Below are 72,089 nucleotides of genomic sequence, written 5' to 3' on the forward strand. Positions count from 1 at the left end.
GAAATAAATTTACTAATTTGTTTTGTAAAATTTGAGACATACACAGAAACCCTTAATGCTCTGTCTTTAAGGTAAAGATACTTGAACCCAGTCTTTTACAGATGGGAAAACAGGCTCAGGAAATCAAAGCATCTTGACTGAAGCCACTGAAAATTAGTTGGCAGTCATGAAATTGGCATGGCAGGAGCAAAGCCAATATCCTGGCTATGTCAAAGGCTTGTTGTCTCTACTGCTTCTCATGTAGTGAAATATTACATCACTGAGTTTATGTTCTACTTCCAGAAGCATTCAGTACCTATGTAGTCTTTTTGTGGTAATTTGTTAAAGACAAAGATAGGGTTAAAACCAACGTTCTGATTTGTCATTTTTTTTTGTTTGTTTTAACACAGAGTCTCGCTCTGTCACCCAGGCTGGAGTGCAGTGGCACGATCTCAGCCTACTGCAACCTCCACCTCCCGGGTTCAAGCGATTCTCCTGCCTCAGACTCCTGAGTAGCTGAGACTACAGGCATATGCCACCACGCCCAGATAATTTTTTTTTGTATTTTTAGTAGAGACAGGGTTTCACCATGTTGGCCAGGATGGTCTCGATCTCTTGACGTCATGATCCACCCATCTCGGCTTCCCAAAGTGCTGGGATTACAGGCATGAGCCACCACGCCCAGCTTGTCACAAATATTTCTATTCTCATATAAGTAATATAGTTTCAGACTCAGGTAACCTTTAATTATTTGCATGTGGCCAAGTTATAGTTTTATGTTTCAAATATATATGTTAATAATGGTTAATATTTCAAAGGTTTTAAAATATAACATTTGTCAAACATCAAAAATGATGTCATTTTAATATTCCATTTACATCTTATGTTGTAATTATGTTGTAATTAGATTTTATGTCTTTAAAAAAATTAATGAAGCTTTTGTCAATTCTCATCTGAAACATAAATGTCATGTTTTAAATCTAATAAGTAATTTATTTCAATAGCATGTATGTGGCATACAGACATAGATGCAAGAATGTTTTTCTCTATGTTTATTGCCACTTAATGTTTTGAATAATGACATTATCATAAAACTTGTCATGAAATGTTTTGACATTGCAACTACCCATTTTGACATACACTATGCAAATTTAAAGTAATATGAATTAATAACTTTGTAAATGTAATTCTGCCAAAGGCTCTCTTACACGTACTCTCTAAGATACACCTGGCAGAACGTAAGTCATTTATTCTTATAGTACTTCACAAATGTCTTTTAAATATAGTAAAAAGATTAATACAAATATCAATAAAAACATATGAACATTATAACAATTAAATAATTAAAGTGATTATGACTACCTTATATTTCTTAAAAACCTATATAAGGAAGAAGAAAATTTAACTGTTTTCATTTGAGGATGCATTAAACAGTGGTGGTAAATATCATATTTTTATTTTCGGGGAGTTAAAATCTATTTTAATGTGATTATCAATGAAAGGTACTGCCTGTTGCTCTAAATTCCATAGAGATATTAAATGCAAACTATCTTAATATTTTGAAGGATGATTTATATTATTGAGGTTATTGCTTACTTATTGTGCTACAGGCAACAAACTTTTTTGACCTCTGATTATTCTATTGCATGTTTTATGGATTATAAAATTTGCCATGGAAATGTAAATTAAGAACTAGAACTTTTGAAAAAAATATTCAAAGTGAGAAAAGTTTAAAAGGGTAATATATCCGAGTAGAGAACATAAAATAAACACTATACTGTTACTCTCAGGTACACTAGTGCTTTCCATTACAAAAGTCTGATTTTATAAAATTTACATTTTTAGACTACTGGGTACAAATGCAGTTCCTGTGACCCTATTTAGTTGCCTTGGATAGTCCTTTTCCGAATTACAATATTTCTTTATTTTCATTTACTCCACTGCATAAAATGCAAAAACTAAAATAACAGCCATTTCCAGATCTCTGTGTACTCATAATGTCCTTCTGAAACGTCTCACTCGATATGGTAAAATGTGTCTTTTAGGTTGCACGGTTTCCAGTAAACTTGCATCGTACATATTTTCTACGCACACCTTTACGCTGCATTCCCAACAGACATTTTCGGTATGAAAACATAGCCTCCTGTTACTTCATCTCTGTTTCTAGAAATTAGATTAGAGGTTTTCATAGCCCTATAAAGTGTGTTGTAAAGGCTGAAGAGCAGTTATTCAAGTGGATGTAAGCAGGAAAATGGAAGAAGGTACGTGTGGTAATGAATGTGTGTAAGAGCTGGGGGTAGTCATTACGCAGTAAGCCTCCTTTACCTTGAATTAACACTTTGTAGAATGACTGGCATATTGGGCTGCTCAAAAGTATTTATTTAATGAATAAATAATTGGGCTAACAGAACTTAAATTTCAAACATGGCAACTTCCAAAGTTTTGTCTGGAAAAATAAGCAAGGAATTGATCTTTGAAAATGAGAGACCATTTCAAAATAGCTAATAAGAGAAGACGATAGAGGAAAAAAAAAAAAAAAACATAAGTAGGTGAGATACCTAAATCTGTATTAAAAGACCCATATAAAAAGAAGCCGGAGGCTGGGCTTGGTGGCTCATGCCTGTAATCCCAGCAATTTGGGAGGCCAAGGCGGGTGGATCATGAGGTTAGGAGATTGAGACCATCCTGGCTAACAGTGAAACTCTGTCTCTACTAAAAATACAAAACATTAGCTGTGCCTGGTGGTGTGTGCCTGTAATTCCAGCTACTTGCGAAGCTGAGGCAGAAGAATCGCTTGAATTCGGGAGGCGGAGACTCCAGTGAGCCAAAATCCCATCACTGCACTCCCACCTGGGCGACAGAGTGAGACGCCCTCTGTCTCAAAAAAAATCAAAATAAAAGCTGGAATGGAGCAGCCTATGAAGTAAGGAGAGAGCCAATGGAAAGTAAATCAGGGCAGATTTCAACACATTCTGGCTTTTGCCTTTAGTAGTAAATATGCCATTTTTTTTGTGTGTGTGTGTCTATTTTTTCACTCTCCATTTATTTATTTATGAGTTGACAAATAATAATTGTATCCGTTGTCCCTGAAGCTGTCCTTATGTGCTGTTTCATGTTCCTTGGCTTCAGTTAAACTGGCCAACTGTGGTTCAAACATATTAAATGAAGAAGTCTAGAAATAAACAATTCTTATGTTTTAAATTGCACATCACTCTGAGTTCTATGATGAAATCTAGTGCCGTGCGGATCTGCCCTAACTCAGACTTAAACCATCCCTTTATTCTTCATAACCATGCCGTATAGTCTATCTGCCCCTTTGTCACTTAATAGCAGTCTCACCTATAGGATGGACAGGTCATAAGAAGAATAAGGGTGAATACTGTAAAACAACTTATTTTAGAAAGAGAAAGAAACTACATTCACATAACTGTTATTACCATATATTATAATTTGTTGTTTTTCCTCTTACTGTGCTTTATTTAGAAATTAAACTATTACAGGCATGTGTGCAAAGAAAAAAATGACAGCACATGTAGGGTTAAGTGGTATCAATATCCATGCTTTCAGGCATCCCCTGAGTGTCTTGAAATATGTCCCCCAAAGGGGTACTACAGTATTTTTGGAATACAGTGTGATGTTATGATACATGTGTACATTATGGAATTAATAAATCTGGCAAGCTGTTCATGAGAAGATCATCAATAACCTTCACATTAGTACATGTGATGGGACATATTCAGTTTCACATTAATTGTCCTGCTAAAACTATTCGATACATCCTGTTATTCATTTTTTGATACATTTTTACTTAAAACCTAGTATATTATGATGATCTTACTTATTTTTCCTATCTTACTGTTCACCCATTTCCAGTCTCCATTACTTTTCTTCTCCTTATTATCTTAATTCTGGAGACCCCATGATGTCAGATTTAGGTGCTGTTTGTTTCATCATACATTCCCTCTATTGGTGATGTGAAACCTTGTTGCCCTAAATATCATCTATATTTTACTTACTTTCAACTTTTGTTTACAAGCCAGACATCTACTCTAAAAACCAGGTACCTGGTCAGCTTCTCATGTGAATGTCAACATTGCTCAGAGAATACTAGAAATGCATTTTTCTTAGCCCCACTGCAGAACCATGAAATTTAAATCTGCACTTAAAAAACATCTCAGGATAATTGTATGAATATAAAATTTGATAAGTATTCATTTCATAGCTCAAATTTAATAAATCAACACCAAAATCTTGATCATACCATGTTGGTTCAAGTTACTGTCTTTCTATTTCAGCGGAAGAAAATTTCTTCACTGCAATTGCTGAGGCTAAATAAGTTAAAATGGCTCATACTTCCTTTTTCTCTGACATGCTTTAGTCAAGCCATCATAATATCCTCTCAGCTTCTCCATTAAAATATATCTAAAACCTGTACTCTCACATCACCTTCACAGCCTCCACTCTGTTCAGAACCCCTGTAACATCTCCCTGGGATTATCAACCTTTCAGTAGATCTTCCTGTCTCCCTACAGTATTCTCAATATATGAGTACAATTTCTTTAAAATATGAATCAGATCACACTATCTCTCTGCTCTTATTCTGAAATTCCTGTCTACATCACTCAGAGAAAACTCTGGAATCCTTACTAGAGTCTTCTGTCTGATTATACCTGTACCTAAACATAAACATTTTCTGCAATTTATGAGGCTACTTCACTTTAGCAAAACCTCTCTCCCTATTATTTTACCTCTAGACATTTTGTATGCATAGGATCTTAGTAGTCACCCTTGTCATTGCCTGGAAACCTGTACCTCCTCACAGCCACCTGGCAAACTCCCTCACTTCTTTTGATCTCTTGTTTCAATGTCTTTTGCTTCATGATGATCCTGCATATTTATACTTTTCTTAATTTTACATGTCTAAGGCTTATCGGTACCTCCTTTTCCCAGATGCTAGCTCTATTAGGGCCAAGACTACTGTCTACTTTCTTTATGAATCTATCCGAAGTGCATTTAACAGTAACAAGGACATACGGTGCTCTTAACATTTATTAAAGGAATTAACGGTTTTCAAAAAGTGGTTGTTAACCAAACGTGGATTTGATTACACAAATGTTAATAAACTGATGGAGTTTAAAAGCTGCAGTGTAGCTTTTTGAGGTGAAAATCAGAAGAAAAGTATGTGCTATTGACAACTTATTCAAGATTACCTAGCACAGTAGGTATTTGTTCTTCATCCCCACACATCTATAATCCATTATTTAATCAGTAGCTCAATGCTTTTTCTTTGTGAACTTTACCTCTCTTACAATCTCTCCAATATTTAATCTCATGCCAGCCTTGAAAATGATCTCAAGCTAGTATGAATTCTCCACATCCGTAGCCAGGCGACTCCTTCAGGGGTGGGCAAGTAACAAATTAGGGTCCATGCATGTGATCGACCTATGTTGGAATTCCAAAGATGGAAATATATCTTGTGTTTCTCAAGTTATGGTGGTTGAAAACATGAAATTGTTAGCTCCTATGTCTATTATACTGTTATATAGGAATCAGGCTTGTGGAAAGACTGAAACATGGTCATAGGCAGCCTACAGTGTCACAAAATGCAGCTGGTCACCTCCATTGAGCTTTCCTTTCAAGCCAAGCCAGAAATAGGACGTTATGTCTGATGTTAAGTCGCATGAGATAGATATTTTCTTCTGTTTAAAACAATTTAACCATTGTCTCAGCCCAAAATCTTCTCAAACTGATAAAACAACTTCAGCAAAGTCCCAGGATACAAAATCAATGTGCAGAAATCACAAGCATTTCTATATACAAATAACAGACAAACAGGGAGCCAAATCAAGAGTGAACTCCCATTCACAATTGCTACAAAGAGAATAAAATACCTAGGAATACAAGTAACAAAGGATGTAAAGGACCTCTTCAAGGACAACTACAAACCACTGCTCAACAAAACAAGAGAGGGCACAAACAGATGGAAAAACATTTCAAGCTCATGAATAGGAAGATTCTGTATTGTGAAAATGGTCATACTGCCCAAAGTAATTTATAGATTCAATGCTATCCCCATCAAGCTACCAATGACCTTCTTCACATAACTGGAAAAAAACACTTTAAACTTCATATGGAATCACAAGAGAGCCCGCATAGCCAAGACAATCCTAATCAAAAAGAACAACACTGGAGGCATCACACTGCTGGACTTCAAACTATCCTAGAAGGCTACAGTAATCAAAGCAGCATGGTACTGATACCAGAACAGATGCCCCAGAAGCAACACCACACATCTACGATCATCTGATCTTTAACAAACCTGACAATAACAAGCAATGGGGAAAGGACTCCATGTTTAATAAATGGTGTTGGGAAAACTGGCTAGCAATCTGCAGAAAGCAGAAACTGGACCCCTTCCTGTCATCTTACACTAAAATTAACTCCAGATAGGTTAAAAGTTTAAACATAAAACCTAACACCATAAATACCCTAGAAGAAAACCTAGGCAAAACCATTCAGGACATAGGCATAGGCAAGGACTTCATGACTAAAACACCAAAAGCAATGGCAACCAAAGCCAAGATAGACAAATGGGATCTAATCAAAATTCAGAGCTTCTGTACAACAAAAGAAACCATCATTACAGCAAAATGGCAACCAACGGAATGGGAAAAATTTTTTGCAATCTACCCAGCTGACAAAGGGCTAATATCCAAAATCTACAAAGAACTAAAAGAGATATACAAGAAAAAAAAACCCCATTCAAAAGTGGATGAAGGATATGAACAGACCCTTTTCAAAAGAAGACACATAAGAGGCCAACAAACATGAAAAAAAGCTTATCGTCACTGGTCATTAGAGAAATGCAAATCAAAACCACACTGAGATACCATCTCATGTCAGTTAGAATGGCCATGATTAAAAAATCTGGAGACAACAGATGCTGGAGAGGATGTGAAGAAATAGGAACACTCCGACACAGTTGGTGGTAGTGTAAATTAGTTCAAACCATTGTGAAAGACAGTGCAGTGATTTCTCAAGAACCTAGAAATAGAAATTCCATTTGACCCAGCAATCCCATTACTTGGTATATACCCAAAGAACTATAAATCATTCTACTATAAAGACACATTTACACATATGTTCATTGCAGCCCTGTGTACAATAGTAAAGACCTGGAACCAACCCAAATGCCCATCAGTGATAGACTGGACAAAGAAAATGTGGTACATATACACCATGGAATACTACGCAGCCATAAAAAACGATGAGTTTGTGTCCTTTGTAGGGACTTGGATGAATCTGGAAGCCATCATTCTCAGTAAACTGACACAAGAACAGAAAACCAAACACAGCATGTTCTCACTCATAGGTGGGTGTTGAACAATGAGAACAAGTGGACTCAGGGAGAGGAGCATCATACACTGGGGGCAGTTGGGGGGTGTAAGGGGTGGGGGGGAGTGCGGGGAGGGTGTGGAGGGTGGGAAAGGATAACATGGGGAGAAATCCTGGGTATAGTATATAATTAAAGTTAAATAAATTTAAAAATAATAAATAAATAAATAAATTTAAGACATAACTTGCAATAAAAAGTCAATTTCAATATAGGTATGATAGGGAGAATAGAGATTCTGAGATGCTAGAAGGGGTGCATATTCTGAGGTCTTCTAGTTTGTTTTGATAGTTTTATTTTTAAGGTGAGATGTAGGTCAGACTCTTTAGGCATCATTGAAAGTGAGATACTAGAAAGAAAAAGGTTAAGCATATGAAATATATATGGGTTTTTTGATATAATTGATTACTCAGGGGAGTAATAAGATCTGGATGTGACAACCTAAGGTGTGCTTTAAGGTGGGGCAGTAATAGCATTTCTAAAGGTGCTGGGAAAAAACTTGGAGGGATAAAAAAAATGAGTGGAGATTTATTTGGACTGATAGTGACATTAGAGTTTAGAAACTATCATTACATTATGTAGTAAAATTGTGAAATTATTGAATGTTTTTAAGTAAGGGAATAATCTGAGTGAAAACATTTTATATACTCAAGACTTCAGAAAGACAAGCATAGGGGAAAATGGTATTGGAAGAAAAGGCTGTATGGAAGCAGTTGTAATCCTCCAGTCATGAGAAAAGAGGATCAAAATGAGAAAAAAAAATTAAGAAATAGAAATGAAGGGGATGGCAAAAGGAATATCCTTTTGATATGTGTCATTGGCATTCTTTGGGCCTTATTCACGTGAGGAATATTTCGAGCTCATTCACAGAAGCTATGCTATCTACTGGGTTGTATGCTGTGCCAAACCTATTTTCTATGCTCAATAAATGTTCAACCATAATACCAATGAAGAAATACTTGACATAAGCACAAAGACTCTATGTAGGAGGAAGTCTAACTATTTGTAGTATCATTAATTATCTCCGTCTTTTGAATAATTTTCCATCATTTTCCACTTTTCTTGTTAGGGAAATGGCATCTCCATTTATCAAACATATGTTCAATGGTCAGCAAATCACCCTTCTAAGAACCAGGGTAACAAGAATAGGTTCTTCAAAACAAGCCTAGAAATGAAAAATATGCAACGGCCTTTTTAGTTGTATGGAGTAGTAAATAACACATCCATAACGGTAGACAGATGTTGAATTAGACAAGCGTTTAGCGTAGAAACAATAACACTTTTGCCTGGAGTGCTTAAAAATGACGTTTTGAAACAAGCGAGGTTTAAGCTAGCTAGAGCTTGAAGAGTAGAACTGTGAGAGGGAAAAATGTGGAAACAAAGCAGTTTTCCATTTAAGGGTAATGGTGTGATAAAAGAATAGTGGTGAAAAATACAATCACAATATTATGTATAAAGCGGTGCAGTTTAAATGTTTCCAACATAGGAAAATAATGGAAGGTAGGTCTGGGAAGATACTGCTTTTTAGCGTCTGGAATTCAAGACTGAGGTACTTAATATCTTCCTTGGCAGTAAGAATCCATTGAAAATTTTGAGAAGAAAGGCTATAAAGTATGGTCCTAGGGGAAAAAGGGGATTTGTTATTAAGTTCAGAGGAGATGGTAGAGGAGAATATTAGATGCAGTGAAAACTCAGCTATTTCAATAGTCTGGACATGAAGAAATAGGATTAATATAAACCCCAGGATTGGTAAGAAAGGAAATAAACAAATAGGGGGAATACATACTGGAAAGGAGCAGTTGATGATTGCTTATAGAATGTGGATGGGGTTGAGATAGAAAAATGGAGGTGACCCTCATAAACTAATCATGCTTTAAGATATTGTTTTAGCACAGGTGTTCGATAATTGGCATTTTATTTTTGCATTTCAGCAAATTAAAAATAAATATTGCTAGCAATTACATTGCTAATTAAAAGGAAAAATATTCTATAAGGACATATTTGTGTTAAGGCTTGAGAAAAAAAAAATAGACCACAACTTTCTACATCCTCCCTAGATCTACAATTTTGAAGCTTCACATCAATTTCACATTTAAGTACACTTATTTACATAAATTACAAAACAAATTTCATACAGAAAATACAATAGTGGAAATACACTAAATCATTTGTGTAAATTTTAATGCAATAATAAAACACACTGAGTCTTTTAAAAGTCATTTTACATATTAAAAATAACCTGTTTAGATATCTCTACAGAGCATATTCAAACGAGATAAAGGATATTTGTATCAAATCATTTCAGAAAGGATTAATCAATTTTGATGAGTAATGTCCGAGGAGGAGGAAGCGAGGTAGTAGGTATAGTATAATACATGTTGTTTCAATCGAAGTTGTCACATCCGGAAAATAAATTTAACATTTGGTTTATAATCAGAGAAAAATAAAGAAATGTGCCTTATATAATTGAGACAGAATGATACTAAACATTTATATGCCTGCAGCAATATTTATCTGCTAAATTATAACTAAATTATACTGGAGGCAACAGAATGTGTAACAAACTGAAGAAAATAATACAATGTTATTTGATCTCTGTGACCAAAATCTACTAAGCACTAGACATTTCAAGAAACCACTTAACTTAAAAACTTTTATATTAAATTATACTTAAAACAACTATATTCTAAAGGAAAATCTGGCATGGGGATCAATGTGATAATAAGACAACAGTCATCATTAATACAAATTTATTAAACAAAGAATGATACTAAATACATGTAAATGTACTTAGCTCCCTTAAGGAGTTAACCATTTAAACAGAAAGATACACATTTTATATTTGTATTTGTATTTATTTTTATATCATTCCTAATTATGACTTAAACGAATACTATGACGGTTGTATGAAATTCATGATAGTTCTCCTGCTAGTTGGGTTTCATTATACTAATATTAGGATTAAAACATATTGGTCATAAATCACAGAGGCACAGGTCAGAAATTAGCTTCCCATCTTACCAGCTACATCACCTTGGAAGAGCTACTTCAAATATCAAAAATCTGTTTCTTCTTTCCTTTCTTCCCTCCTTCCTTCTTTTCTCTTTTTCCTTCCTTCGTTCCATTTAAATTTTTGACAGTTAAGACAGGTTTATTTTAGAGAAAAAACAAACATGAGAGAGGCTTTGGGCTGAGGTTAGAGGCCCACTTTTTTACAGACTAAGAGTTTATTATTTTATTTTAGTTTAAGTTCTAGGATACATGTACTGAACCTGCAGTTTTGTTACATAGGTATACATGTGACATGGTGATTTGCCGCACCTATCAATCCTTCATTTAGGTTTTAAGCTACAAATACATTAGGTATTTGTCCTAGTGCCCTCCCTCCCTGAAACAGGCCTCAGTGTGTGATGTTCCCCTCCCTGTGTTCATGTGTTCTCATTGTTCATCTCCAACTTATGAGTAAGAACATGCGGTATGTGGTGTTTGGTTTTCTGTTCCTGTGTTAGTTTGCTGAGGATGACGGTTTCCAGCTTTATCCATGTCCCTGCAAAGGACATGAACTCATTCCTTTTTATGGCTGCAGAGTATTCCATGGTGTATATTTGCCACATTTTCTTTCTCTGGTCTGTCACTGATGGGCATTTGGGTTGGTTTTAAGTCTTTGCTATTGTAAATCATGCTACAATATACATAACCTGTGCATGTGTCTTTATGGTAGAATGATTTATAATCCTTTGGGTATACATGCAGTAATGAGATTGCTGGGTCAAATGGTATTTCTGGGTCTAGATCCTTGAGGAATAGCCATACTGTCTTCTACAACTATTTAACTAATTTACACACCCACTAATAGTGTAAAAGTTTTCCTATTTCTCTGCATCTTCTCCAGCATCTGTTGTTTCCAGGCTTCTTAATCATTGCTATTCTAATTGGCATGAGATGGCATCTCATTGCGGTTTGGACTTGCATTTCTCTAATGACCAGTGATAGTGAGTGTTCATGTGGTTGTTGGCTGCATCAATGTCCTCTTTTGAGAAGTGTCTGTCCATATCTTTTGCCCACTTTTTGATGGAGTTGTCTTTTTCTTGTAAATTTAAGTTCCTTGTAGATTCTGAATATTAGACCTTTGTCAGATAGACAGATTGTAAAAATTTTCTCCCATTCTGTAGGTTGCCTGTTCATTTTGATGATATTTTCCTTTGCTGAGCAGAAGCTCTTTAATTTAATTAGATCCTTTTTGTCAATTTTGGCTGTTGATGCATTTGATTTTGGTGTTTTAGTCATGAAGTCTTTGCCCATGCCTATATTCTGAGTGATATTGCCTAGGTTTTCTTCCAGGGATTTTCTAGTTTTAGGTCTTAACTTTAAGTCCTTAATCCATCTTAATTTTTGTATAAGGTGTAAGGAAGGGATCCAGTTTCAGTTTTCGGCATATGGCTAGCCACTGTTCCCAGCAACATCTATTATATAGGGAGTCCTTTCCCCATTGCCTGTTTTTGTCAGGTTTGTCTAAGATTGCATGAGTGTAAATGTGTGGTGTTATTTCTGTGGTCTCTGATCTGTCCCATTGGTCTTTTGGTACCAGTACCACGCTGTTTTGGTTACTGTAGTCTTGTAGTATAGTTTGAAATCAGATAGTGTGTGATACCTCCAGCTTTGCTCTTTTTGCTTAGGATTTTCTTGGCTATATGGGCTCTTGTTTGGTTCCATATGAAATTTAAAGTAGTTTTTTCTAGTTCTGTGAAGAGAGTCAATGGTAGCTTGATGGGAATAGCACTGATTCTCCAAATTACTTTTGGCAGTATGGCCAGTTTTATGATGCTGATTCTTCCTATCCATGAGCATGGAATGCATTTCCATTTGTTAGTGTCCTCTCTTATTTCCTTGAGCAGTGGTTTGTAGTTCTCCTTAAAGAGGTCCTTCACATCCCTTGTAAGTTGTATTCCTAGGTATTTTATTTTGTTTGTAGCAATTCTGAATAGGAGCTGACTCATGATTTGGCTCTCTGCTTGTCTATAATTGGTGTATAGGAATGCTTGTGATTTTTGCACATTAATTTTGTATCCTGAGACTTTGCTCAAGTTGTTAATCAGCTTAATAAGTTTTTGGGCTGAGATGATGGGGTTTTCTAAATATACAATCATGTCATCTGCAAACAGAGACAATTTGACTTTCTCTCTTTCTATTTGAATAGGCTTTATTTCTCTCTCTTGCCTGACTGTTCAGGCCAGAACTTCCAGTACTCTGTTGAAGAGGAGTGGTGAGAGAAAGCATCCTTGTTTTGTACCAGTTTCAAAGGGAATGCTTCCAGCTTTTGCTCATTCAGAATTTCTCATAGGACAAAAGTTAATATTCATATGAAGTGATTAAAACAATATATTTGCATATAAAATGTCTTAATGAATTATATTATAACCTCCATACTGGAATCAGCAAATTTTAGAAGTAAAAAATAATTATTTCATAAGTATAACTGTAAAAACTCTCCTAAAGAATAATTCTCAGGAAGACTACACCTACCCTTAGGCTAACACTTGCTAAGGATTTATAGATATAGATAATATATGTATAATTGCTTAGGATATATATATATATATATATATATACACACACACACATATAATTTACTTACATATATAATTTACTTATATATTATATATAATCTGTTATATATTATACAATATTTTGATTTTTGATTTAACCAAATATCATATATTTTGTTCTAACTGAATTAGACTATTTCAAGTTGAATTTTTATATTTAGTATTAGAGTACATTTTAATGTGTTCATTTTAATACATGAACAGTATATACATTAGAAATCTTTTTAAAACTAGCATAAGATAGAAAATATTTAATTAAGAAATTAAGACATTGTATTTAACTGCACTAAGTGATATTTCCAGTTCAAACTCTCTGACCTAAATTAGAATAGTGTTTCTTCCTTTAAGATATTTTTTTGGTTGTTGTTTTAACTGTGAAGTTTATTTGACAATAATTTTACCCTAAATGTTTGGTTAAAGTTAGTTCAGCCAATAGGAGGCAGCAGTCCAGGTCTCGGGGTAAGAAGAAATAGCATTTGACATAGTAAAAGAACATTAAAGTAAATGTGAGCATTGAAGTTTTTTAATTGATTTACTTTTAAATGTTTTTCTCAAGGTTTATTATTGTTTGGACTGCTTTCTTAAATGCCAAGTATTCAGTTACACATCAGTTTGGCTAGAGCATATTCTCTTCCACACAAGATGAGGCTGATTTTTATTTATGGTAGGTACTCTTTCCCATTCCTAGCGATGGAGAAAATTAGCATAGTGAAAATAGATATTTTCTCAGCTGGATATATATGTTTTGCATGTATTTCTGTTTCATGTTTATGCAAGAAGACTCTGTGGAGTTATTTATTTTTCTATAAACAGAAAAAGTCTGAGGAAGATTACCACAATACAGTCTTGGAACTGTTGTGTGTTATTTTAAAACCAGCCGCCCCCATCATTTCCTCTCAGTATTAGCAACCTGTGCTATTAGATGTGATGTCGAGGTGGGGACTGTTTCTTTATAACTCTTATGATGATTAAGTGAGTTAACATATGTAAGCATTCTATAACAGCTCCAGACATCTAAGTGCTATAAAAGTATTTCCTATCATTAACAGACTACACACCAAAATATTCAAATAATATCTATTGTGCAAACTGTTTCTCTAAATTTAATTCAACTAAATGATAAATTAATGCTAAAAAATTGTAGTCCCTTTATCTGGCAATTGGAAACACGCATTAAAAATTGATGAGTGAAAGAAGGAATCATAATAGAAATAAAGCTCCAGTTAGAATTAGTGGAGTCACTAATAAAACTACTACATATATAAACGTTTACTGATACAGCAATCATGCTAAATGGGAATTTGTAGCAGTAAATGCTTGTATTAATAAAAAAGAATATAAAAATTAAAATAATTGACTATCAAACCTAAATACCTAAAAAATAAACCTCAAGATAAGCCCAACCCATATAAAAATAGGGCAAAGAGATTAAAATTTCTAAGTAGAAATTAATGAAATATAAGGGAAATATATGAGGATCATCAAAAGCAAACACTGAGTTTTTAAAAAGAATAGTAAAGTTGACAACTTTGATAAGATTAATGGAGAAATATTATTTCACCATATGCACTATTTTTTTTACAATGTAAAAACTGAGAATTATAGAGATTAACTCATTCCACCAAACTCAAATAAATAAAGTAGTGGATGAAATAAAATCTCTCTGAATGCGAAAGATATAATAAAAGATCACAACATATATAGACATTTACAAACAATACAATGCTTCAAAAGATTATATTGAACTGTTTGTCCCAAAGGAAATCATTTTTATAATAATATGTGATACATATTAACATAGGCAGAATATCATCCAAACAGTTAAAGTGTATTTTTTTTGTGTTATACTAATTATGGTGTTTTTGCTGTCTTAATTCTTATATTATTCACATTTTCACGTTTTTTATTTAAAAAAATATTTTCTGTAAAAGCCTTCATTTTCTGCCTTAGGTCCCTATATGGCTGCATTTTTTGCTTTTTTAAAAATGACATGCCCAATAAAAATCAGCAATTTATTGACAAAACCAATTACTACTGTGTACAGAGTTAATAAAATGCTTTATTGATGTAATTTATTTATGCCATCTGAATAAGGGCATGAGTGTAAAAATCTTTTCATGAAGCCTGCCAATATTGCAAAATTTATATCGCTTGGGGGAAATCAAACACATTCAAATCACTTTCCAAACTGGCCTCATGATTTTAATATCCTGGTAATAATTGGCATAAAATTACATTATAAAAAAATTAGCTAAATAGGCATGTATATATGGCCAGGAGATTTTGAACAAAGTTATGCTTTGACTCAACATTTCATGGAAATTTTCATTTATTCATTATCTGATTATTTACTGAGCCCGAATAAATGGCATTGGCCCTGTGAATGTCAAGTTTCTACAGAGGCTCTGAGAGAGGAAAACACAGTGAAGATATTGAAGACACTAGAATGAATTGTAAAAAAAAAAAAAAAAAAATCAACAAAATGCACACATGTACCCACATGTATATATGACACAGTGAAGGAAATAGGTGAACATATTTCAATTCTGACTCTGAATATCAAACACTGCATTTAATAGGTTTATTTGAAGTTGAGAAGTAATGTAACAAATAAGCCAGGGGAATATTTTATTTTTATTTAAGATGTGATTCTGAATTTTATTTTACTAGTAATTTCAAAGATCTTAAACTTTTATATTTAAATTTTATAATGAGAGAGTTATTCCATGCAAGACCATAAAGAAATACTTCTATAACACTTCTGCTGGAGTATTTATAAATGGCTAAGGAGAGTAATTATATATGTCTTCATTCTCTATAATGGGTCTAGGAGAACAGCACTGAAATTCAAAAAAAAAATGAATGTACTTTATCTTGAATATCTATGGAATGTTTATTTTATATATAAGACTGTTTGGAAATAAGAGACTATCATTTCAGCTGTTTATCATATCCTATTATTTTATTCTATATTTCTTATTTTTTGAGTAAACATCTGAATACAGAATGACCCACTGTGCTGATTTTCAGCCCAGTTTTCCGTTGGCATTCACATTGCTGATTGATGAATATAGAAATGTTCATTTGAGAATCGCAACTCTGAACCATATTGTGTGTTCAAACCACTAATTTCAAAGTATGATGGAAACTTGGTGATTTAAAATTGTGTGAAACTACTAATGAGGAAAATATTGGTTGTAGTTTCTGGAATCAAGCAATCTTCACTTAATTACTATCATTTATGTCTAATTAGGAAGCTTCAGAGAGATATCCTTCATTTTCTTAGCTCCCTCCAGATATTAGGATACATTATTTTGTATATTTTACTCTATCACCCATTAAAATAAATTAATACAGACCATAAATTTAACCATTGTGGCAATATGAGACATCATGTGAATTTAATTAAACTTTACTCCTGTTTGCTCTTTCAGTGAAAGCTGGCCTACTTGTTAGATTCCTCTGTGGATATGCTCCTGCTTTCTGATTCCCATTATTGCATATGTTCAGGCTAAATCTCTACTGCAATTTTGGTCAAGTGTTTGGTCTCATGTTGCCACCTATTTCCGCTGCAGTGTTTCTGCTCCAGTTTTGGTATCTAGCCTATATTTAATTTTACACATGTGTATTAGTCCTGTATATACACATAAATATACTGATATGTTACTTAATTCACCATATATGTACACATATATAATTTCAAAATTTATAGTAACCACTTCTTTACAAAAACCACCTTTTCCTTTAATCATCCATGAGATATTATGAATATTAATCATTTCAAATTGTGTTCAATTCTATTACTATTATTTATCTGCTTGTTTAATAACCTCCATGTACACCTTTATCAAAATAATTGATAAAAATACTGATTGCGTTTGCTAAATAACTATTTGGTCCTGCCGCTTGCCATAAGATCTGTTTCTCCAGTATGGCATTAAAAGAATAATCAATAGTCTTTGCACAAATTATGTAATTAGATCTGTATGTGCCAAACTTAATAATGCTTTAGTATATAGTGTTTCACTTTGTTAATGAGAATATTCTGAAAAGTTTTAATAAATTATTACATTTTCCTAAAGTGGTCGTCTGAGCATGAATATATCCAATAAGCATGTTACATTGCATATTTAACTTTTAGCAAAGCTGTCCTTCCTAGTAGAGATAACTTTATTTTTTGAAGTACTCCCTCATCATTTGTCATAAGCGATTGAAGAATTATTTTCTGTTTAAGTGTAGTAAGTTTTATAATTTACAAAATCTAGCTTTTTAAACATCTGCATAGTTATTTCAGTTTTGTGAATGACTTAGTGACAATCTGAAATTTTGACGTATTGTTGAAACTAGCAAGTTTAAATACAATTGACAAGCACTTCCAAGTTATTCATTATACCTGTTCTGATCCAACAGCAGGCATAGACAAGTGCCAGATGTCAACACCTTTCATTTATTTTCAGAACAAGCACAGTTTTGAGAAAAGTCATGAATATAGCAGACTGTAAAGAAACTTATTTTTTTTTTAAAAAGCTGAATAGTTTCAAAAATCAATTTTTTTTTGTTAATTTGTTTTCTTTCCTCAGGAACTTGCTGATTCAGAGCAGCCTCAATAATCTTTATGAATTTACAGTGTTCTATGAATATGTGCAGTGGCAGCTTTAGCAATAATTAACGTTGACTGTTATAATATTTCACTTTGGAAGAGCACTTTGGAATAGAGAAGACAGCATTCTAATTTTCAAAGAATATAATCTTTAATTTTTTTGAGATTAAGTCTTCTCTAGACATTTTTTTAATTACTATATTCCTTATAGACAACTGTTACTTCATCTTTTCACCCCTGCACCCCTTCTTTACTTTCTCTTTCAGTTGATGGTTTGAGTGAGCTATTTTTTCTTGCAGGCAAAGTGGTCTGGCTGGAAGTGAATATTGAAAAACCATAGTTTCAGTCCTCCAAAAAAAGTTCTTAAAGTTGTTGAAAGCTCAATGAGATATGTAGTAACTAATTTTACGTCTCTTTAATCATGGCAAACAACAAACCCCAAATAGTGCTTATTGTAGTGTAATGTGTAAGTCCTCTTGAAGATAACATCCTGGATAATAGCAGCAGGAGTCTATTTCTTGACAGTAACTCTCGAATGCACACATCACACATCAACTCTAATATATACATGTATCTATTCATTTACATACATATATACATATATTTATCATCTTGCTCTGACATGCATTATATTTTGAATCTAGAAACAGTGTTAGTAAAACAATAAACAATTTATTTCAAAAAGACACTTTGCAAAAATTAAAGCTATATAGGGAAATGAAAAGATAGGTGCAACGAAGATATGAGTATTACATTAGCTGGAAGAAACAAAGGCATACTGCAGTTTGTGGTTTCACAAGAGAAACAGTTTAAAATGATTATGAAAGAATGCTAAAACAGAGTGGAAGTGAAGGTCATTGCAGTTAAGAAAAAAACAATACATTCTGATGTTTGCTTTATGCAGTATTTAAAATCATTTAGGGGTAGATTTTTATTGTCACGTTAAATAACAACATGTCTCAGAATTTTCTTCTTTGCATAGTTCCGGGTTAGCGTGGGAGACAAGCCACAAGAGAGATTTTCTGTAACAACTGCAAGGCAAGTGAAATGGTTTGGCTGTGTCCACACTCAAATCTCATTTTGAATTGTAGCTCCCATAATTCCCATGTGTCGTGGGAGGAACCTGACCCAGCGGGAGGCAATTGAATCATGGGGGAGTTCCTTCCCATGCTGTTCTCATGATAGCAAATCTCACAAAGTCTGATGGTTTCGTATGGGGGAGATCCCCTGCACATGCTGTCTCTTGCCTGCTGTCATGTAAAACATGCCTTTGCTTCTCCTTTGCCTTCTGCCATGATTGTGAGGCCTCCCCAGCCTGTGGAATTGTGAATCCATTAAATCTCTTTCCTTTATAAATTACCCAGTCTCAGTATGTCTTTTTTAGCCACATGAAAACAGACTAGTACAGCAAGTGAAGCAATAGCTGTCTTCTGTTTGTGCAGGAAGGCTTGTGTAACACATGAGGGGTTGTTACAACTGACACACATAGGTTGTCATAATCTAACTCGGGGCTCACTTGTTCGTATGGGTTAACACGGCCCACAAACCAACCATCTTCTCTAGAACTCTATCATACAATTTATTGACTCCTGGTCTGGCTTCATGAAGAAGGGCTCTGTTCTGCTGGAGGATACCCCAGTTGGAAGTTGGAGGCTTGGAGGCAGTGACAGACTGACTAAGGTCTCAACCTTTCTTGTGGATTTCATACTGCAGACTGATATTTTCACTTGCCTTAAACATGAATGCCCATATTTTCTTACGAATTGCATGTCTTACACAGAAACAATCACCTCATGAAATTATGTATTAAGTCCTACAATCGTCTATTTACATTGCATATTTAAGAAGACTACATATGATCTGTGCCACTTTTACATAATTTTATTTCCTATATAACTTTTCTATGAAACTTTTTGTAATTAAAAATAAATCTTCCTTGACACCACAGTAATTCTAATGTTGTCTGCTTTGTTATTTTAGGTTTTACCTTTAAGATATATCTTTAGAACCTGTATATATTTGCTCATATTCTCTTCCTAAAATCGTATCTCCTTGACTTTTTGATCTCTCATTTCATGACTTCTTGTTTAGTACTAAATTTTTGTATATGTTAAAAATTCAAACAGGGTAAAAGAGGACATTAAAAAAGTAGCCAGTGCAGTTTACTAGTTTTATTTTTCAAGCCAGTAAAATTGGAAAAAAATATATTTGGCTGTAGATAACTCAGGAAGGCACAACAAATTATTTGCAGCCAAACAAGGTGACTGGTTGTTCTATTTGGTAAAATGCTTAAACATAAGTTTTACTATCCCATCCTAGGCTCGTTTCCTCCTGCAGATAAATAATTAACATTACTTTAGATAATTTGTTTCAGACATCACAGTAATGATATATTCCTTCCACTCTAATTAATAGCACAGATAGAACCACAGAAAACATTTTATATAATCCAAAGGATAGTATTTATGAGATGTTTCAACCATTCAATCACTTGCAAAGAGCCAGCTAAATACAATTAGAGACAAGTTATTTCTTAGAAACAAATAGGATAATTAGAATTTGACTTGATATAAGTAACAAAAGGAGTCATTAGAAAAGTTGAATTCATGTCTCCAAAGGAAGGAAATTGCAGTGTGAGAACAGTACTGTGACTATCATAATAAAAGTTTTAAACTAGCAGAGTTATTAACATGTTTAGGTGGAGTGTTATACAACTTACATATGTATCTCTTCTAATATGGGTAAAGCATAATCTTGAACTCTGAAAATTCACATAAATAAAATGAAATGAAATATAATTTCAATGCTCAGTAAATTTGTATCCAGGAATAGGGTGATAAAGAGCCTCAGGAATTCTAAGTATTCTTACTACACTTTTAATTCATTTTCAACCTTATCTTGAAATTGTTCCTTTTTGGGTCATTTTCATATATTTTTATCTTTTACAAAACTAAGAAGTTCACCCTTTTTGGTACTCATCAGGTTTAGATTGGTCCCAAGTCATATGGTAATACACACATTGTGATTTATACCCAAGCTATCTTTTAGTATTTAGGCATTTAGAAAGTTTGTTTGAAATTTTATAAATTTGCCTGTTTACATCACTGAAAATCCTAACTTAAAGGATAATAATGTTTTTTCATTATTTGCTATTAGATTGATCTACCCAATAAACAACAAACAGATATCAATATGCAGGGTGTGAAAATTTCATCATTTTCAGGAATGGCACAAAAATATCTCATTCACATTTTGAATATAAATCAATGTTTAGAAACCATTATTTTCAGAATCAGGTTTTTAAAAAATTTTTATTAGTTTTTCATATGCAGTTGTGATGACATTAGATAACTATCATTATATAGTCATGAAGTTTTTGATTCAAAAATGTATTTTTAAAATACTTTTAATGTATTTATTATTTAAACTTAGATTATAACCCATGATTTACAAATATATATATTTTTTCACCTTATGAGAGGATTCTTAAATAAAAGTAAAATCAATGAGTTATAACTCTTTGTTGCTTGAGAAAATAGACACACAGTGAGAGTTAATGTCTATATCCAGGAAAAAAGTCAGGAAATACATTACCAAATTTTATTTTATTGGGGAAACAATGTTAGCTTTTTGAAACTTCAATCAGAACTGTGTGTGTGTGTGTGTGTGTGTGTGTGTGTGTGTGTGTGTGTGTGGGCGCGCGTTTGTGTGTGTGCATTGTATTTAAAGATTTCCTCTAGTTCAGAATTATTTCATTAAGAGTTTTTGCTTGTTTGTGTGTGTGTGTGTGTTTTTTTAACTTTTGAGTTCAGGGGTACCTGTGCAGATTTGTTACACTGGTAACTTGTGTCATGTGAGTGTGTTGTACAGATTATTTCATCATCCAGGTATTAAGCCCACTACCCATTAATTATTGTTCCTGATCTTCTTCTTTCCATCCTCCCCGACACCGCCTCCCTCCCCGCCCAGAGAGGCCCCAGTGTCTGTTGTTCCCCTCTATGTATCTATGTGTTCTCAATCATTTACCCTCCAACTTATAAGTGAGAACATGTGGTGTTCAGTTTTCTGTTCCTGTGTTAGTTTGCTAAGGATAATGGCCTCCAGCACCATCAAGGTCCCTGCAAAGGACGTGATCTCCTTTACTTTTTTGGCTACATAGTATTCCATGTTGTAAATGTACCCTACTTTCTTTATCTAGTCTATCATTGATGGGTACTTAGGTTGATTCCAGTTATTGCTATTGTGAATAGTGCTGCAATGAACATAACACTTACAAAATGTTCTTTTATAGAAAAACGTGCATTTCTTCGGGCATCTACCCAGTAATGGGATTGCTAGGTTGAATGGTATTTGTTTTTAGATCTGTGAGTGATTGCCTCGCTGTCTTCCACAGTAGTTGAACTAGTTTACACTTGCAGCAAAAGTGCATAAGCATCCCTTTTTCTCCAAAACCTTGTCAGAATCTGTTATTTTTTGACTTTTTAAGAATAGCCATTATGACCGATGTAAGATGGTAACTGAATGTAATTTTGATTTGTATTTCTCTAATGGTCAATGAAGTTCAGCTTCCTTTTCAAATGCTTGATGGCTGCATGCATGTCTTCTTATGAAAAGTGTCTGTTCATTTCTTTTGCCCATGTTTTAACGGTGTTTTTTAAAATTTGTTTAAATTCCTTATAGATGCTGGATATCAGACCTTTGTCAGTTGCATAGTTTGCAAAGTTTTTCTCCCATTCTTTAGTTCTCTGTTTCATTTGTTGACGGTTTATTTTGCTATGCAGAAGCTCTTAAGTTTAGTTAGATCCCATTTGTCAATTTTTGCTTTTGTTGCAATTTCTTTTGGCATTTTCATAATGAAATGTTTGTCTGTGTCTATGTCCTGAATGATATTGCCTAGGCTGTCTTCCAGAAGTTTTGTAGTGTTGAGTTTTATGTTTACGTTTTTAATACATCTTAATTTTTGTATATGGTGTAAGGAACAGGTCCAGTTTCAACTTTCTGCACATGGTTAGCTAATTATCCCAGCTCCATTTGTTGAATACAAAATCCTCTCCCCATTGTTTTTGTCAGGCTTTTTGAATATTTGATAGTTGTAGATGTGCTGGGACATGCAGCAATTAAATTTTTAACCAAATTGGTCAGACTTCAGTTTCTAATTTAATGGTCAGGAGTAATGTGAAATAAAAAAATCCTATTTTATTTAAATCAATTTGACTTTGCCTATACTTAGGTTTATTAGCTGTCCTTCAGTACATGGACAATATCTTATCCTTAGCAGATCTACAGTGCCTATCAAGAGTGTTTACTTGCAACGTAATACAAGCAATGCATTAATTTGCTAATAACCAATTATACTATGGACAGTAATATTAAAATATAAGTACTTTATACCAAGATACATTTACATATACCTGAGTTTTTAAATTTTAATTAACTTCATACATTAATATTTTAATTCTCTTTGGAACTTCTCATATTGAATTCTCAGGAATAATTAAATACCAGAAATTTGTTATAAAACTCTTTTCACAGCTTAGAATATTTTTATTTTTCTAAGTTGATATTGTTTTAGTATTTTCTTTAAGAATTGAGAGTATATTGAATTATTGACAATATTTAAGCTTAACTTTCCATTACATCAAACCCTTCTTTAGGGACCAAAATTGCATTTTCCTTTAGCCTAAAATTATTTTTATCTTAATTTGAGGAAAACTGTAACTCTTTAATATCACCACCCAAGTCAAAACCAGATAAATAAAGCAATAACTAAAATATTAGAAAAAATGTTTTCTAATGATATGAAGTTTATAAACAAAGTCACATAAGGTAAAAACAATTATTTAGGTGAAGTTTTAGTCATTTTGTGTAAACCTATATATGTGGTAACATTTATTATGCTTTCAATGTTAATCTCATCCAAGAAAGGGAGAGTATATTGACCTCTAAAACCCAATTTATTTCTAATTAGTAAATTAAGTTTATCAACTAGCAAATATTGCCTAATAACATGAAACAGAATAGACATTAATATTATTTATATTTTACTAACATTTAAAATATTCTACATTAGCTGTTTGTTAAAATCTGAATACCTTGGTTAAAAAAAGATTCTATATTTTATTTATAGAAAATCATAACCTGAATTTCATTTTACGAAAGTTTATGGGCAAATAATGTTGACTTTTTCACAGGTAAAATGTAGGAATTATGAAATGTAAACTAGAAAATAAAGTGTAGATTTATGTGGTTTAGCTGAATCAATGAGTCTAAAATACAGAATTATGAGAAAATTATTAAATATTATACTCTATTCATAGACACTCCTTCAAATAATTAATAGTTTTGAGAGATGATCATATTACACTAAAGGTTTTTTATTTGTTTACTTTTTACTATTGCTTATTAAAAGGATGAGTGAGAAACTAGTGTGTATTAAGCATACTATGGCAGAAAACTAGAAACATCAGCCTTGACTGTAACTTTGTTCATAACTAACTGAAAATGAAAAAGAGATGTTTGGGGTGACATGATTCACTTCATATATTTTTATATCCATTACAGTAACATTTTTATTTTAATATTTCAATTGAAAGATAAAATTGGAGGTATTTATTGTATACAATATGATATGTTTAAAACATATATTAAAATATATATAAAGTGTATGGTGGCTGAATCTAGCTAGTTAACATGTATATTACCTTACATTGCCATTAATTCTGTGGTGATTAACATCTAAAATATATAAGGAACTCAAACAACTCAATATCAAGAAAACAAACAACCTGATTAAAATGAAAGCAAAAGATTTAAATATATATTTCTCAAAAGGAAACATATAAATGGCAAACAAGGCTATGGAAAAAAATACTCATCATCATGGAAATTCATATTAAAGGCACATGAGCTATCACTTCATATATATTAGAATGGCTTTTATAAAAAAGCAAAAAAAAAAAAAAAAAGTGTTGGTTAAGGTATAGAGAAAAAGAAACCCTAGCATACTGCTTGTAGAAATGTAAGTTAGTCACAGCCATTGTGAAAAACAGTATAACGTTTTCTCATAAATTTAAATTTGAACTATCATATGGTCCAGCAGTCTCACTACTGAGTATTTATATATCCAAGGTTGCAAAACCAGTGTATTGAGGAGATATTCACACTCCCATGTTTATTGCAGCACTATTTACAGTAGCCAAGATCTGGAGTCAATCTCTGTCCATGAAGAGGTTAATGGATGAAGAAAATGTGACATATATACACAATGGAATACTACTCAAACACAGAAAACAAGGAAATTCTGTCATTTGTGACAAGTGTGAACTTGGAAGATATTACGCTAAGTCAAAAAAGCCAGTCACAGGAAGACAAACATCATATAACCCCTCTCATATGTGGAATCTAAAAGAGTTTAACTTATATAAGTAGAAAGTAGAAGGGTAATTACCAGAGGTTGCAGTGGTTGGAAATGAGATTTGAAAGATGCTCATCAACAGATACAAAACTACAGCTAGAAAGGAGGAATAAAAGTTCAAGAGATCTATGGTACAACATGAGGACTTTAGTTAACAATATATTGTATTCTTGAAAAATGCTGAGAGTGGATATAAAATGTTCACAAATAAAATTGTGAGATGATGTTGGAAATTAATGTAAGTATTTCTTTTTGTCTCAAGATAATTATATGAACAAGGGTGATGGTAGCTTTCGTGGTTGAAATGCAGATGAAGGCCATTGCCTTCTTTCAATGTTCTTCAAGAGCTTTTGTAGGGAAAGGACCAACATATCATAGAAAAAAAATGTTAAATGTGGTGTCAAAAACAGCCATCATAAACTTAATATATATACTGATTTGGAACTGTTATTTCTATCTCTAAGGATTAGTTACTTCATTATAACAATATATGGTATGTAGTTGGGTTATTAGGAAGGCTGAATTAAATAATATAAGTGAGTTAAGTTATATTAATAACTGAAACATGTTATTTTAGTAATATAATTACCTAATTTAATATTTTAATAGGCGTAAAGCAATGAAATATTAATCTATGCTTGAACATTTTAAGAAAATACTTTTATTATATTTAAAACACTAATGAAACTTATTTAATCTATATGTTCTTGTATTCTGAAAATATCACTGCAAGATGAATTCAGATGGTTTACATGTAAAAAACTGCAACCTTCTCTAGTTGAAAACATTTCCTATAAATGTTCATCTCTTTAATTGATGTTCATTCATGCAAGAAAATATATAACACCAATCAAATTGCAGATGTAGTAATGAAAACGCAAAACTGAGCTGCAAGTTTCGAACACCGCTTTAATTTGACAGAAGTTACCTGACTAGAAAGAAAATAGACAGAATTACTTACAACTGCAGAATTTCCCGCAGTGCTAAAATTGACATTGAAGTAGCTTACCCTTTGACAACCCCCCTTTGGCACAGTGCCACCATGTCACTGTAAATAACCCTGCTGGGATCCATTGCCAGGCTCCTCAGGGAAATTGCTGTCTATAATATCACAAAAAAGTAATGAGAGCAAAAGATTTTCTGCAAGAGCATGAGGCTTTTCAAAGCATTAAACTAACAAAGCTTAAACTAAGTCAGCTGAGAAGTACATTGTGGGAAACTGCACATCAGCAAAACTTCGTGGCAGAAAATGGACATGTAGAAGTGCAATCACTGTCTTACTTATTCACCACTTTTGGGAACACTAATGTGAAAGTGACTAATATGGTATAACAGTTCCCAGAACCAATTAAATAATCATAGCATGCCATTAATAGATACATTCCTTGGGGGGAATATTTCATGCTCAGGGAAATTAAACCATTTTATTATGATAAAGTTTCCCTAGTCAAAAATCCTTTAAATTTAGATTCTCACACTGTTAACTAAGCAGGTATGAATTTATTTTTCTAGAGTCTACGGGTGATTTCTGGAGGGAAATAACTTAGGTCTTCATGTGGAGTGGAATTAGAGCATGGTTCTTTTTGTTTGTTATCTTCTACTCTGAATTCACTGAAAATATTTTGAGCATTGATCCTACTTCCTAGATGAATATAATGGAGCTCAAAAAGCTTAAGTAATTTGCAAATTGTGGCATGGCTGATAAGAAGCAGTGTTGTTTCTGTAGTGGAAGTTTGGAATTGAAATATCTTTTGACCATGCAGCTTTCTTTATAGGGCATAATTATGACCACATCTAAAAAATCAAATTATAAAATAATATAGGCTACATTTTACCAGATTAAGAACAGCTAACAAGGATATATTTGAATGACTTTGATATGCTTCATGAGTTTAATTTTTATGGCTACATTGTGAATTATAGGCATTTTGAATTTATTTTAATACTATTTTTTAAATGTGAATTTGACAAACATATTTAAAACAGTTGTGTTATCACCACATAAATGACGAATATGTGAGGTCATGCATATATCTATTACCTAGATTCAATCATCCTGCAATGTATGTATACTTTCACATATTATATATAATAAACTAATACAATTTTATCTGTCAATTAAAACAATAAATCATAATTCAGACAAATATTCACTGATACTGGACAGATGTTTATGCATATCAATTACTCGTTATATTAAAAGGCAAATAGCTGTCTAGCTTAAAAATAGTCATAGTATTTTTATAGCCATCTCTGAAATTAACCCTAGATCAAATTTTCATGCCTTTCTTAAACACTCAGAATACTTCAAAGCCCTATGAGGTAAACTGTGTTATTGTGGAGAGACTTCATACCACCACTTATGCACTAATTTATACTCAAGTACCATTCATATATCTTCTTCCCACAAAGTATCTTCCTCTTCTCCCTTGATCCCTTTTTTCCAGGCTTTTCCTGGACTCTCATGGGAAGAATATATAATAATATTCAAGAGGGCTTAGGAGGGCAAGAGACTAGTGCTGGCCCTAAATCCATCACTTACTCTGGTTAAGTAGTTTAAGCTGAATTTACCTGATAATAAAACCTACCCCATAAGGTTAAAATGGATATTAAATAAGTAGCCTTTAACCTGTTTAGCACAACATCCAACTAGCTATACCTATTGTGATAATGGTGACAAAAAGTGTCTTAGGGAAACAGAGAGAAAACCCTTGGTCCATTTCACATGATCTCCATCATTCTTTCCCCAAAGAGTATGTAACACACAAGACAAATAAAAATGAGTTTAAGACATTTAAGAATTTTAGGCTTATCCTCTGATAATATTACCAATCATACGTTCTTCTGCAAATGTTACAGACAGCTTTATAAAGCAAGAACTCAAAATCCTGGCTTGAGTCTTGTCTTCCTCCTAGCTCACCCTCTTGAGGTTATCTTCATATTTCTTTTCCAGGAGGATTGCTGAGAATATACTAGCCTTCTTAATTATGTTTAATTTGATTTATTCTGCCATGGTGTTTTGTTAGTGCATTAACCAAGAGCAAATTTCAGGGACTTTTTATATCCATATTCACTGGTTAGGAGATGTCATCATGAGAGGTGGTTTTCTAGACAAATATGGTACCTGCATTTTATTATTAATCAATTCTGATCCTATGAATTCATGCATCATATTCTTCAAGATCTGTGGGTAAAGATTACAATGCCTTTATAATAAAGTAATGTCTTTTCTAATTGACATAAAATCTTAAATAAGATTTCTTATATATCTTTAAATTACATAAGACCTGCAGTGTTGTCCCATTTTTAATTCATAACGTTGATAATTTGTGCTTTCTTTTCTATCACTGATCATCTAACTAAACTCTAAACAAATTTATTAATCTTAAAATAGCAATTTTGTTTCTATTTTTCTTTAGGGCTTTTCTATTTTTGTTTCATTGACTTTCACTATGCATTCTTTTTTTCATTTAGATGTAATTCTAATTTTTCTAGCTAATTAAGGTAAAAGTTCAGATCATTAAGCTTGTACTTTTTTAGTATAAATAATTACAACAAGTTCTTTTGTAATGTTTAGGTTTCAACTGGTTGTCTTATTACCATTCAGTTTGACATAGCTTCCAATTTCCTTTGAAATTCTTCATTGATCCATGCTCTATTTAAAAATGGGTTCTTACATATTCAAATATTTGAGAATATTCCAGATATTTGGCAGATTTTTTGTTGTTTTTGTTAATTGATTTGAAGCCAAAAAAATTACACTAACTTTAATGCTTTAAAATTAGCTGAGACATATTTGATGGTCCAGCATAGAGGATAAACTGGTTAAAATTTTTAGAATTTGAAAACAACTTATTATGCAATTGTTGTGTGTAAAGTAAGTTTATAAATGCGAAGTAGGTTAGGTTTGTTGTAGTACTGTTCAAGTTTTTAATATTATTTCTTATTTTCTGTTGAAAATATTACCAACAGATGAGGGTTTAATTTGCCAACTAACTATAATTATCAATTTGCCCGTTTCTCTTTAGCTTTTGTTTTGCTCATACTTACTTTATGTATTATGTTGTCCTTTCTTGATATACGATCCTTTATCATTAGGAAATGTTACTCTTTTTCTCTGGGCATAAAATGTGTCATGAAGTTTATTTTCTCTAATATCAGTATAGACCTTTTCATTGTTTTCATGACTAGTGCTTTGGTGATAAATTGTTTTTCATTCTTTTATATTTAATAAAACTATATCTTCTTATTTAATGTATACCTCTTGAAATAGCATATTATTTGGTTCTGCTTTCTTACACTTTTTTTGTTTTATATTTAAAGAGATTTACTCAGAGCTAAATATGGGGACCAGTGACCAATGACACAGCCCCAGGGGGTCCTGAGATCTTGTGCTGAAAGTGATCGGGCTACAGCTTGTTTATTATTATTATTATTATTATTACTATTATACTGTAAGCTCTGAGATACATGTGCAGAATGTGTTGGGTTGTTACACAGGTATACACGTGCCATGGTGATATGATGTATCCATCAAATCATCATTTACATTAGGTATTTCTCCTAATGCTATCCCTCCAAACATTCCATGTTCATGGATAGGAAGAATCAACATGAAAATGGTCATACTGCCTAAACTAATTCATAAAATAAATGCTGTATGTTATCTCCACCAATCTACCATTACTTTCTCACAGAATTAGAAAAACTTCTTTAGATTAGTTCCAAGTCTTAGCTATTGTGAACAGTGCTGCAATGAACAAACATGTGCCTGTATCTTTCTAGTAGAATGATTTATAAACCTTTGGGTATATATCCAGTAACAGGATTGCTGAGTCAAATGGTATTTCTAGTTCTAGATCCTTGAGGAATTGCCACACTATCTTCCACAATGGTTGAACTAATTTATACTACCATTAACACTGTAAAAACATTTCTATTTCTCTACATCCTCTCCAGTATCTGTTGTCTCCTGATTTTTTAATGATTGCCATTCTAACTGGCATGAGGGGATATCTCAATGTGATTTTGATTTGTATTTCTCTAATGACCAGTGATGATGAGCTATTTTTCCTGTGTTTATTGGCTGCATAAATGTCTTCTTTTGAAAACTGTCTGTTCATATCCTTTGCCCGCTTTTTGATGGGGTTGTTTTTTTCTTGTAAATTTGTTTAAGTTCTTTGTAGATTCTAGGTATTAGCTCTTTGTCATATGTATAGATTGCAAATTTTTTTTCCTATTCTGTTGCTTGTCCACTCACTCCAATGATAGTTTCTCTTGCTCTGCAGAAGCTTTTATGTTTAATTAGGTCCCATTTGTCTATTTTGGCTTTTGTTACCATTGCTTTTGGTATTTTAGTTATGAAGTCATTGCCCATGCCTATGTCCTGAATGGTATTGCCTAGGTTTTCTCCTAGAGTTTTTATGGTGTTAGGTCTCATGTTTAAATCTTTAAGCCATCTAGAGTTAAATACATTGCCCATCAATGATAGACTGGATAAAGAAAATGTGGCACACATACACCATGGAATATTATGCAGCCATAAAAAAGGATGAGTTCATGTCCTTTGCAGGGACATGAATAAGCTGGAAACCGTCATTCTCAGCAAACTGACACAAGAACAGAAAACCAGACACCACATGTTCTCACTCATAAGTGGGTGCTGAATAAGCAGAACACACAGATACAGGGAAGGAAACATCGCACACAGGAGCCTGAGGCAGTAAGGGACTAGGAGAGGAATAGCAGTGGGGGGATTGGGGAGGGATAGAATTAAGAGAAATACCTAAAGTAGATGACCGGGTGATGGATGCAGCAAACCACCACCATGGCACATGTATACCTTTGTAACAAACCTGAAAGATCTGCACACATACCCCAGAACTTAAAATATAATAAATAAATTTAGAAAAAGAACAAGAAGAAAAAGAAGAAACTACTTTAAATTTCATATGGAACCAAAAAGGAATCTGTTTAGCCAAGACAATCCTAAGCAAAAAGAACAAAGCTGGAGGCATCATGCTACCTGACTTCAAACTATACTACAAGGCTACAATAACCAAAACAGCATGGTAATGGTACCAAAAGAGACATATAGGCCAATGGAACAGAACAGAGGACTCAGAAATAATACCACACATCTACAACCATTTGATATCTGACAAACCTGACAAAAACAAGCAATGGGAAAGGATTCCCTATTTAATAAACAGTGTTGGGAAAACTGGCTAGCCATATGTAGAAAACTGAAACTGGACCCCTTCATTACACCTTATAAAAAATTAACTCAAGACAAATTAAAGGCTTAAACATAAAGCCTAAAGCCTTAAAAACCCTAGAAGAAAACTTACGCAATACCATTCAGGACATAGGTATGGGTAAAGAATTCATGATGAAAACACCAAAAACAATGGCAACAAAAGCCAAAATAGACAAATGGGACCTAATTAAATTAAATAGCCTTTGCACAGCAAAAGATACTATCATCAGAATGAAGAGGCAACCTACAGAATAGAAGATATTTTTTGTAATCTATCTATCTGACAAAGGGCTAATATCCAGAATCTACAAAGAATGGGAACACATTTAAAAGAAAAAACAACCCCATAAAAAATGTGGGCCAAGGATATGAACAGACACTTCTCAAAATATGGCCAATGAACATATGAAAAAACATTCATCATCACTAGTCATTAGAGAAATGCAAATCAAAACCACAATGAGATACCATCTTAGGCCATTTAGAATATCTATCATTAAAAAGTCAGGAAACAATGGAAGCTGGAGAGGATGTGGAGAAACAGAAATGCTTTTACAGTGTTAATGGGAGTGTAAATTAGTTCAATCATCGTGGAAGACCATGTGGAGATTTCTCAAGGATCTAGAACTAGAAATACCATTTGACCCAGCAATCCCATTACTGGGTATATACCCAAAGGATTATAAATCATTCTGCTATAAGACACATGCACAAATATGCTTATTGCAGCACTGTTCACAATAGCAAAGACTTGAAACCAACACAAATGCCCATCAATGATAGACTTGATAAAGAAAATGTGCCACATATATACCATTGAATACCATGCAGCCATTAAAAATGATGAGTTCATGTCCTCTGCAGTTACATGGATGAAGCTAGATGCCATCACTCTCTGCAAACTAATGCAAGAACAGAAAACCAAACACCGCATATTCTCGCTCATAAGGAGTTGAACAATGTAATGTCTTTTAAGAATGAATATTAAAAAACAACCAAACAACTCATATGTTTTCAAACTGTGATTTTTCTATTTGTTTGTAGGCTGCTCAAGAAAGAATATCCATATTCTCGTATACATTTGAAATGATTTTGTTATATTAGAAATTATTCTAAGTGACTAAGAAGAAAAAGCAATATAAATATATTTTTAATTTCCATAGACTCTTAATTATTGAGATGAATTTTGCAGTTCTAATAGTCAACAGAAAACTTTTAAAAGAAAAATAATTGGAATAATCTTCCTTTATTTCAGTGCCCAGCAATGATCTTGGTTTCTTGCATGAGAGAGCAAACAAGATAGTCAAAAATTTCTAGTCTCATAGAATTTATATTCTAGTAGGTGAAAGAAAAAATAAAATATGTTTTAGTAAAAATGTACAGGATATTAGATGATTTAAGGAGGAAAATTAAGCAGAGAAGTAAAACAGGGAGTGCTTGGAATATTTTTAGTAATATGATTAAGGAAGGCACCAATTTGAGAAAACATTTGAGCAAAATTGTGAAAAAGTTAAATTGGTGAGTCATGGCTTTCAGAAAGAACACCGCACTCATAGGAAATGAGTATCGGGAAGCAAATCTGGGAAATTTGAAAAGCAGCGTGAGGGTAGAGAGGAAATGAGACATGGGGTATGTCAGATTGTGGAGAGGAACTTATGGGTTATTGTAATAATCTTGGATTTTACTTTTAGTGAGATGAAAAGTGGAGAACACTGATTAAAGAATATATTCAGCAACTTGGTTTCTTTGTTGATAATAGATTGAGGTGGGCCAGTATGAAAGTAGAAAAATATGACATCATCTAAATAAGATGATGGTATTTTGAAACATGGGGATGATGGAGATGTAGAGAAAAAAATAGACTGTAGGTAGTTTTACATTAACAAGATTCCCTCAGAGATTGATTGATTATTGAATGCTTAAGAAAAATTATTCATGGGTCTAAATTTATTAGATTGAACAACTTCAAAGAGGGAATTATCTTAGTAAAATAGTGGCTAATACAGGTGAAGATTTTGACAGTTGTGGTTATATTAAATATAGGATATACATTAAATATTTAATTGGATATGTTAAATAGGTTTTTGGACATATGAATCTGAAATACAGGGGAGAGTTCTGGCCTCAAAATAAACTATTGGAAATTAAATCTAATTTGCATGAGAAACGTAGATGGGAAATTAAGGGATTATAGATAGTAAAAAGTTGACGCAAACAATAAATCATTGTTCTTGTTGAAGAAATACATGGTTCTTCTATCAATGTATTTCTTGATATATTATTTTGGGGGCAAATGGAGATACTAGTATAACAAACAGAATATGGCTGTTATTAAATAGCATGAAATTTGCTGAGTAAAATGGAAAAATTTATTTGGAGTTATTATTTTATATTAAAAAGTTAAAGAAGCATAATTAACCTATAAAATTTACTTTAAAATTACAGAAAATCATTTTGTAATCATTTCCTATCACATCTTTAGGCATAAAAACTTGTTAACATCTATTTAACCATAATTATCTTCAGAAAGGGTTTTACGTTAATGGAACAGAGATTTGCAAGTGAGAAAACTGAGAAACAATTTGGATTTCCTAGAGCTACTCAATTGGTCTGCTCCATAACTGGAAGGGTAATGGCAGAAATGTAAGATAATTTTACTTAATATCCTGATTTTACAGAAAAACCTGAGAGACAAATTAGTCAGTGATTTACCCACATCTCTTCCTGACCATATTTTAAATGTCTAAACACCTGCCTTTATAAAGTCAGCTTTCCAACATGAAATGCTTGGAAAGTCTCACTAAGAAAAGTCTAAGATACAGTTTGTTTCAAAAAAAAAGCAAGATTGGGTTCATCTAATACAATGCTTTCCAGAAATTTGTCTCATATTTTCTTTTATTCTCTCAGTTAGCCCTTTTTAAAAAGCTTAGCCAGATGATGAGGTGAATGTTAAATGATTAACATACATATTAAGATTAAATGAGGACACACAATTTGAGTTCTTGTCTTTAGTGTGAGGTATATTTTTATTTTGACAATTTTGTCAAGAATACTTACAAATAAAATTTTTTAAATGTTATTTTAGGCATTGGGACAAATTACCTTGAACTATAATATGTGATCCATCCAAGAAACATGCTTTATTCTCTCCCAAAATGTTTGGACAATCTCTAATTTTTATCTTTTGTTTTCTTGTTTTTTTTTTTTTTTTTTCAATATCATACCTGACAAACCTGATATGTTTGTATTTGCATGGTATTGTATCTAGAAAAATAATTCAATCCAGACTTTGAGATCTGGTGCAGTTGATTTGTATAATTATCTTCTTCATCACCGAATTGCCATTACATAGTAACCAAAGCATGCACAACTTTTGGTTTCATGTAAAGCAAAACACAGTAATTAACTTTTAGAATGTATTCTCCACTTAAGTTTCATGAATTTACTATAATGCCACCATAATTGTGAAAAACAGAAGAGCTTGAAAGTAATTTAAAAGGGCTTTACATTTAAATTTAGATAAAATTATTTAAGACAAATCATGAGAAAGACAACTGAATTCTTCTAATTTGTGACTATATGAATATAAGCATAGGCAGAGATTTGAGAGAGGATTTGCTGTTTACACTTTTTCTTTAGCATTGTTAACACATTTCCTAAAGACCCTATTCCAGTAAATGACTTTGTGAAAAGTTCTAGGGAGCACTGGACATTCTTTGCTCTCAGATATTCTGGCAAGTTAACAGAACATTAGCTTAAGTGAGTTTCTTCTACATAAAGGGGTGTGTGTGTGTGTGTGTGTGTGTGTGTGTGTGTATTTGAATACACATATATGTACACATATATAAAACCAAATTGAACTTTTTCTTTTTAGCTGTAAATTGAATGATATTAAAACAAGAAAACTAACTTTCTAAACCATGAATTGCCATGGAATGGAAAAAATATATACATTATTATAAAACTTTATCTTGGGGAAAAATGAAGACAATTTAGCTGTCTTCAAAAGATGATTTTCAAGAGGTTTCTAATTAATCATAGCTAACGTCTTATTAATGAGTTTCTATTTCAGTTCAAGGAGAGGTAGTAAAACCTATTAAACCACCGGAATAATTACAGTTGAAAGTACAAATTGGAGTATTGTGCAAAATTTTACTGTTACTATTGTAATTGTGATAATGACAAGATGTCAGTTAGTCAAGACTATAAAAACAATATTTAAACAATATAATGACTTCAGTTTTCCACTCAAGCTCTAGTAAAATATTAATAATGTATTATATATCTATGTTATAAAAACTTATTTTAAGAGAAGTATAATGCAATTAATCATAGACATTGAGAAACTTGTTTTCTAAAGTAAAACAGAATTACAATTTATAAATTTTACCTATGAACAAAAAGGTCTAGTAGTTAACTGAGCACAAATTTTGGACTTAGCCTTTTGCTAGAATAGAGAGATTAAAATAGAAGTAATAGACAACTATGACACTTTTATCAATATATAAGTGTTTTGCAAGATACAAGAATTTCTAGTATTATAATAAATGGCATTTCTACTTGCTCAAGTATAATAGATATTATAAGAAAATTACTATAAAACGTAAGTTTGTATTGAAAAAGAAATGCATCTAAGTGTGTCATTTATTTCAAGGAGCATTTTGTTCAAGATACATCTATGTAATTTAGCAGCTGTCAATTGTAATTTAAATTGTAAAATGATATAAACAATTCCTACTCAAAGAGCTAGGAAACTGTATAATCTTTGCATGTTAGACAAATCATAGTGTATATCAGAAAGAAAAAAATAGCAAATCATCAAGAATAAAAAGAAAAAGAATACCCTAAATGCTACTGATGCTCTAATTAATATAAGGAAGCAACCTTTCCCTTTTGGATAGGATATTCAACTTTACATGCATACTGTCATAGAATACAATTCATTTCTCTTCTGAATTTGCTGTCACCTTATTTCAGTAATTATGTAATTTCATAAGTGTGTACCTTTTGTGTAGTTAGGGAGCCTTCCCAGGGCACTCTGGCTAAGTGTGTTCTCCGGGCAGACCCTTATACTCTTCCTTTATAGGAGAACCCTTGCAGTTTCTATTACTATTATTCTGATTATCTTCACACTGTGACTACTCAGTTATTATCCTCCAAAGTAACCATCTGTGATATTTTCCTAAAGTATCTGAACAAAATAATCCCAGTGCCTTTTAACTAATGCAGCCAAATATATAAAATTTAAACTACACAATCTCCTGCATCTAATTATGATTATGATTCACTGTATGTATAATAATCCTAAGAGTAAAAACTATATTCTCACAGACAATTACTGATCTCTAATATACAACAAAGGAATATATACTAATATTGATTTCAATTTTAATAAATTATAAACTCAGGTTTGGCAGAGAAACTAATAAATCAATCTCTAATATCTGTGAGGCTTTTTAGAATTTTATATATAAGGGTACAAAGAGAGATATCAAGGAAACAAGTAAGTATGAATTTTGTCTTTCACAATTACCATGATATTTATAAATATTTAACCATAGTGATATAATTTAAACAGAAACACCCTCGCAGACATGGAGTTAAACATTCCTCATAGAGGAACACATTTTTTTTTTTTTTAGTTCAAATAATTCACTTCTCTGCCTCAAGGAATAAAAATGAATCTGTCTAAGTTTTTGAATAAATATTACATTGCATGACGGTATATGTATGTGTTGCATGGGAAAATTTTACTAAACGTTATGAATCAGAATTTAAAAATGAAAATTATATGCAGAGTTAATCACTTTTTACTTTGCAGACAGTATTACGATATTTGAGATAATTTTACACTTACTTAATTTTACTTGGTACTGAGCTTTTTTTAGACAAAGATTTCAATACTATAGACATTATCCTCCTAAATTAGTGAAAATTTAATTACATTACTGTTTCTTTCACATGACCATTGCTTTTGTAAACTATTAAACATGATATTTACACAGTTAAAATTGGTTTTATGTATGTCAGTTATGTTTGGAGTATTTTTCCTGCATTAATTTTTTTCTTCAAATGTTTTGGCATATCTGAATTGAAATGTCTTACATAAAACATCAAAATTAAATGACATTATTTCATTCAACCATTATTAAAATATTGGTAAGAAACATATCCTTTGTATCTAGTAACACTGGATCTCGAAATACTTCATTTTAAAAGTTCGTTGAAGGATGGATGTCTTTGCACAATTTAGATTTAAATAAATTATATCATATTGTCAGAGAAACCAATAAATTAATCTTTCACATTAGCAAGGCAATTTAGAATTTCATAAATTGAGGTACAAGGAGAAGTACCAATAAACATCTTGTCTTCTCCAAAGAAAAGATCAATAAAATGAAAAGTAGTTATTCTAAAAAGATAAACAAAATAGATAAACCCTTATGTAGACTAAGAAAAAAAAAGACACATACAAATAATTAAAATTAGAAACAAAAAAGGAAACATGAACAACTGAGACCTCAGAAAAACAAAGAATCATGATAAGAGATTAAGAGATTATGTGGAACAACTGTATGCTAACAAACTTGAAAACCTAGAAGAAATGAATGAATTCCTGAATGCATACAACCTACCAACATTGAACCAGGAAGAAACAGAAAACCTGAACCCCAACAAAGAGAAAATTTAAGACTGATTTTAAAATCTCAAAGAAAAACCCAGTACCTGGTGGATTCACTAATTAATTCTACAAAAAATTTAAAGAACCAATACCAATTCTACCTCAAATTTACCAAAATAATTGAAAAGGAAAGGATACTTCCAAACTCATTTGAAAAGACCAGCATTACTCTGATACCAAAACCAGACAAGGACTCAACTACCAAAGAATACTACAGGCCAATGTCCCTGATGAGCATAGATACAAAAATTCTCAACAAAATACTAGCAAGACAAATTCAACAGCATATAAAAAAGATTACTCAAAGTGATCAAGTGGGATTCATCCCAGAGATGCAAGGATATTTCAATATGTGCAAATCAATAAATAAACATAATATATCCCTTAACAGAACCAAGAACAAAAACCATATATCTATTTCAATAGATGCCATAAAAATGCATTTGATAAAATTCAACATACTTTATCATAAAATTCCTCATCAGAAAGGAAAGACAAGGAACATACATCAAAATAATAGAGGTCATATATGATGAACCCATGGTTAATATCATTTTAAATGGGGAGAAATTGAAGGCCTTTCCTTTAAATAGTGGAAGGAGACAAGGAAGCTCACTTTTCACCACTTTTATTCAACATAATCCTAGAGCAACTAGGCAAGAAAAGGAAATAAGGGGTATCTAAATTGAAAAGGAAGAAGCCAAATTAGCCTGGTTTGCAGATGAAATGATCTTCTAGAAAAACCTAAAAATTCCAGCCAAAAAAAAAAAAAAAAAAAAAAAAAACCTGTGAAAACTGATAAATTCAGTAGTGTTGTAGGATACAAAACAAACACACACACAAAACAGTAGCATTTGTACACACCAATAGTGAACAATTTGAAAAAGAAATCAATATGGTAATCACATTAAAAATACCTACAGAAATATATGTACGAATCAATCTAACTAAAGAAGTGAAAGATCTATACAAGAAAAACTATAACATTCAGATGAAATAGAATTTCTTCAAAAAAAAAAAGGAAAATTACAGGCCAACATTCCTGATGAACACAGATACAAAAATTCCGATGGAATTTACTATTTACCATAGCAGCTTTGCTAATTTACATTTCTACCAAGAATGTACAAGGATTCCCCTTTTTCCTTCTCCTCATCAGTATCTGTTATTGCCTGTCTTTTTGATACAAGCCATTTTAACTGGAGTGAGATGGTATTTTCTTGTGGTATCGATTTACATTTCTTTAATGATTAGTGATGTTGAGCTCTTTTTCATCAGAGAAAAATGAAAAGATACTACATGCTCATGAATTAGAAGAATTATTGTTAAAATGGCAACACTATCAAAATCAATTTATAAATTCAGTGCAATCTTATCAAAATATCAATGACATTCTTCACAGAAGGAGAAAAAAATCCCCAAATTTATATGGAACCATAAGAAACTCCAAATACCTAAAGCAATTCTGAGCAAAAGAACAAACCTAGAGGCAACACACTATTGGACTTTACAATTTACTATAAAGCTGTAATAAACAAAGCATCATGGTATTGGACTAAAAACAGGCACACAGACAAATGGGACAGAGTAGAGAACCCAGGTATATGTCCACACATTTGCAACCTACTCATTTTTAACAAAAGCACCAAGAACATGCAAGTATTTTTAGTAAATACTACTGGTGTATACAGACTTTTGTATAACTTTATGCAAAAAGACTAAAACTAGATCCCTATATCTCACCAACCAAAATATTCAAATAAAACATTGTTTAAAAATTGACATGCAGAATCTGAAAGTATGTAACTATTGGAGGAAAACCCTGGGGGAAAACTCAAGGACATTGCTCAGGAAAAAGTTTTTTTTTGTGTGTGTGTAAGACCTGAAAACCCCAGACAACCAAAGCAAAAGTAGACAGCTGTTATTACATTAATCTATAAAGCTTTTGCACTGCAAAGGAAACAATTAGAGAAGTGAATTAACAGCACATAGAGTAAGAGAATATATAAGCAAACTATCTACCTGACAAGGAACTCATAACCAGAATCTATAAGGAGCTCAGAAAACTCAGTTTTTAAAAAGGAAGTAATCTGATTTTAAAAATGGGCAAAAGATCTGAGCAGACATTTCTCAAAAGAAGACATAACAAATGGCCAAAATGTATATGGAAAATGTTCAACATCATTAATTATCAAGGAAATGCAAATTAAAACCACAATAAAATATCATCTCACCCCAGTTAAAATAGCCTATATCAAAAAGGTAGGCAATAAAAAATACCGGTGAGGAGGTGGCAAAGGGGAATCCTTGTACACTGTTCCTAGGAATGTAAATTAAGATAGCTACTATGGAAAACAGTATAAGTTTCCTTTTAAAAATCTAAAAATAGAGCTACCATGTGATCCAGAAATCCCACTGATGTTTATACATCCCAAAGAAAGGTAATCAATTGACAGATGTGGTAGCTCACTCCTGTAATCCCAACATTTAGGGAGGTAGAGGGGAGAGGATTGCTTGAGGTCAATAGTTGTACACCATGCTGGTCAACATAGTAAGAGCCTGTCTTTTAAAAAAAATTAAATTAGGTGGTACTTGTTTGTAGTCCTAGCTACTTTGGAGGCTGAGGTGGGAGGATTATTTTATCCCAGGAGTTTGAAATTACAGTAAGCTATGATCACACCACTGCACTCCATCCTGGGTGACAAAATAAGATCCTGTCTCTCTATAAAAGCAAAACAAAACTATAGCAACAAAAACAACAGCAGAAAGAAAGGAAATCAGTATATCAAAGAAATATCTGCACTTCCCTGTTTATTGAAGCATTATTCACAATAGCCATGGTATAGAATCACCCTAAGTACCTATCAGCAGATGAATGAATAAAGAAAATGAAATACACAATGGAATATTATTCAGCCACAAAACAGAATAAAATTCTGTCACTTACAGCAACATGGATGGAACTAGATGCCGTTATGATAAGTGAAGTAAGCCAAGCACAGCAAGACAAGTATCACATGTTCTTACTCATAAATGGGAACAAAAAAAAGTGAATCTCATGAAGATAGAGAATAGACTGATGGATGCTGCTCATATAAAGAGTTATGAAATACATTGCTGTGGCAATGCGGTAATAAATATCAAATGAAATACTGAATTATTCCATATTAACAATTAATTTATCATTTGTATATATCTACATCTTGAGAATTTAACAGAGTAGGAAATCCAGAACAAGACAAGGAATGATAAAAACACCATTTTCTTGTGATCAAAAATCAGTGCTTCATCCAATTTTAAACAATTATATTTTATAATATTGAAAATGTTTGTGTGCATTAAAAAGAGATACATTATATGTAAAGTGATCATTCTATAAAAACATTTTCAAAAATTATACTTGATAAAATATTCCTAAATGTCCCAGACATATTTATTTTTGGATAAGGAAAATACAAATAACTTTTCCACAATATTTATATGTTTGACTACCATAGTATGGAAAACTCTAGGATGGCTTCTAATATACTTTGCCTTCTCCTGATGATTTATAATTTCTGGGATTTCTCCCTTTATAATTCCTGGATTATAACTATGATGGATCTTATTCTTGTGATTATGTTAGGTCGCTAAATTGATTTTAACAGATTATTCTTGTGGGGCACAACCAAAGGCTTAGGTGCTTTAAAAGCAGAGCTTCCTCTGGCTGGTCAAGAGATAAGTCAGAGGCTGAAAATTTAAGTGTTTGATAACTCATGATTGGCTTGAAGATGGAGGAAGCCATATGGCAACAAAATGTGTCTATATGAATAGGAGACAGGGTCCAATAAAAAAATAAAATCAAATAAAGAAAGTGAGCAACCTTTAGGAATTGAGTTATAGCCAGCTAATAACCAGCTAATAGTTTATATGCCTACAAGCACAAGAAAAACAATTCTTCAAACAAAGAGTTTGGAACAGATTATTTTTTCTCAGACCCTCCCAACAGGAATGTAGCTCTACCAATGCCTTATGATATACTTAGCAGATAACATAGCCACAGCACGCAGGACTTCTGACATACAAAAACTGTCAGACAATTAATTTGTGTTGGCTAAGTAGCTATGTTTGTGTTATTTCTTTTAGCAGTACTACCTTCGAGTACAATTCAAATTTATACACATGTAGATTAAACCTACAGTTACTGAGGTTATAGTTGTGTGCATTTATCTTAACAATATTTTATTTAATAAATATTATCACATATTAAATAATTTTTAAATATTTAATAAACACTTATTAAATATTTAATATTTAATAAACACTTATTAAATATTTAATATTTAATAAAATACCATTAAAATACATGCTGAGAGTAAAAGATAATTAATTTTCCAAAGTACCCATAATTTACATACCTATCGAGTTAAGAATTTTACATAGTGCTACCATTATGTGACTTGTTAGAAGAGTATTAATTTTCCAATAATAACATAACTTCACAAAATTTAGTTTTGTTAATTGTGGAAAATATATCCAATATATTTTAGATTATTTAAGGCAATCACATGATAGCATTAAAATGGGTATTTAACCCCTATGTATCATAAAATTATGTTATTTTCTTTCCGAATAATAAAAAAGGAGGAAAATTCTGTGTGCAGAATTTTGTGAGTGGTTACTATTCTAAATCTCATATTGATATTTTTTAAAAGTTTAAAAAGTTGTAAAATACATTTTTCCTTTTTTCAAACAAATGTTTACTATAGTTTACCATAAACTAGCTGATGCTTTATGTAATAATACTGTAGTGTTGTTTTAATTTTTTTTACTTATTAAGGCAAAACCTGGGAATATAAATGAAAAGGTGGGTTCAAATAGTAGTTATTAGCCTTATTAAGAGTCTGTTTTAATACTAAGTGATATCATGTATGTAAAATTGCTTTGCAAAATAAAAAGCACTACACAGACATTAGCTATCATTTTAAAATCAGTAATTTATGTTGTATATATACATTTTCAGAATTATTAGGCCATTAATTCAAAAACAAGATAATGTTTGATCATTTACCAGAGTAATAAGTAATAATTTTAAGGATCATCATTCTCTCTAGTCTCATCATATAGCCAGCACTACTATGCATATGCAACTTCACCTTATGGGCAGAAGACTAGTGTGTTGTTACTTTTCCATCTAACATGCTACTTTTTGGAGATATTATTTTACTCTCCTTTCCTGGAATATTTGACACGAGAAAAGGTAAAGAAAATTGGACTGCAATCACTTCAATGAAACCAATCTGGCAGGTTAAACTTTTAAAACATGTCTGGAAAATGTAATTGCTTTTCTCTTTTAAAAAATAAGTATATAGGCCGGGCGCGGTGGCTCAAGCCTGTAATCCCAGCACTGTGGGAGGCCGAGGCGGGTGGATCATGAGGTCAAGAGATCGAGACCATCCTGGTCAACATGGTGAAACCCCGTCTCTACTAAAAATACAAAAAATCAGCTGGGCATGGTGGCGCGTGCCTATAATCCCAGCGACTCAGGAGGCTGAGGCAGGAGAATTGCCTGAACCCAGGAGGCGGAGGTTGCGGTGAGCTGAGATCGAGCCATTGCACTCCAGCCTGGGTAACAAGAGCGAAACTCCATCTCAAAAAAAAAAAAAAATATATATATATATATATATATATATAAAATCCATGATTCCATATTCTATACTAAAGATAAAATAATGTAAAGTGGAACTCAAACTGTTATGTTTTCTCTTATTTTTTAACTTCAAGGTGGTTCAAAATGTCATGCTGTTGCTTATAGCAAATGAATTGTAGACTTCTACTTTAATTTTCTAAAATAAGTAGAAATGTTCTCAAAAAGCATGAACATGTTGGAGACCAAATGTAGTACTGACATGTTGCTTATGTCTTGAAGAGCACTGGAGTTTCTTTGTTTGCCCAAAAGTAGAAGCAAAAGGATAGTCAAAAAAGACAACATGGTTCTTCCAATGTTTTTCTCTAGTAAGTGACTATTAAAAATAAAAAAAAAAAGTAAAGTCCTGGAGGATATTAAGATGGTCAATTGTAATGTTTTGTGACTATTACTTTGGCAAGTATTTTATAGAAAAACAAAATATGTTATAAAATTTTAAACAATTTTCATCTTTTACCCTAAATACTCACTTTTAAGAATGTAAAAGTCCTGAGTCAGGACACTGACTCTCTCTGTGTTGTTTTTCTTATGAACTCTTTAGACTAAAAAGGGTGCCAGTAGAAGATCCTATACAGCACCTTAAGCAGGTACGTGATCAAATGTCTTTGAATTTTAGGTATTATATTAGATCAGATTATGCATACTTTTACAATGACAGCTGCATAATGAAACATGGAATTGAGTTGGTCTTAAGATACTTAGATGTTATAATTTCTACCAAGAAAGAGGCAACATTAATATTGTTATTCCAATGAAAGAACACATTTTTATGGGGATATACCTAACTCCTGCTCTATAAAAGAGTTCTAGAAGAATATTATATTTACTAAAGTAGCAGAACAGTATTAAAGTAAAATCTAGTAAATACAATTTATCTAGTTAACAAATATTAAATCTAATTACAGATATTTCATACTTTATAGATTATTTTACCACAGCAAGGAATACATCTAAATTATTGATTATTTATCATTTGGCCGATTATTTTCCTTATGCTTTCAAATGTAACTTTTCTGTCATGAATGTCTGTGTTGAATTTAAAATGTGCAACACACATTATGCCTAATACCACAATCTACAAGGACCTTAAACACATTTACGAGAGAAAAACAAACAACCTCATTAAAAAGTGGGCAAAGGGCATGAACAGGCACTTCTGAAAAGAAGACCAACAAACTTGAAAGAAAGCTCAACATCACTGATCATTAGAGAAATGCAAATCAAAACCACAATGAGATACCATCTCTTGCCAGTCAGAATGGCAAATTATTAAATAGTCAAGAAACAATAGATGCTGGCAAGGTTGCAGAGAAATAGGAACACTTTTGCACTGTTGGTGTATTGGGCAAAGCAGCAAAGGAGAAAGGACTTACAGAGCCCCTACATAAATTGGTTATGAGTAACATATAAACAAGGAACAACAAATTGCAGAAGGTCACAGGAGGCCTCTGAGGAGGAAGGCCTCTCCATGCCTCATGTTCCAGGGCAGGGTGACCTCAGCTCTGTGCCTACAAACATTGTACCCAAGGATATAAAACCCGTTCATAGCACCATGACGTAGCCAGACTTGTAGGCTCCTTGTAAGGCCTGTGTTCCATCAGCTGCACATAGATAACAGGCTAAAGATAACCACATGTTCATGTTTTGTGAAACTCCTGAAACTGCCACTGTTAGCAATCTTTAGAATGACATACCAGTTCCAGCTCACTGATTCACTTCACCATCACATCACCCTCTCCACACCATCACTCCACCCTTACCCTATACATAAATCAAAGTGATTGAAACCAATAGATAGTGTGGATGATCAGAGCTCAGGGGTCTTCATTGCCTCCTCCGGTAATGAGTGATGGCCCCCTGGTCCCATTTTCTCTCTTAATCTGTCTTTTTCTCATTCCTTTGTTGCCACCGAACACAAGGTACCCATGGGTGAGGTAGGGCTGGTTCCCTACGTTGGTGGGAATGTAAATTAGTTCAACCATTGTGGAACACAGTGTGGTGATTCCCCAAAAATCTAGAACCATAAATACCATTTGACCCAGCAATCCCATTACTGGACGTATACTCAAAGGAATATAAATCATTCTGTTGTAAAGATAAATGCACACATAAGTTCTTTGCACCACTATTCACAATAGCAAAAACATGAAACCAACCCAAATGCCGATTTATAATAGACTAGATAAAAAAAAATGTGGTGCCTATACACCATGCAATACTATGCAGTCATAAAAAGGATCCTGTCTTTTGCAGGAACATGGATGGAGCTAGAACCCCTTATACTCAAACAAACAAACACAGGAACAGAAACACAAATACTGTATGTTCTCACTTATAAATGGGAGCTGAACAATGAGGATGCATGGACTCAGGGAGGGGAACACCACACATTGGGGCCTGTTGGGGTGGTGGTGGTGGTGAGCAGAGTGAGAGCATTAGGATGAATAGCTAATGCATGAGGGGCTTAACACCCAGGCGATGGGCTGATAGGTGCCGCAAATCACTATGGCACGTTTACCTATGGAACAAATCTGCACAACCTATGCATGTACTCCGAACTTAAAAGCAAAATTAAAATTTTTAAAAGTGTAAGAACATTGTCTTAAAGAGAAAAAAATCAAAGGATGAAGAACAATGTGGCATGAGTAGATTAATAATAATAAATAAAAACGTATGTGGGGAATAGAAGACATTCCTATTTATGTAATAAACTTGGTCAGCTACTCCAAAGATGCCTCTTGATTCCATCACAGAGAGACCATGGTTTGGGACATCATAAAACAAAACAATATAAGGGTGTACAATATGCTCTCTCACCCTACCAAAGCTCACACAATAGATCAGTTTTGAAGAGAAAGTGAATACAAATTAATTATGCTGAGAAGCTTTGTAACAAATTGTTCCTTAACTGCAATTTTCGTTTAGGCCCAATTCATTACAAGGTTTCTTGGTGTAATGACATTATATCTGGTTTCTACTCAAAATTTTATTTTGTTCACATAGCTTTGTTTCTCTTTACTTAGAAAATAACTTATAAAGAGACATTTGTCTATTTTATAAAGAACATTACCTGAAGATAACCAGTAAACATTACAATCTAAGATAATTTTTCCTTCTGATTACTATTTTAACATCAACATTATTATGAAGACATGGAATACAATAGTGTGAGTCCTTAAAGTTTTCTTTTGTCTTTTACAATTAATTATACATATGTGAATAATAACTCGTTGACAGGCAAGATTAGATATGAGAATAAAATATACCTATCAAGAATGAAAATATACCTATGGAGGAAGATTTGGCAGAATATTGAAAACTATGTATTGCACGTCTTCCTGTGCCTTTGTTCTTGTATTTAAATTCACTTCTGTCTCGCTAGGCACAGTGGCTTGCACCTGTCATCCCAGCTATTAGTGAGGCAGTGGCAGGAGGATTGCTTGAAGCCAGTTCAAGACCAGCCTTAGCAATACAGCAACATTCCATACCCCTAAAAAATGTCAAAAACTCACTTCTGTCTTTTAATTTCCTAAATAATGTTGTGACAGCAAATCACTTAGAATAGTAAAGCACAGTAGGAGGTCCTTACACAACAGGATAAAGAATTATTGAATGTAAAATTTTTGCCTTTTAAGTTTTTTCAAGTTCTGGAAGTAAAAATAACTAAAATTCTATTATTTAATCTTTATAAAAGTCATCTGCTTCAATAATTATTTTTCTTTCTTCTATTGAAAAATATATTAAGCATTTTATGAAAATTAAACAAAGGGTAAAATTAGCATATCAGAAAATTTTATACAATTAGTTATTAAAAATACAATGTAAGACTAGTATTTTAAAATATTAGAAAAAACTACTTTGATATTTACATGGCAATTATTCAGATGAAATTGGTTTGAGCCTTAGTTCAATCACTATTCATCATTTACATATATAACTAAAGCTACCATCATAATTATGCTTAGCTTATTCATTTTTCTATTCTCTGGAGAAGAGAGAACATTCTGAAAGCACCCTATGTCTTTCATTGCAACAGGTCACAAGGTCATACTTAAAGAAAGTGAGTGCTATTAAAGAACAGAGATTCCTTTTTTCAGTATTTTAAAAATTTAAGTGATCAGTTCTGTACTTAGCTTTTGTTGCTAATAAAAACATTTTTTAAAAAATATTTAATAATAATAGTAATAACAAAGAATTAGAGCTAAAGTAGCATTGGTCATGTGCTGGACATGTCGTAACATATTTTTGATTTTTATTTATGTGGGTAAGCAAAAATTCTACTTTTTCTCTTCTGGTATGTATCCAAAAGTTTTGGCCTGAGTTGACTACTTCATAATTGCCACTTGATTTTTTGAGAGCATATTTTTGGTTATTTTTGGTTTTTTAGTCTAAAGTATCACATGAAATGTGCCTTTTCAAAAATATACATTTGTGGAGATATTTTTAGCATTTTTACTCCTTTTTGCCCTTTCCAGCATAAGTTTCAAAATATCATACATAATCCTGATAATGATATTATTTTCTATTGATGAGTTACAGATCTTTAAAGTAATATTTACTGCTAAATTTTAGCTTTCTTTCCTTCAAGAAATAAATATTTTAAAAACTGTTTATTTTAAATACAATATTTTTTGGATTTTCTATGATTAATATGCTTACCAAGTAGGTCAAAAACAAGATAAGATTTTAAAGATAATATATTTTATTTTTACATTACAACTTTTATTGTGTATATTTATGGGGTACGCTGTGATGTTTTGATACATATATACGCTGTAGAAATATTCAATCAAGGTAATTAACATATCCATCACCTCACCAATTCTTTTGTGTGATGAGAATGTTAAAAATCTATTATTTTAGTGATTTTCCCAGAAATAAAAATAGCATATGATCTTATTTATGTATATAATCTAAAAATTTGGTCTCATAGATACAGAGAGTAGAAAGGATATGAGAGAGGAGAAAAGATGGTGAAAGGGAAGATGATAATTAAAAGCCTCAAAACTTCAGTTAAAGGAGAAATAAGTTTTAGTGATCTCCTGTACAGCATAGTGACCAGTTAATAAAATGTATTATACATTTCAATTTTTACATCTTTAAATAACAAAACTAATTCCCTAGTTATTGAATAGAAAAAAAATCCAAGTCTATATAATGAAAAAAACAATACCAATTTCATTTGCATTCTGTTCAATGTCCCACTATACTGCTGATGGTTAATATATAGTTATGAACAATAAACTGTTGCTTTTCAGTATGCCGTAAATGTAAATTTAGTTCTGTGGTAAAAAAGTCTTTTTTTCTAGTTCTCTATTTCTTTCTAGACAAATTCCAATGGAGTTTTCAAATGTAAAACTGAAAATTATTTTCTCTTACTTGATATCTTTCCAGGCTTTCGATTTGAAACTCTAAACATGCTGCATCATGCCTGGTATGGTAAACAGTGAAGACAGACAAACCTCTTGACAATCCAGCAATCTGAATTAATATTACTTATAATATAATAACATAAAAGCAGATAGTAAAATAATGGTTGCCACAGGCTGAGGTTCGGGAAAAAAATGGGAAGATTTTTGTTAAAGTGAACAAACATTCAGCCATATGGGATGAATAATTTCTGGAGATGTAATGTACAGCATAATAACTACAACTAGTGTTACTATATTATATACTATAAATTTTCTTAGAGAGTTGATCTTTAATGTTATCACACTCACACACACACACACACACACACACACACACAAACAAACAAACCACAACTATGTAAGTTAATGAACATATTAATTATCTTGGTCTGGTAATAATTCTGCAATGTAGACATATATCAAAACATACACAATTTTTAAACTTATACAATTTTTGCTTTTCAGGTATACTTCAATAGAGCTCAGTAAACGTCACTCATTTTACATCTTTCCTATTATAAATATTGATGTTATCTGAAAATTTTAGCCTGTAGTTTGATTTTAGAAGACATTACTTTGTCCATTTATTCAGCAGAATCTGTGCAATGGTGAATTTATGTAACTTGTTCTATTCTTATTTTCATTTCTTCAAGTTAAATAGACAATATTTGAAATAGATGTGATTGCAGGGAAACCTCAGTCTGCATTTGAAATTGCTGAATGAAATATTTGTATTTCTTAAAAAAATACTAATAGTCAACAGTTAAAATAAATAAACAGATATTTGCTATAGAAGGCTTACAAAATTTTCAAGCTCATTGAAGACCCTAATTTTCCAAGAATGACCTTACTTGATTTATCTTAGGGAAAATGTATTTAGGTGTGCTCCATATGTAATTCTTATTGGATGCAAATTTTATAACTGTCAGGTCAGATAGTCTTTTTTTCCCCCCAGAGAAGCCAAAGAACAAGAGCACTTTAATAGACTACCATGACAAAAGATGATAATCTTCTATGCCATTTTATCATTAGCAGGAAAAAAATAAATAAATCAAGCTGTAATCAAGTAAAAGTCAGATTATTCTATTTTAGAGAAAACTGTCACTATACATTCCTAAAGACTAAAAGAGAACATGAAGAACTGTTTCCAAGTTTCATTAAGGACCTAAGTGACAATAGCTAAATGTAAGGCACATAACTGGAGTAAAAGAAGCCTGGGCTGACATTTAGGATTTGGGAAAGGAAGTTATAGTTTAGAACTACATTTTAGAAGATTGAGATGTAACCTCTGAGTCCATAGTCCGTAATTTATCAAGAAAGATTTCTCTGAAAGCAAGGAGTTGAACCACACTTTCAAATAACCAAGCAAAGATGTATACATAGTAATATGTCTCATTCGTGTCCATAAAGCTGGATGGGAGAGAAATGGTCTCAGAAAAAAAAAAATCTGAGTTCAAATCCTGGGCACTGTATTCTTCTATCACTTTATTTCCTAATTTAAATCTCAATCTAGTAAATTTGATAGGGAACTTTTCTTCAAAAGGAACCTGTAGTCCCAAATTCTAGGTTATTTTTAAACTCTCATCTGTGGATTAGGGGACTCTGCTTCATATAATTAAATGCTTGGATCGATCAAAAATTTAACATTCCCTTGAAAGTGAAATGCATTAGAGTTTTTTACTCTATATTATACAGACAATAAAATTTTCATAAGCATTTTCAACAGCACCCTTTTTGTACACTAGCTAGGCTTTGTTTTTTAACAGCGAGAAAACATCAAGTTGTGTTTTTATCAACCACCCAAGAATCTAAATGAGAATGTGATACATTTGTTTAGGTCTAGGAACTTACCTGATAGTTAAGCTGGTTAGGATATTCACAGGAAAGTTGACAGCCGCTGGAATGTGTTTTCTGCAGTAATGAGACTGCTCACCATCTAGGAATAAGAATCCAATTTTCCAAATTTTAATATATTTAGGAAGATCAATACTTTTGGAGAAAATTAATCCTGAATAAATAATTCAATTTTATCAAATGACAGAGAATAAGATTTGCTAGGAGACTAAAGTTATTCAGTAACACACACTTAATTCAAAGAAAATTAAAACATAAACTGTTTCTTTTAACTAGCATCAAGTGAAAATATTGTTTGCTATTTCAATTATATTCTTCAATATATTGACTTCTGCATTATACTACATATAAGATTCATGTGAACCTCAGGAATTAAATAATAAATAATACAATGAGCTATATATACTAATCAAGGTTTAAAATGTTAACATAAAAATAACAAGATAAAGGCATCAATTCTGTTTCTGTCTTCAGCTGTGCATTAGGCAAAGCTCTTGGTTAAAAACGTAATGTACATATATGTGCACTCACTCTTGTGTGTTTGTGTGTATGTGAATGTGCTCACATTTGCTGTAAAGGGGGAAACGGCAAGGCAACCGGTATAAACGGGGAGCAATGAAATGGAACTAAGCAAAAGGCCAAGGGAGGCTATAAAATTCTAATTGTTCTTAAAGAAATTACTTGAAGCTCAACACATTCAATGTTTAAAAAGATAAAGTTTAAAGGTATTAATCAGGGATTATAGTATCTCCACTAGATAATCAAAGTATTAATTAAAAAATCCACCCATATCTGTGGCAGACTGGGCTTCCAGGAGAAATAAGTGAATAAATCCATGGGGGTAGGAACAGGCAGGACCTACTCTAGGTTAGTGAAATTAGCATTGATTTTTCCCTCTCCTTCCCTTATGAAATTCTACTCATTATTCCAATGACCCTCTTCCTTACATCTACAATCCACCAACAAGAGATCTCCAGTTCTTTCAGCCTATTTACCTTCCCCATTCTTGCACCTTCTGCAGTATTGTTTATCAATGTTACAAGGTTTGGCCTATGTTTCTTCCAAGATAAGATCCTTATTAAAGCAAAATTATAATATGTTGATATGTTATTCAGCATATTTTAGGTAATTATGCTCCTAGTAGATGCTCAGTAAATATCTGTTGAATAAAGGAAAACATTATCTCAGCTTAGGCATTAGCGAATGCCACTTCTATGTAACATAAAGAGAAAACACCTGATGTTGATTTAAGTAATCTCGAGCTAATTTTAAGATTTGTCAAGTTGCAAAAGTTTTATACCATCACCTTATTCTGCCAGGTATAAGCTACTTCCTTTTAAGTGCATGACTTTTTCTTGAATTTAAGATCCAATTTAGTTGAAAATTTGTATAAAAATAGAATTTATAAATCACTACCTAGCAGATCTTAGTTATCACTAGTGGGTAATTTTATATATTATCTATATTTATTAGACAACTAAGTAATGCAATCATTATTTCCCAGTTTTATAGACCATGAGGTTTTCTCTCAAAGGCATTTGATAGAATTAGATTTTCCACATGCTATTTTTGTTAAAATTTGCTGACTCTTTTGAACTTCGGCCCTGGCTTTTCTTCTCAATTTAAACCTTACATTTGAACTATTGTTCTTTCATATTTTCTACAGACCTCAAATCCCAGGCAGGAATAAATAGAAAGTAAGATCCTAGGATTTATTTTTGGACAGTAATGTGATGTGCTTAGTTCTTAGGTTTATTCTCCATGTTTTATAAAATCTTGTTTAAGGTAAAAATTTGTTTCCTTACCTCAAAAATAGTCAAAGTAACCATACTTACTTTATAGATTCATTGTGAGGAATAATTGAGATATATATTTATATACATATATATATAATTTTTTACCAAGGACTTATATATAACTTATTAATAGATGCTCTTAATTATTGATTAAATTATTACAAAGAGGGTTCAATTTCATTTTTCAATACAAACTGAATTAGTTATATTTAACCATTTTGTCTAATTTTCCCTTCCAATTAGTTTCTGTTATACATCCATTCACTCTATAAAATATATAATACTTTAAATCAATGTCAAACCAAAGGTAGACATAAAATAATTTTTTAAAATATGAAATCAATAAGAATTCAAAGACCAATACTTCTTACATAGTTTATGTGTACTTTTTATAATTAATTTATTCTTTTTCTGTCAGTGTTTTCAAAATATTCTTTATATAAAGGTTAAAACTTGCCTGTAATAATCAAATAACAAATGACAGGACTTAAGTAGCTATGTAGATAAACACTTAAATGCATTTAGTTTTTAAAAATATAATATAATTCTAGCTATATGGAGCTTGCTCCCTATAATTTAATCTGAGTAACTAAAGCTTTTAAGATTATTATATCATATACCTATGTAATAAACCTGCACATTCTGCACATGTATCCTAGAACTTAAAGTATAATGAAAAAATTTGATCCAAAATAAAAATAATAATATTCCATTCACCTACTGAAGGACATCTTGCTGCTTCTATGTTTTGGCAATTATTAATAAAGGTGCTGTAAACATCTATTTGTAAAAAAAGATTATGATACCACTCAAAAGTTATTTTGATTGTTCTTGCTTTCATAAATGTATGCTAATTTTATTATATAAAATAACAATATGGGCTTTTATTTAAAAATTATTTAACAATTCAGGTTGAAATGCTTTTATGTCACTGAGAAAAAAATACTAAAAACATCTTTTTGCAAACACTAGGTTTCTCAAAGGACAGAGGAAACAGCATCTGCACAGCAGTAATTTCAGTCTTCTTAAGGATATAATTTATATAACTGTAATATTAATGCTGATATTTTTCTATGAAATTGCTGCATGACAAATACGCCTGTATAGCTTTGGCCAAGTTAAGAAATACTGAATATGTGAGAGGAAACAAAATTTAATAGTAGAGCAGAAGTTCCATGGCAACAATATGACTTCATTAGCAAAATTATACATAAAGTTCATTCTCTATAGTTTCTTATACATTAAGTAGCATAAACACATTGCATGGTTCGTTTAGTCCTTAATTTTTCTCTTGGATGAATTATCTAGCTGTTCCAGTTCACATGTATTAGTGTTGGGGAGAAATAACACAGTTTATTTTAGAAAAAAAGACACATTCAGTTTCTGTACCAAATTGATTTATTAATTTACAGATTCTCATAGTATCCCAATTATCAATGGAATCAAAAGCCCAAAACAGGCAAATTGATAATGTTAAGAAAAAAAGAAACCCAACCTAGATATGAATTACGTTACACCATTTTCAAAATTAACCATAAAATCCCCTTTTCATTTTGCCCAATATTTTTCTCTTTCTACTCTCTCCCCAAATTCCCTGCCCCCTGCTTTATATTTATCTTGTGGATGCACAACAGGTATTTGTAGCATCATTTGTGAATACCTAGCTACTTTGCAAGATTTAGTTAAAGTTCCTTTTTTAACCCTGTAGGTTACATATGCTTTTACTTTTACTGTGTGTCCTTTTTGGTAGACATCTCTCATATATTACATGCCTATAATTATTTACCTGTGGACATACATTATATAATCAAGTACAAAAATGTTATGTATTCTACTAGACATAATATTTAAAGGAGCTAGAAATTTTTGCAAGTATAGAATATTTTAAAGGAGATTTATTGAACAAATATATTTAATAAGTTAAAGAGGTTGCACAAATTATATTGTAACAAAATTTATTTTTGTTTTCTGAATATGCGTATAGATACTTTTAATTGCATAAGCTATATAGGTGTTGATACTGGAAGTATTGATGTGTTATTAGGTAGTAAATATGTGTGTTATAAATTTCCTCATGTTTATGTGTATATATATATATATATATATATATATATGCATATATACTCATAAGCATCTTACATTTCTGTATTGTATAGAGTGAGGAGACCGTAGTGTTTTAGAGTTATTTTCCACTAATCTCTCCTACCACACTAAGTCATATATTTTCCTGGAACAAAGACATTGCAGAGGCAGCAGGAAGGCTGCCCCTGATAGAGATGTGCAAGGCTTTCTCCACCCTGAGCCATATTTCCCTATATGGAAGATTACAGGGAAAAATTATCCAGTAGAGGTTTCTTATATTCTCATAGAAAGTGTAAACACAGCAGGCTGGGAGGCCATAGAAGACTGGATAGTAAATAATTTGGCTTCTGTTGCCTGGAATTGATCATCCACAGATTTATAAACTATACATAGACACAAAGATCATTGAATCTTTCTTACATCTTGGAATAGCTGAACCTTAAGGTAACCTAGCAGCCAAAAACTGGTTGTAGGTAAAGATAAATAATAATAATACATCGAAAGTGGAGAAAACACCAGAGAAAGAACACAAAATAATTAGAAGAGGCATAAAACACTACAGATATGCTGAAACTGATAAAAATATTCTGACATCCACAATTCATCTGAGAACTACACTCATGAAAAAGCATATGCAACCAATTAAGGAGCAGACACCTGGCTGGATGAAGAGAAGAAACAGTGGTGGGTACCACATACTGCGTGTAATACGGTAGGCAATACAAGGTAGTATAACAGGTAGTATAAATTCTAAAGTAGTGAAATAGAAGGGACACATTTTAAATGAAATACTACTAATGTTCTGGAGATAAAAGTCACATGTTAGTCTGCATTCAATGACAAGAGGGAAACCATATAGTAATTTAAACAGGGGAAATTTAACATAAATATTAATATGTATCATAACAAAGGATAGAAATAAGGGATTGGCTAGTAAGAAACCAAGAGAAATTAGAAAAACAAAAACAAACAAAACTATAGCAAGAAGAGATCAAAGAACAGCGTCTTCCCCCAGGGTGGAGCTACAGCACACAGAGGAGCCCCTTGACCAGGGCTGAGACCTTCTTGCTAGGAGGACACAGCCACAGCTCACTGAGTACAGAGAAGACACCACGGCGCCATGCTAAGGAAACTTGGACATTTTACCTCTGGAACTTGTGGGAAATCCGAATTCTGAGGTGTTAGGAAAGGCTATTCATGGGATAGTGACTCTTCTGAGGCATTTCACTACAAACCTGCCCAAAACAAAGTGATAAGGAAAACTGTTTATTGCTGCGTGTGGATGGTATATTTCAGGGACTGATTTTGAAGAAACTATAAGCACGGAAGAAATCAGAGGCACTTGGCTATAAATAGTATCCAAGGTGGTGAGAGGCCAAGGACAGCTGCTGGTTGCTTAGTTCTTCTGGCTTCCATGTATTACATGAGCTGGGCACTGAAGACTGTGAGAATTTTTGGAACCTGGTCTTGAGGTAAGCTTTATACACTGCACAGCCTCCCACACAGTGATCACACAAGCACCAGGAATCAGAACGTTTCCTCTTGCACAACACTTCAGTACTACTGACAAACCTGTGGCCGCTGGTAACAAAAGCATTGTTTAGAGGGCCCAGGTTCATATTCACAGGACAGACAAAAAGTTGATTGGGAACAAGGAGGCAGTAATTGACAAGTGGCCAAATCTGGCCCTTTGATGATTCAGCTTAAATATGCACCATTCTATATATATTTAAGCTTCCGGTTCAACAAGAAAATATTTCTGTTGAACATATAGTTACCTCTCTCACAAATGAAAAAGAATTCTCCCACTTCTCCCCAAATGAGGAGACATACAGTCATTAAGAGTCACTTTATTCATCACTAGATACATTCACTACCTCTCACAATTCAGTAACCATCCCAGTAAATATTGTCACCTAAAGACCAAAGTATAAACTTTCAACAACTTGTATGCAAAATATGAAAAATAACTAGCATTTTCAAATAAACACAAACATAATATGCAAGTAGAAACATGCAAAGATTAATTCTTATAATTAATTGATGCTGTAAGGAATGTCTACATTTCCTTCTTTAGATACCCATTCCATAGGTCTCCTGGCCTCAGCCAAAAGCCGCATGCAGCATCTGCACGTGGCACAGATGCTTCAAGTTTCATTCATCATTGGATCTGCTGCATTGCAAGGCCCAAGTCATACAGTAACTTGTACTGTAGCCTTACTTTGCCGCAGAGACTTTTCTTGTTCTAATCTCACCAAAAGCTAAAATCTTTAGGGATACTCTATAGTTATATGCTGCCTCCTCTAACCACAAAAAGATCTACCAAATAGTTTGCCTCTTTCTTTGTCTTGTAGCTGTTATAACTTGTCTCTCATTTTCCAGGAGAGATTTCAACTTGCTTCCAGCCACTAAATCCGGAGGTACTTCAGTAAGGTAGCTGGCTTCTGAATTTTTGTAAGGTTGATTACGCATCCTCTCATTCACATATTTCTTAGTAAGACATTTCCAGTACTTGTCACTTCCTGCTCATTAGATCCAATCAGCAAAATGCAGCTAATATAGTAGACCAGCATGGTGTTCTATAGCTTTGAGGCATTGGGAAACTACCCTGTTGGACTGGACTTTTCAGTTAAAACATTTCTGGTGGCCTTTGGAAGGTAGTATAGAGAAAACAGCAGTAGCAAACTCAGTAGTCGCACCAGTACTGGATCTGTCTTGTTTTGTTCCTCAAAAAGTACTACATTTGGTCAAAACAACCCCAAAGCTATGAACACAACACAGCACAAAAAATACTACCCTTGAACAGGTAGTATTGTGATTGCAGTGACCAATAGACTAAATTTATTATAATTCACAGTGATTTTCCTGGTCCCATCTGACTCCTTCACTGGCCAACTGGTAAGTTAAATGGGAGTATGACGGATGTCCTCGTGCCTGCTTATTTCACGTTTTTTATTATGGAATTAATTTCTTCAATTCCCACACAGAGTGTGTTACTGCTTCTGATTTATTATCTTGGAAAGGCATGGAAGTTCCAGGGGCTTCCACTTAGGAAGTGGAAGCCATGCCGACCATGATGCCCCCTGGCATGGGTCAGTGATCTGACGTGGGGACTTTATCATTTGCTCAGTTTGTCTACACCAGTTCAAAAGTGTGAGTGCTAAATGACACGGTGGCCAAAGACGCTGTCCATGCCGCAGGAGCTGGGCACTAAAGAAGCCATGTGCTGTGATTAAGGACAATGCTGAGTGAGCGCACCAGAACTAAGAAGCAAATATCCTTCCCTCTTGCAGCAACTCTTTACTGCCCCCTACCGACAAAGCTTCAGTAACAACTGGGGGGACTATATATTTATTTATTTATTTATTTATTTATTTATTTATTTTAGGGCCAAGATCCATTTTCACAGGGCAGAAACAAGGATGAACTTGAAGTTGAGTGTCAATATATCAATAAATAGAACAAGTCCTAAATTTAGTCAACAACAAAAATATGTCTTGAAAAGGGACAGAGTGAGGAACAAAACGGTGTTTCACATATTACTTGGGTTATAATTCACAAATCAAAGCTTTAAAAATATTACATCTTATAAGGAGAGTAAGCCAGCAGTAGGAAAACAACTCTTTTATAAGAAAACACAGGAAAATATAAATCTGAATGTAATTATTTTAGAGGAAAGGAAAACATTTTCAGACGTAAAACTAAGGTGGATATTTTACATTAACTACATAAAAATTAAGAATTGATACAAAATTATTTTAAAAAAAGCACAAAAATTAAGGGTAAGGAGAAAAATATTAAACATAAAAGTAAAACAAATAAGAAACAACATCTTATATCAATATAATCCAATATACCACCTATGACACTGCATATGACTGACTGATTCTCTCCTTTAAAACAATTAAACCGTGTCCAGGCTGGGCACAGTGGCTCATGCCTGTCATCCCAGCACTTTGGGAGGCTGAGGTGGGCAAGTCACCTGAGGTCAGGTGTTTGAGACTAGCCTGGCCAACATACTGAAACCGTGCCTCTACTAAAAATACACAAATTAATTGCAGATGGTGGTAGGCGTCTGTGATCCCAGCTACTTGGGAGCCCAAGGCGAGAGAACCTCTTGAACTTGGGAGGCATAGTTTGCAGTGAGCTGAGATCATGCCACTGCACTCCAGCCTGGGTGACAATAGAGCAAGACTCTATCAAAAACAAAAAACAACAACAAAAAAAAAACCACGCAAACTGTGACCTGTGATGAATTGGTTGAAAAAAAACCAGTTAATTATTTCTTGTAAAAAATACATTGAAAGCAAATAAATTAGCAGGGGTGTCTATGAATGAACAGGAAATTATGTTGTTTGCAAGTACAAACACAATAACGTGGTGGTGGTAGCCTTACCCAAGGAGTAAAATCAAAATGAAAGGGCACTAAACAGGATAAAAAATGGGCATATAATTTTGAAAGAATATGAAAAGATAGAAAAAACATACACTTGTTTCATCTCAGTAACCTGGCCGCTAAATATAAATGTTCAAAACATTAATAGGTTAAAAAAAAGATATAAATTGTTACATAATTTCAGAGATCATTCAATGAATATTACAGGGAAGGAAAAAATGTACTATAGCAGGGTCCTTAACCACTCAGGCCAAGAGGACCAACACTAGTCCACGGCCTGTTGGGAACTGAGGAGCACAGAAGGAGGTGATTGGCATCCAAGCAAACATTACTGCCTGAGCTTCCCTCCCTGGCATATTGGTGGCATTATATTTTCTATCTTTTTAATTATACTTTAAGTTCTGGGGTACATGTGCAGGTCATGCAGGACAGTTACATAGATACAGACATGCCATGGTGGTTTGCTGCATCCATTCCCGTCACCTACATTAGGTATTTCTCCTAATGTTATCCCTCCCCAATCCCCCCACCCCCTGATGTGTCCCTCACCCCTATCTCCCCCAATCCCCAACAGGCCCTAGTGGTTGATGTTCCCCTCCCTGTGTCCATGTTTTCTCATTGATCTACACCCAATTATGAGTGAGAACATGCAGTGTTTGGTTTTCTGTTCTTTGGTCAGTTTGCCGAGATTGATGGTTTCCAGATTCATCCATGTCCCTGCAAAGGACATGAACTCATCTTTTTTTATGACTGCATAATATTCCATGGTGTATATGAGCCCCATTTTCTTTATCTAGTCTATCATTGATGGGCATATGGGTTGGTCCCAAGTCTTAGCTATTGTAAACAGTGCCACAATGAACATACATGTGCATATGTGTTTATAATAGAAGGATTTATAATCTTTTGGGTATATATCCAGTAATGGGATTGCCGGGTCAAATGGAGTTTCTATTTCTAGATTCTTGAGGAATTGCCACACTGTCTTCCACAATGGTTGAACTAATTAACACTGCCACCAACAGTGTATAAGTGTTCCTTTTTCTCCACATCCTCTCCAGCATCTGTTGTCTTCAGATTTTTTAATGATTGCCATTCTAACTGGCATGAGATGGTATCTAAATGTAGTTTTGATTTATATTTATCTAACGACCAGTGATGATCAGCATTTTTTCATATCTTTGTTGGCTATATAAATGTCTTCTTTTGAAAAGAGTCTGTTCATATCCTTTGCCCACTTTTTGATGGGGTTGTCTATTTTTTTCTTGTCAATCTGTTTTAGTTATTTGTAGATTCTGGATATTAGCCATTTGTCAGATGTGTAGATTGAAGTCAGCCAGACTACCTTGATGTAGAACACATGATAAATATAAGTGAAAATGTGCCTGCTCTGCCTATGGAGTTTTATTCTTTTATTCATTTACTTTCTTAATAAACTTGATTTTACTTAAAAAAATAAGTGAAAATGTGATGAATTTTTACAAGAATTGTCTTCTAAGAAACATATCAAATTTCTAATAATTCAACCTACAAATATGTAATTAATATTTAATGATGGCTATGCCACCAAGAAAGCATCCCATAAAAACTTAATGTTAAGACTGGGAGTGCTGGCTCACACCTATAATCCCAGTGCTTTGAAAGGCCAAGGCAGGAGGATCACTTGAGGCCAGGAATTTGAGAACAGTCTGGGGAGCATAGCAAAATCCCCATCTTTACAAAAAATTGAATTAGATAAAATGTTAGCTGGGAATAGTACATAACTGTATTCCCAAGTACTTGGGAGGCTTTCGCTGGAGGATCACGTGAGTTCAGACCCGGAGTTGGAGGTTGCAGTTAGCAGTGATCACACCACTGCAGTCCAGCCTAGGGGCTGCAGAGTGAGAGTATGTCAGAAGAAAAGAAAGAAAAGAAAAATAGTAAGAAAAGAAAAGAGCCCTGTAGGGTAGGATCTTGAAGAGGAGAAGGTTTATTGAGTCATAGCCCTTGTGTGGCAGCATCCTTCTCTTCAGAGGCTGAGATTACCTTATGGAGCAGTTCTGCATTGATCTGTGCAGCTGTTACACTGGAGTATGGGTCACAAAGACAAATAAGTCACACTCACATTTAGATGAAAAATGTTACAGAATCCTACTTGTTTTCCAAAGGCAAAACACTTTGTTGTCTTAATTCTTGTGAACAGCTACTTCTATTTGATGTCATCCATGAAATATTTGACTTGCCTATACTGCCCTTAAAGCACTATTTCTAAAAGAAATCTGTGATTTATTCTTTCTCATAAATTTTACTCCCTATCAAGCTTCAGGAAATTAGTATTCTGTTTGTAATATAAAAAGATAGGAAAATCCTGATGCTATGATGTTCACTATTTAGAAAAAAAATCACTCTCTCGGTATTAAAGAACAAATGAAAATTTGCCTAGGAAATCAGACAACCTGAAACGTATTCTCTGCATGAACAAATTATGTGCATTCCCTAGGCTTATACAGGTCTTCATACATTTGAGTCTTTAACAATGACCTCGAAACAGCAGCATGGTGTGATTTGAACCTGTATAGTTCACTTAGGTTATCTTTTAGAGACTGCATGCATTATGAACCAAGTCGGACAGCATAATCTTAGTCATTCCATATGTTTAAAAGTTCTGTCTTTGTATTAAAACATCATGTTTTGAGGTGGTTTTCCTGAATTAAAAACTACAAAATTAAGCTCTAACCATAACTATATACTAATACTGCAAATGTCTTTAAGTTTTTAAAATATCTTGGCTCTATTTTTGTGTTCCTTAGTAATCAATGTTTTCTACTATTTCCAATTTCTTGAAAATGCAACAATAATTACAATAAATATGTTGTTCGTGGTGCTTTAATACCTAAAATATTAGAGTAATAGTATAAAATCACATTAAAAATATTTAATTAGCCTAGCAAGATGGATATTTGTTGGATTCTCCAAAGCTATAATAGATTTGGAAAGTGAATATTGTATTGTTTTACAATATATGACAAAGTATTAGTTCCTCTGACAAAAATTTCACCTCCAAAAAGAGAAAATCAACTTACTTTTGAGTTGTTGTACATACTTTCTTCCTACAGAGCCTAGATTTATTTTGAACGACAAATGACTGCCAGGATTTAGCAAATTTTTTTAGAGTATAAATATTTTAGGTTGTGTGAATCATAAGGTCTCTGTCACAATTACCTTCCTCTGTCTTGTAACAACAACAAAAAAAAAGCGGTCACAGTATGTAAGTGAACTGTCATGGCTGTGTTCAAATACATATAATTTTAAGAATGGGTGGCAGGTCATATTTGGGCCAAGGACCAGAGTTTGCCTATCCTGGATTAAGGGCATACCCCTTAACCTGAACCAAATAAAAATGATTCTAGTTTAACTGTTTCTGTGAATAAATCTGTCCTAAAATATTCCAAAAATGTACCACATAAATATATTTTTCCTAATTTATATCTAAAAATGTATGTTATTAAAACTTGCATTTTCTCACTGGAAAACTTGACTAGCAAATACCAGGTGTCAGCAATAGTTATTTAGCTACAGAAATTAATAATTTTTTTATTATTTATTTTTTACTATGTTTTGAGAAAGGATTTCATTCTGTGGCCCAGGCTGGGGTGCAGCGCTGTGATCATTGTTCACTGCAGCTTCAAATTCCTGGGGCCAAGCAATCCTTCCACCTCAGCCTCCTAAGTAGCTGGGAGTACAAGTTCATGCCACAATGCCCAGCTAATTTTTAAATTTTTTTTGTAGAGACAGGGTCTTGTGCCCAGGCTGGTCTTGAACTCCTGGCCTCAAGTGATTCCCCTGCTTTGGCCTCTCAAAGAGTTGGGATTGCAGGCATGAGCCACCATATCAAGCCAGAAATTTTCTATTGTTGATGTTGTGGTTTTAATCTATACAGGTATTAATCACTTTAACCATCATAATAAATACATATTGTAACTCATTTGAGGCACTATGACAGCTTGTCACAATTAAGTTTATTTCATCATATCTTTCTGCTTTTGTTATTTAATCTATTCAAATGTAACAACTAACAATTTTGCTGAGTACTTTAAGGTCAGTCATGTATATATCATATCATATGGCTCGTAAGTCAATGTATTAGTCTGTTTTCATATTGCTATAAAGAACTGCCCAAGAATAGATAATTTATGAAGGAAAGAGGTTTAATCAACTCACAGTTTGGCATGGCTGGGAGGCCTCAGGAAACTTAAAATCATCAAGTAAGAGAAAAGGAAGCAAAGCACCTTCTCTACAGGGCAGCATGCCGAGAAGTGCTGAGCAAAGGGGGAAGAGCTCTTTATAGAACCATCAGATATCACGAGACTCACTCACTATAATGAGAACAGCATGGGGGAATCTGCGCCTATAATTCAATTACTTCCACCTGGTTTCTTCCTTGACATTCGGGGACCATAGTTATTATGGGGATTACAATTCAAGATGAGATTTAGGTGGAGACACAAAGCCTAACCTTATCAATCATTTAGTAAGTGTTTCTAGGTGTTAAGAATTTAAAATATAAAATCAGTAACAGGCAAGTTGAATGAAGAAGGCATGCACCTGTCACCTAGCAAAGTGGAAATTTTGAGTGGAGAACAAGATAATTTTCAGAAAAAAAAAAGCATCAATTTTCAGAGCACTGAACCAAGTTGGAATTCTTTGATAAATTTTTATCACAAAAAAACATAAGATGTTAAATATCCACATTTAGAGTGGTACTGAGTCAGGCACTAAGGAATTCTTCATCACTTTTCACAAAAACTAATAGACATGGAAGTAAAATTGAAGGAGATAATATAAATTTTTATAGTAGTTCTCAGAGTTGAACAGATAGACTTCAAAAAATTGTGATGGTCCAGTGGTTTTAAATATTTTCTAAGTATTAATGACAGAAATTGGAGATGATGACTGATTTTATTTTATTAAATAAAAGCTACCAGTGTCAAATTTCAGAAAGCAATGAAAGACAAGCAAAATGAAATATCCAGGAGTGTTTTTCACTAGCAGATTTTTGCTTTTAGTTATGCTGGTAATTAAATTGTTCAGAAACTAGTGATACTGCTTTTCCTTCTGCCCAAGATGGAGCAACAGAGACCAAATTCTCTGTATTATTGGGCTCAAACCCTCAAAAAATGAAATATATAAAACAATGGTTTTGATATACTGGAGAGCAGTATCACCTTGAGGTTTTCTATAAGAGGTGGAAAATAAATAAGATGAACTCTACATTAAAGGAAAAAGGTTTAATTAACTCACAGTTCAGCATGGCTGGGGAGGCCTCAGGAAACTTAAAATCGTGGAGTAAGAGAAAAGAAAGCAAAACATCTTCTGGTTCCAAGGCAGCAGAAAGGAGAACTACTGAGCAACGGGGAAAGAGCCCTATAAGGAGAACAGCACGGGGAAACCGCCCCCATGATTCAATTACCTCCGCCTGGTCTCTTCTTTGGCAGGTGGGGATTATAGGAATCATGGGGACAACAATTCAAGATGAGGCTTGATGCCTTAAGAGAAGCTCTATGGCTTCTAGCTAGGAGGGTAGACTCAAGCAGAGCCAGGAACTCCCTGAGTTGAGATTAGACTAGTGCTGGGAAACCAAGGCTGCTAGAGCTTGCCAGACAGAGTACTGCAGAAAGAATGGAACTGAAAAAAGAGCTCCAAGATCTTCAAAGTTTTCTCCTGGAGTATTCAGGTGAGTTCTGATCACTGCATGTTACAAAGTTTGGACTGTTCTTTTTCTTTTGGTATCATGATGTGTGGATGATAACTCGCTGAGCTTTAATTTGTGTTTCCCTGGATATTACGGATGTTGAAGAGTTTTTCCTATGTTTATTAGCCACTTTGAAAGTCATTTTTAAAAAATACTTACCAAATCTTATTGGTAACTAAGTAAGTACGAAATCTATTTGGTAAGTAAAGTACGTACCAAATCTTATTGGCAAGCTTTCAAATTATTATTATTGTTTTTTTTTTTTCCTGAGGGAGGTGTTTTGTGTGTGTTTGTGTGCCTGTGTGTATGTGTACATGTGCCCGTACATACTAGTTATACATGTTGTAACTCTTCACCTTGTAGTTTTCCTTTGTGTTCAATTTTGGTGTCTTGCTGAGCAGATGTTTTTAATTATAATATATGCAAAAATACATGCTTATTTCTTCAGTGTAGATAGCTATAATATTCTGCATTTACCAATCATGAGGTCATGGAGGTATACTCCTTATTTTCTTCTAGAATCTTTAATATTTTTCCTAAATTTAAATTTATGATTCATCTAGAATTTACTTATATAGTGTAAGGTTGGTTCAAGTTTTCATTTTTCTACACACATATCCAATTAACCCATTTATTTAAAGATCTTTATTTTCTCATCTCCTCAGTGACATTTTTTTTTACCATACCTCTGGTGTTCACATAGTAAAGGAGCTGTTTCTGGAATTTGTAGTGCTGCTGGCCTAGCACTTCAAGGTCAATTTAATCCAATTTCAGGGGTTATTTGATTTAAAGTTGAGCTTCAGTCTATGACAGAGCCTATGCACATCCAATTTACCTTTCTTTTTCTAGGTGACTACTTTTCAGATTCTCAAATCATACTGAACACAATTCAGCAAATTTTCATATTTAAACTTGGATTGTTATTGTTTAGGTCTTATAATGCAATATTTTAATTCATGCAGCCTTCCAACCATCTAAGGAAGTCTTCCCTTATCTTTGATAAGTTGTTTTAATTGACTGATACTTCTATGGATGAGAATGTATCAATTTTTTTTTTCCTTGACCAAAATATATGGATTAGCATGCAGTTGAGGCAATGAAAAATACATGCCCATAAACCTAAATTGAAGTAACCGAAACTCCTACTAAGATGCCCCGTAATATCACAGGATATGTGATCAATGTGTGATTCTCACCAGATTGAAAATTAAATCACACCCAGATAAAAAGTAATATTTCTAGCAACGAATAGAAGTCGTATTCCTAATGACTCTAATGTATTCCCAGGCGAGACTGACTTTCAGTTCGGAAAAGACAAAGTGTGAATCCTGAAAGCTTCATTAATGTTTTCTCACTTTTCTATGCTTCAAGCAATTTCACTTTAGCTTTTATGCTTCTAAAAAGCAGAGGTAACTGATTTTATACAGTACTAAGTTAAAAGAAAACATTCAGTACATTTCAAAATCCCCTCTCATTTCTATATATATGACTGATTAATTTTATCTAGTATTTTGATTTTGTGAGAAAATGTCTTCCTGATTTACTTATATATGTACATATAACATATATATATTATTTATATATATGTATATATTCCTTGCTGATTTATTTATATATGTATATATAATATATATAACATATATATGTATCTAACATATATAATATATATAACATATAAATGTATCTAATATATATAATACATATAACATATATATATCATATATATAACATGTATCACATATATAACATATAATATATAACATATATATGTATCATATATATAACATATAATATATAACATATATATGTATCATATATATAACATATATATATTATATGTATATATATAAATAAATCAGGGTGTGGTGGCTCACATCTGTAATCCCAGTGCTTTGGGAAGTGGTGGTGGGTAGATCATTTGAGGTCAGGACTTCAAAACCGGAAACCAGCCTGGCCAACATGGTGAGACCCGGTTCTACTAAAAATAGAAAATTTAGCCAGGTATATTGGTGTGCACCTGTAATCCCAGCTACTCAGGAGGGAGAGGCAGGAGAATCACTTCAACCCAGGAAATGGAGGCTGCAGTGAACTGATATTGTGCCACAGTACTCCAGCCTGGGCCACAGAGTGAGACTCTGTCTCAAAAAAAAATTATTTTTAATATCATTTTACTTTCAAAAGTTGCATTAACCTGACCCTGGTTCAGAGTAAATCCCTATTCTTGTGTTTTTGTTTTGTTTTGTTTTTTGTCATTAAACAGTTGAACCTTACTAAAATACCCCTACAAGCCATACACATATAATTAGATATTTGTTATATGAAATCAGTGAGGATTTTTTTTTTTATTTTAAGCATCAAGTTAATAGTTTTAACACAATGAAAAACCTGGATGCCTATTTAATGCAATATCCTCTATGTAAATACCTGAGGAAAAAAAATTTTTTTTATTTAAGATGATTACCTCAGAGCACCCTTTAAAATACCCAATTTCATTGCTTTAATTTTTTTTTTCATTTTCCAGTTGCCGTCTTTCCTTTTAATTACTAAGGAGGCTTCATATTTCAGCTATATCTTTTTTCAGACAGGGCTGCCAAGTGACTATGGAGCAGAGCTTCTGATGATGATGCAGGATAGAGTACATAAACAAGAAGTCACTTGTTCCTAGGCAAAAGTTATATTAGAGAGGCTGGAAATATATTGATCCATGTTATGTGGTAACTAACCACTAACTGAAACTTGCTAGCATGTCATGCATCATATATGAGTTCAGAGGAGGAGGTTGGATAGTAGGAATTTGGTAGCATATATGTATTAGCATCTCTGGAAGCAAGATTGGAAGAGGTAACATATACATACTAAAACAAATGCAGAAAGACTTTACGTACCTGAATCTGAATGAAATGTTTTTTCTCTTTACACTGCATTCAATAAACACAGACGGAGTGCCACTAAGAAAATGACTTCATTTGAATAAAATTACTTAGTACAAAGATCAGGTAGGTTAGATTTCTTAACTCAAAATCCAAGGTCCTCAGTGTAGTTTTCTTTAAATACAAAAGAGAGGTATAAGGGTGAGAAAGGAAATAATTATAGCTGAAATGCAGACTATATCTGTAATAAACGGTGGGAGTGATTACTGGAATGTTGAACAGATTAGAAATCCACAGAAATTCAGATAATGAAGGAGAGAGTCGTCCTACTGAAAAACAAAACGAAAAGCTTTGAGCCTGGACAAAATGTCATTTGATTATCTGAGGGAATGTTTAATATTATCCTTAGAGTCATAACACAGATCCCTGTATAGCTAAAATGAAAGAGACTGGGAAAAACAAATATCGGTAAGGAAGTGGTACAACTATAAATCTCTTACAGTATTAATTAGGATATAGAGATACTGACTGTGATGGTCAATATTACGTATTGGTTTGACTGGATTAAGGGTTCCCCAGATAGCTGACAAGACACTATTCTGGGTACGTTTAGAAGGGTGTGTTCAGAAGAGATTAGCATATTAATCAGTGCACTGGATAACAAAGATCTACCCTCACCAGTGTGGGTGCAGAATCATCTCACACACTGAGGGCCAGAAAGAACAAAAAGGTAGAGAAAGGCTAAATTCACTCTTTGCTTCCTGAACGTAGACATCCATCTTCTTTGAACTCTGGTACTTAAGCCAGCAGCACTCGTACCAACAATCCCTTTTTAGGCCTTTGGCACATGGCCTATTATACCTTCTCATAGTCCTGTGAGTCAATTCCTACAAAATTTTCCCCTCATCATATATATAAAATATATATTCATATGTATAGATAATATGTATTTATCATATATTCCACTACAGTAGAAAAACAATAGTTAACGCGAATATCTAAGATAAGTAATATATTACAGAAAATGATTTTGAACCCTGGTATCTATATCTAAATAACTTATTAAGCATACAAAAACCAAACAAAGGTGCTTACAGGTTTGCTTACAGATTGGCCAGAGCTTACAAGATTTGTCCCCACATTATGTATATGTATATATGTGGGTTTATACATATATTTGTGCGTGTGTGTGTGTGTGTGTGTGTGTGTGTGTTTGTGTATCCCTAGTAGGATATACATATATCTTATTGGTTCTATTTCACTAAAGAAGGCTAACTAATATATTGGCTTCATATTGAATATGAAAACATACTCAACATAGTGAGGAATTATAATTGTCTTGACTTAATTATGAAAGGTAGGTATAGAGAAAAATTCTAAACTTTGGATTCTGCATGACATTGATTTTTGCATTTGTGTGTATAAAATAATAAGGCTTTCTATGGTACTTTTTAAAATATTTTATTTCATTTTATTTTTTAATTGTACTTTAGGTTCTGGGGTACATGTACAGATAATGCAGGATTGTTGCATAGGTACACACATGGCAATGTGGTCTGCTGCCTCCATCCCCCTGTTACCTACATCTGGCATTTCTCCCCATGCTATCCCTACCTGACCTCCCCACCCCACTGCTGTCCCTCCCTTGCCCGCCCCAACAGACCCCAGTGTGTGATGCTCCCCTCCCTGTGTCCATGTGTTCTCATTGTTCAACAGCCACCTATGAGTGAGAACATAGGTGATTTTCTGTTCTTGTGTCAGTTTGCTGAGAATGATGGTTCCCAGATTCATCCATGTCCCTACAAAGGACACAAACTCATCCTTTTTTATGGCTGTATAGTATTCCATGGTATATATGTGCCACATTTTCCTTGTTCAGTCTGTCATCAATGGGCATTTGGGTTGATTCCAGGTCTTTGCTATTGTAAATGGTGCCACTATGAACATATGTGTGCATGTGTCTTTATACTAGAATGATTTATAATCCTTTGGGTATATACCCAGTAATGGGATTGTTGGGTCAAACAGAATTTCTATTTCTAGGTCCTTGAGGAAGTGCCACACTGTCTTCCACAATGGTTGAACTAGTTTACACTCCCACCAACAGTGTAAAAGTGTTCCTATTTCTCCATATCCTCTTCAGCATCTGTTGTCTTCAGATTTTTTAATGATTGCCATTCTAACTGGCATGAGGTGGTATCTCAATGTGGTTTTGATTTGCACTTCTCTAATAGTTAGTGATGATGAACATTTTTTTCATATGTTTGTGGGCCTTATATATATCTTCTTTTGAAAAGTGTCTGTTCATATCCTTCATGCACTTTTGGATGGATTTCTTTTTTTCTTGTAAATCTGTTTTAGTTCTTTGTAGATTCTTTGTCAGCTGGGTAGATTGCAAAATATTTTTTCCATTCTGTTGGTTGCCTGATTGTTTCTTTTGCTGTGCAGAGCTCTGGAGTTCAATTAGGTCCCATTTGTCTATTTTGGTTTTTGTTGCCAATGCTTTTGGTGTTTTAGTCATGAAGTCCTTGCCTATGCCTATGCCCTGAATGGTTTTGCCTAGGTTTTTTTCTAGGGTTTTTATGGTGTTAGGTTTTGCTACAAAGAGTATAAAATACCTAGGAATAAAACTAACAAAGGACATAAAGGACCTCTTCAAGGAGAACTACAAGCCACTGCCCAAGGAAATAAGAGAGAACACAAACAGATGGAGAAACATTCCATGTTCATGGCTAGGAAGAATGAATATCATGAAAATGGCCATACTGCCCAAAGTAATTTATAGATTCAATGCTATCCTCATCAAGCTACCAATGACCTTCTTCACAGAACTGGAAAAAAGCACGTTAAACTTCATGTGGAACCAAAAGAGAGCGGCATAACCAAGACAATACGAAGCAAAAAGAACAAAGCCAGAGGCATCATGTTACCTGACTTCAAACTATGCTACAAGGCTACAGTAATCAAAACAGCATGATCCTGGTACCAAAACAGAGTTATAGACCAATGGAACAGAACAGAGGCCTTGGTGGCAAAGCCACACGTCTACAACCATCTGATCTTTGACAAACCTGACAAAAACAAGCAATGGGGAAAGGATTCCCTGTTTAATAAATGGTGTTGGGAAAACTGGCTAGCAGTGTGCAGAAAGCAGAAACTAGACCCCTTCCTGACACCTTACACTAAAATAACTTCTATAATACTTTTTAAAAAGATAGTTATCTAACACTCAAAATATCCAGTATGTGTGGAGAAATATGGAACAGTATTACATATTATTTATTTGAAAAGCCTTTGAAGGACAATTTGGCAATACAGACATTTAAATAAGACATACCACTTATTATAGCAATTTGTTTTTAGGTATATATTATAATATTTCAAATAATTTTTTAAAAGTAAGAGAATTCAGATGATTATAGCATCATTATTTATAATGAAACAGCAGCAATAAAAACGGTCAACTAAGGCTGGGCGCAGTGGCTCACGCCTGTAATCCCAGCACTTTGGGTGGCCGACACAGGTGGATCACAAGGTCAGGAGAGCAAGACCATCCTGGGCCAACATGGTGAAACCCTGTCTCTACCAAAAATACAAAAAAATTAGCTGAGTGTAGTGGTGCATACCCGTAGTCCCAGCTACTCATGAGGCTGAGGCTGGAAAATCACTTGGACCAGAAGGCAGAGGTTGCGGTGAGCTGAGATGGCACCACTGCACTCCAGCATGGCTACGGAGCAAGACTCCATCTCAAAAAAAAAAAAAACTTACACCTACATTTTCATCCTTACCTGCAAATTGAGATTATTTGATCACATTTTAAATTGAAATAATTTTTGAGTTTGCCTTCCCCCAAACAGAGATATTGATTTAATTGGTCTTTATATGAGACTAGAGACTGTAGTTTTTCAAAGTTCCCTAAGTAATTTTAGTTTGTAGCCAAAGTTCAGATGCATGTAAATGTCCATAATTAAATCAAGAAACAGTATGTGATTTTTAAATTTAATGTGAGATAAATTTATATGTAATTTATTGCTAAGCTATATTTGCAACTAAAAGAACCAGGCAAACATAAGTTGCTTATTTCGTAAGAACACTGTTCATATGTATGTGAATATGTGTACATACACTAACATTTTCACAAAGATTGTTGAAGACTAAGTCTGCAGTTAAAGAAGCAGAAGGAAAAGGGTAGGACCAAATCAAAATGGGAATTGGAAAGTTTGTGCAATAAGGTGCAAAAAAGGATCTATTCCATCACAAGCTTCATAGAACCAATAATCTACTTTCTGCCTCCAAACATGTGCCTCCTCAGAATTTTAAACAGAATAGT

At 33.1% G+C, this 72,089-nt stretch overlaps 1 long non-coding RNA gene across 1 annotated transcript; it reads left to right on the forward strand.

Moving 5' to 3' along the window:
- The first annotated feature begins 18,898 nt into the window (after positions 1-18,898).
- On the forward strand, positions 18,899-38,107 carry LOC116559971. The gene is made up of 3 exons (XR_004272710.1): positions 18,899-18,980; positions 35,922-35,931; positions 38,097-38,107. It is a non-coding gene; the product is annotated as an uncharacterized LOC116559971 (long non-coding RNA).
- Positions 38,108-72,089: the final 33,982 nt, after the last annotated feature.

Source organism: Sapajus apella, unplaced genomic scaffold (assembly GCF_009761245.1).
Source record: "Sapajus apella isolate SASKATOON/1434 unplaced genomic scaffold, GSC_monkey_1.0 scaffold25, whole genome shotgun sequence".
Classification (NCBI taxonomy): Eukaryota; Metazoa; Chordata; class Mammalia; order Primates; family Cebidae; genus Sapajus; species Sapajus apella.